This window comes from Cannabis sativa, chromosome 6, assembly GCF_029168945.1.
Source record: "Cannabis sativa cultivar Pink pepper isolate KNU-18-1 chromosome 6, ASM2916894v1, whole genome shotgun sequence".
Taxonomy (NCBI): Eukaryota; Viridiplantae; Streptophyta; class Magnoliopsida; order Rosales; family Cannabaceae; genus Cannabis; species Cannabis sativa.
Genome location: NC_083606.1, coordinates 3,496,998 through 3,569,086, shown reverse-complemented (window position 1 = coordinate 3,569,086; position 72,089 = coordinate 3,496,998). Strand labels below are relative to the sequence as shown.

General features: G+C 35.4%; 4 protein-coding genes across 4 annotated transcripts; 3 read left to right on the top strand and 1 right to left on the bottom strand.

Annotated features, from left to right (window-relative positions):
• The first annotated feature begins 33,793 nt into the window (after positions 1-33,793).
• LOC115724449 (probable xyloglucan endotransglucosylase/hydrolase protein 23) lies at positions 33,794-35,479 on the top strand. Its single transcript, XM_030653735.2, has 3 exons — positions 33,794-34,101; positions 34,199-34,392; positions 34,989-35,479. Exons 1-3 carry the CDS (start codon positions 33,826-33,828, stop codon positions 35,401-35,403), a joined length of 885 nt encoding a protein of 294 aa, XP_030509595.2. The 5' UTR covers positions 33,794-33,825; the 3' UTR covers positions 35,404-35,479.
• Positions 35,480-39,615: 4,136 nt separating this feature from the next.
• Positions 39,616-40,128, top strand: LOC115723974 (uncharacterized). The gene has a single exon (XM_030653432.2). It carries the CDS (start codon positions 39,616-39,618, stop codon positions 40,126-40,128), a length of 513 nt encoding a protein of 170 aa, XP_030509292.2.
• Positions 40,129-40,392: 264 nt separating this feature from the next.
• Positions 40,393-41,677, bottom strand: LOC133039084 (uncharacterized). Its single transcript, XM_061117883.1, has 2 exons — positions 40,635-41,677; positions 40,393-40,531 (listed from the first exon to the last, which is right to left on the bottom strand). The coding sequence occupies exons 1-2, from the start codon at positions 41,135-41,137 to the stop codon at positions 40,393-40,395; spliced, it is 642 nt and encodes a 213-aa protein (XP_060973866.1). The 5' UTR covers positions 41,138-41,677.
• An 8,683-nt stretch (positions 41,678-50,360) lies between these two features.
• LOC133039042 (uncharacterized) lies at positions 50,361-51,890 on the top strand. The gene is made up of 4 exons (XM_061117852.1): positions 50,361-50,684; positions 50,786-50,887; positions 50,967-51,141; positions 51,241-51,890. Exons 1-4 carry the CDS (start codon positions 50,641-50,643, stop codon positions 51,337-51,339), a joined length of 420 nt encoding a protein of 139 aa, XP_060973835.1. The 5' UTR covers positions 50,361-50,640; the 3' UTR covers positions 51,340-51,890.
• The last annotated feature ends 20,199 nt before the right edge of the window (positions 51,891-72,089 follow it).

The window sequence follows — 72,089 nt, the reverse complement described above, 5'->3', positions numbered from 1 at the left end:
TTGCTTCGGCCCAAAGACGCCTCGTAAGCTTCTTGCTATTCAACATTACTCTAGCCATTTGTGTTAGAGTACGATTCTTTCTTTCAACTACTCAATTTTGTTCAGGAGTTTTAGGAGCAAAAAATTCATGAGAAATACCGTTAGCTTTACAAAATTCATCATATATAGTATTTTCAAATTCTTTTCCATGATCACTCCTAATCCTAACAATTTCACCAATGTTACAATCTTTTTCAACTCTCAATTTTAAACACTGGGATTGTAAAGCCTCAAAAGTATCAGATTTTTCTCTCAAAAAATCCACCAATGAAAAACAAGAAAAATCATCAACACACACAAAAATATACCTCTTACCATTCAAGCTTTCAACCTAAATTGGACCCATTAAGTCCATATGTAGGAGTTCGAGAACTCTGGAAGTATTCACATCAGGGACACTCTTGTGAGAAATTTTTCAGTTGCTTACCAAGCTGACATTGTCCACATTTTCCTAAAGACTCCTTACCTAATTTAGGTAATCCTCGAACAATTCCTGCATTAGACAATCTCCTCAAATTTTTAAAATGAATATGACCAAGTTTTTCATGCCGTAGATCAGTAACATTATCAATGACAGAATGACAAGTAGCATACGTAGTGAGAGTATAACAATTGTCACTAGATCTGAGCCCTTGCAAGACAATTTCATCAAGAATATTATACACATAACAATGATTACTATCAAAGCTCACAGTATAACCCTGATCACAAATCTGACTAATGCTAAGAAGATTAGCTTTTAGTCCATCAACCAACATGAAATTCTTTAGTTTAGGAAGCCCTTCGAACTTGAGAGTTCCCATACAAGACCGTTACCAAATGTAACTTCTCCACATTGCATTGGTCTAATGTTCACAAGATATTCTTTTTCACCTATCATGTGTCTAGAACAACCACTATCAAAGTACCACATGTTAGTAGTAATAGTTTTAAAACAAGTAGAACCTACCAAGCATTTATATTTGACAACCTATTTTTGTTTTTGTAAAACATGTTTATTTCCAAGGTAATTAGATTTAAACATGTTTTGCATAGTGATGCACCTAGGTCGAATGTGACCTTTTATCCCACAAAAATGGCAAATAAGGATGAAACGTCTTCCATTCCCTTTGGAACTGTCAAACTTACCGTGTTGCTTCTTTTTTGTAACAGCAGAGTGCTTTATTGTAGAGAAAGAATCCTGCGAGGTAGAAACACTTCTTCCAGAAACAAAACTATTAGATTTAACAAAAGTGGTATTGAAATCAGATTGATTAGGAACATAACCCAGACCAACAGGATTAGTTTGGCCAGATTTTTGAATTTTTTAAAAAAATGGTGGAACCTGGATTTAGCATTTTAACATTCTTTTTAATGTTTTCAAGTTCCTTAGTTAAAGAAATAATTTTAGACTCTTTTAAAGACAGTTCAGTTTCACAACATTTAATTTTATCTTCCAACGACTCATTAATGTTGTTACACAAGACTTTATTATCTTTAACCAGAGAACGATTTTCAGCACATATTTCCAACCACTTACCAAACATTACCTTGTAAGATTCAGCCATAGATTTCTCATCAATTTCTGACTCATCTGACTCGGATCTAGCTTCTTCCTTGTTGTCATCGATCAAGATATTATTCATGCAAATGGTTTTTCCTTTTTCCTGCAAATTTCTTGACAAAACACTTGTTAGAGCAACCTTATCTTTTTCATCCTCACTACTTTCAGAATCATCACTCCAAGTAACATTCAATCCCTTTTTATTTTTCTTTAAGGTATTGGCACATTCTGATTGAGTGTGACCAAATCCTTCACATTCTCTGCATTGAATACCTTTTTTAATGTTAGATGAAAAAGGTTTAGTGGGATTGTTACCTGAAGTGTTACCTTCTGAGATTTTCGAAAAGTTCTTTTTATTTCCATGTATCTTTGGAAGTTTTTAGCTAACAAGACCATTTCATCATCAGAAACAATATTTTAAGAAGCATTGAATGCAATACCTTTGCTTTTCTCATTCAGGAAACTTTGCTTACTCTTTCTCTTGATCTGTTGATTTAACTCAAAAGTTCTTAAAGAACCCATGAGTTCTTCAACCTTCATTTTGCCAAAGTCTTTTGCCTGTTCCATTGCAAGCAATTTTGTGTCAAACCTGTTAGGAAGCACACGAAAATTTTTTCGAACCAAGACAGATTCATCTAATTTTTCTCCCAAGGCAAAAAACTCATTAGAAATATCAGATAATCTTTCATAAAAATCAGATAAAGTTTCAGTTTCTGACATTCTCAATTCATCAAATCTAGTTTGTAACATGGTAAAACGTGATCTTTTTACATCAGCGGTACCTTCAAATTCAGTTTGAAGGATTTCCCACGCTTTCTTTGCAGATTCACAAGATGATATTAATTTAATAAAGCCTTCGCCACCACCATTAAAAATAGCATGTAAGGCCTTATTATTATAACCAGACAATTTTTCATCTTCAGTAGTCCAACTAAGTTCAGGTTTTACCTTAGTATTACCTTTTTCATCATTTTTAGTAGGTTGTGATCACCAGCCTGTAAGTATAGCTCTCCATGCCTTCTCATCTTGCAATTTGATGAATGCTCTCATCGGGACCTTCCAATAAGGATAATTCGACTCATTCAACAGAGGTGGTCGAGAGATAGAGCTTCATTCTGCAAACAAAGACACATCTCACACAAAACAAATTAAACAGAATAACCTCAAGATCTCACTAAGAATTTAGTGACTTGCTCTGATACCAAATAAAATTCCGTATTTTAATACTCCCCGTTTAATTATTTAATTAAATGATTAATTAAATGCAGAATAATAAAACTGGTACTGAAAATAGTTTTTCCGTAGTTACAGAATACAACTCTGTAACTCTAGTAAAACCAAGAAAAACAAACAGTGCATAAAAGTAAAAACACACAAGATTTTTGTACGTGGTTTCAACAATCCTTTCAGATTGTTACTAGTCCACGGGGCCACGCCTAGAGATAAGATTCATTAGATCGGTATCAAAAATACAAAGTAATTGACTTATGCATAAATAGACTCCCTCTTATTGTATGCCGCAAGCTTGATGCATTCCACCTACTAATCGAATCTTGATAAAACTCCAAGAGCTCGAAATCCCTTCGATCACCTTGAAGAGTGCTTGAATCCTCCCGATTCAAGACTTAAAGGCTATCTCCTGAAAGCCTATACAACTATCTCTCGAAGGTTGTGTGCTTGTATCCTCCTGATGCAAGACTTCAAAAGAAATCTCCCGAAAGCTTGTAAACACCTTCTCCCGAAGGTTGTGTGCTTGTATCCTCCCAATGCAAGACTTTAAAAGCAATCTCCCGAAAGTAGGGGTGAGCAAAAAAATCCAAAAAACTGACCAAACCGAATACACCGACCGTCCAAACACTGAAAAAATTGACACCGCAAAAACCGAAAACTGAAAAAACCGCCTTTAGTTAAAACTGCCTTAACATGGTCGGTTATAGTATCAATGGCAAACTGACAGATTAAACCGAGAACCGACCGAACATATATATTTTATATAATATATATTATTTTTGTACATATTTAATATACAATTTTATTAAACTAGTTTTACTTATATCTTTTTTATTTAAAGTCTCAATTATTCATTGCTTTATTTTATTATAGTTTGATGCACTTACATATTATATATACACATCCATAAAATAATACAAGTTTTTAAATATAACTCATTACCATATTAGTAGCAAAAATAATTTAAACAAATTTTAAAAAGTTTATTTTACATTATTTATTTAACTAAGAAAGTTTTATTCTTAAATTATATGTTATTTGATACAATACTCTAATTTTTTTAGTTTTCAAATAATTATAAAAAATTTAAAAACTTATTTTTTTTAAAAAAATGAAGTTCGGTTAAACCGACCAAACCGTGGATTAAAACGGTTAGTTTGTTTTTTACATTTGTATAATGGTCGGTCGGTTTTTAGATTATAACCATGAAACCGAAAACCGAATTTCAGATTTTTTTGGTTTAAAAAACTAAACCGACCGTTGCTCACCCCTACCCGAAAGCTTGTAAACACCTTCTCCCGAAGGTTGCACTAATGTTCTTCTTCGTTGTAGACTTGAATACAAACTCAAGACAATACAAACTACAAATAAACAGAGTAAGAGTCGACCAGCTCTTCTCTACATAACAAAGACACTCTTTTCTTAAGATATGAAAGTGAATGAAAGAGATACAAAATCTAGCTGATATAAGGTGTATTTATAATCAATATACACCTTATTGACAACTTACACACGGTCTGAACAAGACCCCAACCCATTAGGAATTTCCCTAAAATAATTCCTCAATCAGTCCAGGAATTTCCACTTCTGTACCTACAGAATCGTGGGCAGTAACTACAACATTCCTTTTATAGAAAAGGAAAGTTTAGCTCCGGTTTTCTCTTCAAGAAATCTGATCTAAGAAAATAGAGAACTCACACAAGATTAGAATATACCAGGTGGTTAGATAAAAAAGAAATGAGTAACCAAACTTACCATTTTTACATTTTTTCCAAAAATAGGAAAGCTAGACAACTTTTCTTCTAAGTTTGAATCCACAAAATAAGGAAACCATATTAAAGCATACGAACCGAAATATACAATAAATAATAAAATATTTTTGTCAATTAAATATGCCAAAAATAGAATTAACAGGTTTCTAGCTAGCTCGACGTATACATTTACTAACTTTTATTATTAATTAATCATGAATGCTTAGTAGAGTTTTGAATGTCTTAAATATTTATTATAGTGAAGTAGGTTCTGCGATATATTATACAGCGGTTAGATGAGTGAAATAATATGCATGTTAGATGAGTTTGAATATCTTACATATTCATCCGTAGTAAAATAGGTTCTGCAAATATACTCCGGTCGGATGGGTGGTAAATTTTTGTATTGCTAAATGTTGTTGTGATTATTTTATATTATTTTAGATTGTGTTTTATTGTTATTACAGTACAAGAAATATCACTTTTGCCAGCACATTTTTGTGCTAGCAAAAGTTGGTATTACGCTGGTAAAATAGAATTTACTTGTGATGTGTTGGCAAAAAGGGGTTGGCAAATCAATGTTGGTATTAGAACTTTTTCCAGCATAAAATGAAAAGCACTGGCAAAGATAACTTTTCCCAGCGCGTAAATGCGCTGGTAAAAGTTAGATTTTAGCCATTACAAATGTACGCTGGTAAAACTTTGACCTCTTTGCCAGTGCAGTTTGCAAATGCGCTGGTAAAAGTAACTTTTACCAGTGCAGTAGCGAACTGTGCTGGTAAAAGTGAAATTTCTTGTAGTGTTAATAGCTTTACATTTTTTGGAAACATTCAATTATAGTCGTTATGCTGCTAAAATTTTGGTAGAATTAGGACTAGTTACTAGTTAGTAATTTAGTATACTATACTTAGTTACTAGTTATTAATTAATTTCATAATTCTCAAAGCGTTTGACGCGTAAGCCTCACAAATTATATTGAAATAATATTTTAGAATACCTAAGGTTGAATAAAATGTCATTTAAACTTTAAACATACAAAAGATGTATCATAAAACTCAAATTAAAGTAAAAATAATTATTTTCTAGAACAAGAACCCTAAATTCTATAATCCTAGATTCTAATACTTAAGATAAGAATTCTATATATTTATTTTAAGGAAAATAACAAATTAAAATATTGCACATTATTTATTATTCAAAATACTAATTATTATATATAACATAACTTAAAAATTATAAAAAATGATACTAATATACTAGAAATATGCAAACCTATATTATAAAATTTAAATGAATAAAAATATTAAATAGCATAAAAATTAAGATGTTACATATTATTTATTATTTAATATACTAATTATTATACAAAACATAACTTAAAAAATTATATAAATGATACTAAATAAAAATACAAATACATATTATAAAATATAAAATATTAATAAAAACGATAACTTATTTACAAACACTTAGTAATGTAAATGTGTAATTATTTAAATTTTTAATATAATTTTTATTTATACTTATTATATATAATTTATACTTAATTTAATTATATTAATAATGAAATAATATATATATGAAAAAAAATAAAATTAGATTTTTAATAAAAATAATATTATACCCCGAAATTTTAAAGTTGAAAAAAAATCTACGAAGGCCCTACGAAGGTAGTTATTTCATAATAACCAACGTCGTAGGGATCCTACGGAGCCGGTTATTATGAAGGACCCTACAGAGACGGTTATTCCATAATAACCGACTCCGTAGGGTCTCTACAGTGTCGATTGCTTTTACCCCTATAGCGCCGCCTGGAATAGCGTCAGTAGCGAATTTTACCAAAATCGACGTTGAAAGGCCTTAAAAACTGCCTCTAAAGCCCAATTTTATAGTACTGTTATAGATTTTGTAGATTGTGACTATGCAAGGGACATTCACACTACAAGATCTCAATCTGGATACGTTTTTCAACTGAATGGATGCACAATCAATTGGAAATCAAATCTACAATCTATAATGGCATTGTTTACAACAGAGACAGAGTACATAGCATGCACTGAAGCTGTTAATGAAGCACTCTTGCTAAAGGGAATTACAGCATAACGTGGTATCAATTGAAGAACAATACATGTTCTATGTGATAGTCAAAGTGTCCTCCATCTCAGTAGGAACTAAGTCTTTCGTGAGAGAACAAAACATATTGATGTAAGGATGCATTTGATTCGAGATATAACCTTGGGAAGAAAGATTAAGCTACTCAAAGTTCCTACGGAAAGCAATGCAGCAGACATGCTCACAAAGTCCCTGCCTAAAAATGTCTCCAAATTCTCAATTTTTTAAATCGCTATGAGAGTTAAGATCCAGACCTCTCCCTTCTAAGTATATTACATGTCAAGGTGGAGAATTGCTGTATTAGATTTGCCCTTGTAATATACACACACTTGTACTCCATACACTAGTTATGTTAGTCCATACACTAGTTATGTTAGTCTGGACTTAACTATTTTCAGTTAAGTCAGCTAGTTACTTAGGCCTTTTAGGAAGTCTATAAATACATTCTTATTATTATAATTCCTTAGTCTTGTAACTAGTAATTGTGCAGAGATTCATACTAAATAAAACAAGTCATCATTTCCACTCTCTCTTTGTCTCCCTAAGATTATTTGTGATTGAGTTGAGTGCATTTTGTTTTGGGTTGTGATTTAGAATTCTGGTATTTATGTGGATGAAAGTAGTAGTTTCCAGTAATAATGTTCTAAAAAAATGTGCTAAATTTGACACACTTAAAAATTATGTCAAATTTGGCAGAAGATTTAGCATTATGCAAAATTTAGTCTACAATAAATGTAATTTTTTTTATTTACTATAATATCACTAATTATTATGATTCATTCACTTTTATTAAACTTTACATTCTTTATTTATCAATTATTATTATTTAAATAATAAAAGAGAAAAAAAGAATAATTTTTACATATTAATCTCAATAAAATATTAAATGAACATAAATATAATTAATTTTTTTTCTTTTTTTCTTATTTTACATCTTGTGCATTAGAGCACAATTATAAATAGTGGGCCAATATTGCACAAACTCATTTTTTGTACCAAATTTAATATAAATTTTAGATCTTCCATTGGTGATGGTCTTATATACAATTGTACTCAAACGCACAAAATGTAAAATAAGTAAGAAAATAATTAATTATATTGAAAGTCAATTAATATTTTATTGAGAATATACAATATTTTTTAATAGTTTAAATAATGGTAATATGGTAAATAAAGAATGTAAAGCTTAGTAAAAGTCAATAAATTATAATAATTAGTGTAACATTATTGTGGAATAAATTTGACATAACTTTTAGCATGTGTCAAATTTAGTAAAGGGTATGAAAGCCTACGATGAAGGTGAATCTAGAGGACCCCCCCTCCCCTTTTATCCAAGATGTGATTACTGGAGAGAACAATGGCTTGGATAGTCTAGAACTTATAGTACAGCGATTAGGAGAAGTTGTTAAGGTCAACCAAGAACCTTCGAATGGGAGTTACGAGAAGAAAATTTTAAGAGAGAGAGAGAGAATGAAATTCCAAGAGCTCGAAATAGACTCCCTCTTATTGTATGCCGCAAGCTTGATGCATTCCACCTACTAATCGAATCTTGATAAAACTCCAAGAGCTCGAAATCCCTTCGATCACCTTGAAGAGTGCTTGAATCCTCCCGATTCAAGACTTAAAGGCTATCTCCTGAAAGCCTATACAACTATCTCTCGAAGGTTGTGTGCTTGTATCCTCCTGATGCAAGACTTCAAAAGAAATCTCCCGAAAGCTTGTAAACACCTTCTCCTGAAGGTTGTGTGCTTGTATCCTCCCAATGCAAGACTTTAAAAGCAATCTCTCGAAAGTAGGGGTGAGCAAAAAAATCCAAAAAGCCGACCAAACCGAATACACCGACCGTCGAAACACTGAAAAAATCGACACCGCAAAAACCGAAAACTGAAAAAACCGCCTTTAGTTAAAACTGCCTTAACATGGTCGGTTATAGTATCAATGACAAACTGACAGATTAAACCGAGAACCGACCGAACATATATATTTTATATAATATATATTATTTTTGTACATATTTAATATACAATTTTATTAAACTAGTTTTACTTATATCTTTTTTATTTAAAGTCTCAATTATTCATTGCTTTATTTTATTATAGTTTGATGCATTTACATATTATATATACACATCCATAAAATAATACAAGTTTTTAAATATAACTCATTACCATATTAGTAGCACAAATAATTTAAACAAATTTTAAAAAGTTTATTTTACATTATTTATTTAACTAAGAAAGTTTTATTCTTAAATTATATGATATTTGATACAATACTCTAATTTTTTAGTTTTCAAATAATTATAAAAAATTTAAAAACTTATTTTTTTTAAAAAAATGAAGTTCGGTTAAACCGACCAAACCGTGGATTAAAACGGTTAGTTTGTTTTTTACATTTGTATAATGGTCGGTCGGTTTTCAGATTATAACCATGAAACCGAAAACCGAATTTCAGATTTTTTTGGTTTAAAAAACTGACCAAACCGACCGTTGCTCACCCCTACCCGAAAGCTTGTAAACACCTTCTCCCGAAGGTTGCACTAATGTTCTTCTTCGTTGTAGATTTGAATACAAACTCAAGACAATACAAACTACAAATAAACAGAGTAAGAGTCGACCAGCTCTTCTCTACATAACAAAGACACTCTTTTCTTAAGATATGAAAGTGAATGAAAGAGATACAAAACCTAGCTGCTATAAGGTGTATTTATAATCAATATACACCTTATTGACCGCTTACACACGGTCTGAACAAGACCCCAACCCACTAGGAATTTCCCTAAAATAATTCTTCAATCAGTCCAGTAATTTCCACTTCTGTACCTACAGAATCGTGGGCAGTAACTACAACTTTCCCTTTATAGAAAAGGAATGTTTAGCTCTGGTTTTCTCTTCAAGAAATCTGATCTAAGAAAATGGAAAACTCACACAAGATAAGAATATGCCAGGTGGTTAGATAAAAAAGAAATGAGTAACCAAACTTACCATTTTTACCTTTTTTCCAAAAATAGGAAAGCTAGACAACTTTCCTTCCAAGTTTGAATACACAAAATAAGGAAACCATATTAAAGCATACCAGCCGAAATATACAATAAATAATAAAATATTTTTGTCAATTAAATATGCCAAAAATAGAATTAATAGGTTTCTAGCTAGCTCGACGTATACATTTACTAACTTTTATTATTAATTAATCATGAATGCTTAGTAAAGTTTTGAATGTCTTAAATATTTATTATAGTGAAGTAGGTTCTGCGATATATTATACTGCGGTTAGATGAGTGAAATAATATGCATGTTAGATGAGTTTGAATATCTTACATTGTTGTCGAGTGAATTTCGCAACACCAAATTATATTATTTGATTAATACAAAAGAGAATTTTCAGAGAAACGACAAGTGCGAGTATTCAACCTGGAACGGCGAGTACTCGACTGGGAATGTGAGAACACTCAACAAAACCGGAAAATATCAGTAAGACAAAGAATTATAGTGGTTCAGTCAGATTGTGATCTGCTTAGTCCATTGTAGCGAAGGATTCCTAGGTGCCATTTCATGGTGGATCACCCCTTTATATACAAAGCAGGTGTCCAATCGGTTACACAAGGATCACATTCATTGTTAATCCATTATTTACATATTGAATTGCAATAATTAAACCCAAGCATCGTTAACATTAATAAATGAATGACAGTTACTAAGTCCATCAACGTATGCGTCTTCCGCATCTGCGAGTTGACTGTTCATGTTCCGTTGTTGAGCTCGCAGGGTTATCATCGACATGCGAGTTGCTGATAGAACCTAGACATGCGAGTCTATATCGGTTTATCAAGGCTATTGGGTCGTTGGGACCAAATCGCATCATAGAGAATTGATCTCTATACTTTCGCAGAAGTATAGAGAGAATACTCGCATATGTCCCGACACATGCGAGTTGGATCCATCCTCTCATCCTGCATAATGCGGGTTACAGTTACGCGATCCGACTTTGGTCGTACTCGCAGTATCTCGCTGGCTTTATCCTGGCGAGGTTCAAACTTCGAGGAGTCTCTCATGGACATTTCAGCTTCCATTGGAAATCTGAATATACGTGTCCTCTAAATAAGAGTCTTGTCTCGAGTTTCTAGGTGAGAGAAATCTCACTATAACACATGCCCCTAGTTTCGCGATGTGACAAGTGCGGTCACAGAGGGAAACTATTACTCAAGAGACAGGTGAAAGGTTGTCACGAGGAGGTGACCTTTTGGTTGTCCCGTCGAGGGTTTCGAAAAATGACGGCTGTAATTATTACTTTTTATTGCATTTATGGTGCCACGTCACAAAACTCCTCGGTTTTCGTGTAGGCGTGGCCATCGTTGGCCGTTAGATTGGGCGACCTTAGGCATTCTGGTTGCCACGTGTCGTAATCCTAATTAATAAGGGATATGGGTATTTAAACCCTTTGATACGAATCAAATCTTCCATTTTTCCCTCTTGTTCTTAACTTCCTCCTTCCCTCCTTTACAGAGATTTCAAACCCACTTTCGTACCTTGCCCAGATTTCTACCGCTCTAAAATATCCTCAATCTCAGAAGTGATCGAGAGCAATCGCAGGAACCAAAACTAAAGGTTAGTTTCGAGTCATTGTATTTTCGTTTTCTGTTTGGAGAGAAAATGCTTTCTTTTTTTTGGGTTTTGGTATTTTGAGGCTTTTTAGGAATGTATGCTTGTAAGGGGTATGTATGAGTGTTGTGTGAGGATGAATGTTTATGAGGCTATGTGTTTTAGGTAAAAAACTTGGGTAAATTCATAGAATATGACCTGTAAAGTGACATAACCGCACACGATATACTTGAATAGGCACTGTTTCACGTCTTGAATACTTGCGGGTATTCAGATGAACAACTCGAATACTCGCGGGTATTCAGATGAACAATTCGAATATTCGTGTATTGCCAAGATTTACTTTCTTTTGATTAATAGCTAGATCTTTTAGGATTTTTATATGTCGTGGGTTGAGTTGCGAGGGTATCAATCGCTGTTCCAAATGGTGGGTGTGTCTCAGTATTCTAATGGTCATATATGCGATTATATGCCCCTTGAGATACTGAGATACACCCAGCCATTTGCAATATGCGACGATACTCAAATGATCGTAGTCTTTGGCTGATAGGTAGTCTCGGAACAGTGGGAGTATCCCAGTAACTTCAGGGTTATGCTTGAAAACGCATGCCCCTTGAGTCACTGGGATTCTCCCAGCCGTTTCTGGAGGTATATCGCTTGGCCCAGGATGCGTGAATTACTCGCCAAAGAAGGTATTATCTCTACTCGCATATTGATGGGGCGGTCAGTATTCGCAAGGATGCTGACCATTCTATCGAATGCGACTTTATAGTTTAATGCAGGTGAGATCACTTATTTTGCTTTTCACACATCCATCACGCTGAAAAGATCTTCTATCTTTTAGATGAGCGACTTGTCGGATAGCCAGCAGCTCGGCTCTGGAGGCCGTGCATTCGACGGTGAAGCTGACTAGGAGGAGGACAGCTTTCTCCCAACCTCGCTTTCCGAAGAGGAGGCCGCTCCAATAAAGCTAGGCCCGATGTCTTCTGCGGACATCGAAAGGATGGTGCAGGAACTCGCCGAACCTGGGACCATCGATATTCGAGACAGCGAGTCCACAGTGTCAGCCCGCGACTACCTTATCCACTCGAGGCATGCTCCTGACGTCGAGGTCGAGGAGATGGATGATGAATGGACGACCCCAGTTCGCGAGTCGGGTGAGGACGAAGAGGAGGCGGAAGGGAGTGGGACAGATTCGGTTGACGATACCCAGCTGAATGAGCCCTTTGCGTGTGAGGATCTGATTTCGAGGGTTTCCAAATCAGATTTCACTACCTTTGTGAGGTTAAATTTGCTGCGACTCACGTTTCAGCGACCTAAACCGTCCCAGAGTGCGCATATTCCGTTTACTAACCCTGCGATTATTCCCACTGAGGATGTGGTAGTCTCAATACCCATTCTCCGGTGTGGGGTATCGGTCCCCTTCCATCCCTTCATCGCAGCTATTCTCAGGCGATATGATGTATCACCTTTTCAGCTAACTCTGCATGCCTATCGCACTGCCCTAGCCTTCTATGCGATGTACATGGAATATGTTCATAGGGCCCCCTCAGTAGAAGAGTTCAGCTATTTCTACGACATAAAAAGCGTAGGTCTTCATAATGGCTTCTACTGTTTTAGCAAATGGGCGACTTCTGAGATCAATGGAGTAGAAGGAATGGTATCGAACATGGGGGACTGGAAATCGAAGTGGTTTTATGTCTTTAAAGTCCCTGGGATTAGAACTGACTTTAATCGCAGACCTAGTATGTCGCGTATTTTTTAACTTAGACATTTTCTGAATTACTTTTGAGATCTTTTGCTTACTCGCTCTTTCTTGCTCTCGCAGATAGACCAGTTCGACCGGCACTTGACGCGACTCGAAGAGAGACAATTGAAATCCTCGGGAGCCTTCCGGTACAAGATCGCGACTGGCGATTACTGTGTACAACTGCGAAGTTGCGAGAACACCAGCTGATTCCTAAGAACGCAAGTCTTCAAAGGGAGCCAGTATACAAAGAACCATCCGAGAGGCAACAAGAGCGAATAGACAAACGCCTCTCCAAGCAAACTTCTCGACCAATCTCAGGTAATTTATCTCTTGTTATAAACTAATAGATAGAATTTGACTTATACTTATCTTTCATTTATCTTTGCAGATATGACTTTTTTGAAGTCCGCACTTGTCCTGAAGATCAAGCCGAAGGGTGGAGCAACGACGACCTCGCCCGTTGTCGCCCAAAAGAGGAAGAGCGATGCGATGGCTACCCTTGCCACAGACTCTTCCAAGAAGCTGGCCAAGACCGCACAGGACAAGGGGAAGAAAGTCGTAATCGATCCACCTGTTCGAGCTCCCGACTTCTTAGCCATGCAAGAGAAGTTCCTGGTCGAGATCCCTTATGAGGAGCTTGTTACGCGCTCTACTGAGTTGGCCGCGCAGTCGATGACCCTATTCATAAAAGCTGCTCCTACTCCTTTGAAGGAAGCCGACTCGCTGAAGAGGCAAAATGCCCAATTTCAGGAGAACATAAAAAGGCTGAAGCAAGAAGTGGCTAGGAAGGAGAAGGAGCTCGAAGAGCTTAGCAAGGCTAAGGAGCAGGCGGAGCTTGAGGTAAAGAACTCGCGGGCGACGATCGAGGAGATGACCCACGATTTGGAGACTGAGAGAGAGAATGGGAAGAAGCAGTATGATCAGGCAGTGTCTGATTATATTTATACCACTCTTTCCAAAGTTCCAGACTTTGACTTCTCTCTCCTCGGTGCAGAAGCCGCTGAGATGGCCGAGGCTTTTCGTGCCATGTCGCCTACTCAGACCCAAGGTGGTGGAGGGAACCTTCCTGATGAGGTCGAGGGTACGGATGCTGAAGAAGTCGAAAATGAGGTCATCAGCAAAGTCGCGGATGAGACTGCTCCTGCTGCTCCAGATGTTTAATTTTCCTTTATGTTATGCTTTTTAATTTTACTTCTCTTTTTTTCTTTATATGCGGTACAGGGGTACTCGCGCTTTTGTACTTAGACAAATTTCCTTTTATTTTGGACAAATTTATATCCTCGCGGGGATAACTATCCTTTAACATTTTTCGCAGTACATGGGTACTCGCATTTTCTATATATATTTGCGACTTTAATTACAGCTTGGTGTAATAAGTAGAAATATTTACAAGGCTGATAAAATTTTGAAAATTTTGAAAATTTAACAATCAATTTCATTCATATAATCAATAGTACATTCGGGCATATATACCCCCCTATACTTAGGATTTTTCCCTTGCATGAAAAATATCTAAGTATAAGTACAAGAGTGAACATAGTCGAATAATGCGAGTACTGTTGATAATAAAATTTCAAACTCTCGCCATTCCATGCTCGTGGAATCGCAGTTCCATCGAGTGTTGCGAGTCGGTACGTGGCATCACCAATTTTTTCTGCGATGAGGTATGGTCCTTCCCAATTATCCCTAAAGGCTCCATGTGACGGGTTTCTAGTATTTGGCATTACTCTTCTAAGGACCAAGTCTCCTGCTCGCAGGGCTTTTACCTTCACTTTGGAGTTAAAGTATCTTGCAGTTCGCTGTTGGTAAGCCGCATTTTTTAAGTGCGCTTGGTCATGCTTTTCCTCCAAAAGATCAAGGCAGAACAGCTGTTTCTCGTCGTTCTGCGAGATGTTGAAAATATCTCTGCGCAGGGAACCTGCCCAATCTCAACTGGCAACATGGCCTCGCACCCATAAGAAAGTGAGAAGGGTGTTTTGCCAGTTGTAGATCGAGGAGTTGTATTATAAGACCATAGGACTTGCGGTAACTCGTCTGGCCAAGCTCCTTTGCGATCTTCTAGTTTCCCTTTTATGGTGTGTTTGATTATTTTATTAATGGCTTCAGTTTGTCCATTACTCTGCGGGTAAGCAACTGCGGAAAAAGCCATTTTAATTCCCAAATCGTCGCATAGTTGTCGCATCTCTTTGCAGTCAAACTGTTTTCCATTGTCTGAAATGAGTTCATGCGGAATGCTAAAGCGACAAATGATGGAGGTATAGACAAACTCGCGCAATTTTGTTGTTGTGATGGTTGCGAGTGCTTTGGCTTCGGCCCACTTCGTGAAGTAATCAACTGCGACTACCGCATATTTGACTCCGCCTTTTCCTTTGGGTAACTCACCGATTAGATCAATTCCCCATATTGCAAAGGACCATGGACTTGTGATAGAATGGAGGTTACTCGGAGGCTGGTGGGTATAAGTGGCTATTCGCTGACACCTGTCACACTTCTTTGCAAACGCGAGAGCATCTTGTCGCAATGTTGGCCAGTAATACCCTTGCCGCATGATTTTTAACGCAAGGGAGTTACCTCCGGTATGATTGCCACAAATCCCCTCGTGTACTTCACGAAGTATGTAACCACAATCCTCTCTGCTGATACATTTGAGAAGCGGTTGACTAAAACTTCTGCGATATAACCTTTGGTCATATATTACATAACGGGCGGCTCGCTGTCGCAACTTTCTTGCTTCTATTTTATCACAGAGTAAGAGCCCCTTTTCCAGATATGCGAGGATAGGAGTCATCCAGGTAATCTCCTGAACGGCATCTATCTCCATAATTACTTCTTGATTTATGGTTGGGTGAGCCAATACATCTACCGAAATTACATCGAGCAATTCGGCTTCTCTAGTTGAGGCCAAACGGGCCAATGCGTCTGCGTGTGCATTTTGAGCACGCGGTACTCGAGACACGACTACATTTTTGAACTTCTGCATTATTTCGCGAACAATGGCTAAGTATTTAACCAATCTCCCGCCTCTTGCTAGGTATTCTCCATTCACCTGGCATACCACGATTTGGGAGTCACTAAAAGCCTGAAGATACTCGACTTTGATCTCGAGGGCAAGTTTCAATCTTGCGATTAAAGCCTCATACTCGACTTCATTATTAGATGCAGAAAACTCAAAACGTAAAGCAGCGTGTACCTTGAAATTATTGGGACTGATTAACAAGATCCCACTATCAGAACCTTCGCTATTTGATGCTCCATCGACGTACAATGTCCAAGTCTCTCTGCTTGCTATAGCAAGGTCACTTCTGTCCTCTACGACTGCCACCTCGGTGCTGGGAAATTCAAGTATAAAATCTGCCAAGGCTTGCCCCTTGATCGCAGTTCTCGGTTTATACTTGATGTCGAACTGACTCAACTCCATCGCCCATTTTAACAATCTCCCCGATGCTTCTGGTTTCGCTAGAACTTTTCTTAAGGGGAAGTTCGTCAAAACTTCAATGCTGTGAGCCTAGAAATAGGGTCGCAATTTTCTTGAGGATATAATCAAGGCGAAAGCCAATTTCTCCATTTGGGGATAACGTGTCTCGGCATCCAATATTCGCTTACTGACGTAATACACTGGGTATTGGCGTCCTTGGTCCTCGCGTATTAGTACCGAACTAATTGCATATTCTGAGACGGCCAAATAGATGGACAAGACTTCTCCAGACAATGGCTTTGACAAGATCGGAGGCTGCCCCAAGTGCGTTTTTAAAGCTTGAAAGGCCTGCTCGCATTTTTGATTCCAATGGAACCTGTCGTTGCCTTTCAAAATCTGAAAGAACTCCTTGCACTTATCAGAAGATCTGGATATAAAGCAGTTTAAAGCTGCGACTTTACCTGTGAGGCTCTGAACCTCCTTTGGCTTTGTCGGTGATGGCATTTCCACCAATGCCCTAATCTTCGCAGGATTGGCTTCTATTCCTCGCTGATTAACCATGAAACTAAGGAATTCCCAGAGCCAACTCCAAAGACGCATTTCAGTGGATTTAAATGCATCTTATATCGTCGCAATATATCGAACATGGCCTGTAAGTGGGCAATATGATCCTTCGCATGTTGTGATTTTACGAGCATATCGTAAACATATACCTCCATGGTCTTTCCAATGAGATCTGCGAACATCATATTCACTAGCCTTTGATAGGTCGCACCTGCGTTTATTAAACCAAAAGGCATTACTTTGTAACAGTATAATCCTCGATCAGTAATGAACGAGGTATGCTCCTAGTCTGGTTCATACATCGGGATTTGATTATATCCCGAGTATGCATCCATGAAACTCAAGAGTTCGTGACCTGCAGTGGCATCGACAAGCTGGTCAATGCTAGGAAGAGGAAAGCTGTCTTTGGGACAGACTTTGTTTAGATCTGTAAAGTCAACACATGTGCGCCATGAGCCATTAGGCTTTGGCACAAGTACGGGGTTTGCTAACCAGTTGGGGTGAAACGACTCCCGTATAAAGCTGCAGGCAAGGAGGCGGTCGACTTCTTCTTTTAGCGCTTGGTACCTCGCGGGGTCCATTTTGCGGCGCTTTTGTCAGACACCTCACACTTCGGGGTCAATGTTCAAGCGATGACACATGACTTGCGGAGATATCCCGACCATATCTGAATGTTTCCAGGCAAAGACATCAAGATTTTGCTTTAAAAAGGTCGTTAATTGTTTTCGCAGCTGTAAATTTAATTTAGAACCAATTTTTAAAACTTTGTTATTATCTACAGGATCTATAGGTACCTCGATTGTGTCTTCCGCGGCTTGGGCTGCGGGGGTGTGATCGAGGATTCTTGGATCCAAGTCTGGTTCGTCTATGTGCGGCACTTCCTCAATTCTGAGGATCTCCTGGCGAGGAGGTGGTGCTTCCAAAAGGTAGATAACATTTACCGTCCTTTTTTCTGCGAGTTTAACGGCTGCGTTATAACATTCTCGTGATTCGGATTGGACTCCCCGCACCGAACCTACTCCAGCGGGAGTAGGGAACTTCATTGTCAGATGATAGATCGAAGTTATGATCTTCATCTCCTTCAGGATTGGTCGACCAATTACGGCATTATACGCTGAGTACTGGTCGATTACTGCGAAATCTGCCATTGACTTGGCAGTCACTGGGGCAGTTCCCAAAGTGATTGGGAGTTTGATCATTCCTTTAATTGCTATGACATCTCCCGAAAAGCCATAAATGCTCGACGTCATATGTCGCAAATCCTTCTCCCGCAACCCCATTTGTTTGAAGGCTTGGAAATTCAGCAGATTCACTGAACTCCCATTGTCAACCAGTATGCGATGGACATTGTCCCCACCAATATTGGCGACTATCACTAGTGCATCAGAATGCGGGTGATGGACCCATCTCGCATCACTCTCCATAAAGGTGATGTCGTTGCATTCTTTCTTAAAGAGCTTCTCGGGCCGCTCACCAAAATTATTCACATTGGTAAGCGGCTTCTCCTTGGCTTCTCTGGCATATCGTTCTTGTGATTTGCGAGAGTCGCCTACGATGTGAGGTCCGCCAATTATAGTCAGGATATTGCGAGGTGTTCTGGAGCCACTCGCATTCTGGTTTTCTCCTTTGTCATCCGCTTGGGGACGACTTTCCTCGCTCTTTTTGTACTTGTCGAATTTCCCTCTTCGGATCAGCTCCTCTATTTCATCCTGCAAGACCCAACATTCTAAGGTAGTGTGACCAATATCCTTGTGGTACTTACAGAATTTTTTAGGGTCCCTCCTGTCGCGATTTCCCCTGATGGGGGGCGGCTTCTTGAAGACTCCGTTTCTTTCTTCAATTGCGTAGATATGGTCTCGAGGGACTGCGAGTTCAGTATAATTGACGAAGCGAGGTCCACCCTTCCTTTTCGGCGAGGACTCCTTCTTTGGAGGAGATTTGGCCAGCTTCGGACTTCGCTGTCTTCGCGGGCTGCGTCTTCTTGGGCTTCGGCCCCTGGAGTTATTCCCTCACGGACTGCGAGATCATGACCGCGGTATGGGTGACCAGCATTTGTCCTTCCCCTTCTCTAACTCCGCTAGAGAATTCTCGATTCTTTTGTGAGGTTCGGCCATGGCGAAGAACTCTACTAAGGACTCGGGCCTTCGAGCTTGTAGTTCCTTCCAAAAGTCGGTCCTCGGCAAGATACCTGTTATCAACATGCAAACAAGCAAAGACTCGGGGGCCTTCTCGACCTTTGTTACTTCTGCATTAAAGCGTTTGAAATAGTCTTGTAAAGACTCACCAAGTTCTTGTTTGATGTTGGCCAGAGTCGTATAAGGTGGCCTATACGTCATTGTGGCCTGGAAATGTGTGAGGAATAGGTCGACGAAGGTTTCCCACGCCGATATCGATGCCTCAGGTAATTGGGTGAACCAATCATGGGCATTTTCCTCGAGTGTTGCCGTAAGAATGCGGCACTTTGCAAGTTGTGGTACCTGGTCTACTTCCATTATAGTATTAAATTTTTCTAGATAGTCTATCGGGTTAGAAGTACCTTTATATTTGAGGGACTCGGATAGACGAAACCCTTTTGGAAGTTGGACCTGTCGCACTTCTGCAGTAAAAGGCAAGGTGCCATGCAACTTATATATAGGCTTTCGTTGCTGCTCGAGCATTTTCAAAGCCTGCAGAAGCATGCTTTGGTCAATTCTTCCTGTCGCAGGAGCCGGGGTTGCTGCAACTGCGGGGCTCGCAACTACTGCGGCAAGATTTGCTGGGACATTAATCCCAGTGGTCGCGATTGGCGCGGTAGGCGGGTTATTATCAGTGTTGGCACCCTGATAGCCCGCATGGGGATCACGGAGTGTCTCAGTATTATGTGGGCCACGAGAGCGTGCCCTGAAAACTGCGTTGAGATGATCACACAGATCACCTCGGTGTACCTGATAACGTCCTCCCTGTTGTGTCTGTACAGAGCCGGACCTTGTGTACCTGCTTGGAGTGCGACCATGCGACGACGAAGAGGCTGATTCTGCGTCGTTGTCTCTTGATGGTCGGCTGCGAGGATTACGGCGCTCAGGATCTTCATCGATTTGTGCGCTCTGGTTTGGAAACCTTGTGGATTGATCCCTTGACATTGGATGGTTCAGGTCCAGACCTTCAGGGTTAGTTCTTTGTTCCCTGCGTACACGGTTAGTATGACGTCTAGAAGTTGTTACCTGAGGGTTATCGGTGCGAGTAGAGGGAACTCGAGGAGCGCGTCGAACTCGGCTTTGTCCGTCTACTTCAGCCTGTAGTGCCCGCAGTTGATCCTGGATCGCAGCATATTGATCAGTGGTGAGCTGGATCATCCCCTCGGACACCACCGCCGGAGTAACGGGGGGAAAATGCATGGTTGCTGGTGGCGTGGATGTGTCCCCGACTTGAGGGCCAGTCGTTTCTGGGAATAGGTTGAGAGGTCTGATATTGCTTCTCCCTACTCCGCCGTTAATGACGTCCATAGGTGGCACTCCAGCTCCAGATAGCGGTACATTCATCATTCCAATGTTGATGGACCCATTGTTAGCTCCGTTAGCGTGATTTCCAGCCATGATGATTAGTGTTCTTTGAAATGAATGAAGTCTTTAGTCGGTTCCCACAGACTTCGCCAAATGTTGTCGAGTGAATTTCGCAACACCAAATTATATTATTTGATTAATACAAAAGAGAATTTTCAGAGAAACGACAAGTGCGAGTATTCAACCTGGAACGGCGAGTACTCGACTGGGAATGTGAGAACACTCAACAAAACTGGAAAATATGAGTAAGACAAAGAATTATAGTGGTTCAGTCAGATTGTGATCTGCTTAGTCCACTGTAGCGAAGGATTCCTAGGTGCCATTTCATGGTGGATCACCCCTTTATATACAAAGCAGGTGTCCAATCGGTTACACAAGGATCACATTCATTGTTAATCCATTATTTACATATTGAATTGCAATAATTAAACCCAAGCAACGTTAACATTAATAAATGAATGACAGTTACTAAGTCCATCAACGTATGCGTCTTCCGCATCTGCGAGTTGACTGTTCATGTTCCGTTGTTGAGCTCGCAGGGTTATCATTACGTTTGGAATGTCTGCATCCTTAGGTAATCGCCTCTTGTAGACATCGCATGTCGAGCTGATGGAACCTAGACATGCGAGTCTATATCGGTTTATCAAGGCTATTGGGTCGTTGGGGCCAAATCGCATCATAGAGAATTGATCTCTATGCTTTCGCAGAAAAATGGAGAGGATACTCGCATATGTCCCGACACATGCGAGTTGGATCCATCCTCTCATCCTGCATAATGCGGGTTACAGTTACGCGATCCGACTTTGGTCGTACTCGCAGTATCTCGCTGGCTTTATCCTGGCGAGGTTCAAACTTCGAGGAGTCTCTCATGGACATTTCAGCTTTCATTGGAAATCTGAATATACGTGTCCTCTAAATAGGAGTCTTGTCTCGAGTTTCTAGGTGAGAGAAATCTCACTATAACATACATATTCATCCGTATTAAAATAGGTTCTGCAAATATACTCCGGTTGGATGGGTGGTAAATTTTTGTGTTGCTAAATGTTGTTGTGATTATTTTGTATTATTTTAGATTGTGTTTTATTGTTATTACAGTACAAGAAATATCACTTTTGCCAGCACATTTTTGTGCTAGCAAAAGTTGGTATTGCGCTAGTAAAATAGAATTTACTTGTGATGTGTTGGCAAAAAGGGGTTGGCAAATCAATGTTGGTATTAGAACTTTTTCCAGCATAAAATGAAAAGCACTGGCAAAGATTACTTTTCCCAGCGCGTAAATGCGCTGGTAAAAGTTAGATTTTAGCCATTACAAATGTACGCTGGTAAAACTTTGACCTCTTTGCCAGTACAGTTTGCAAATGCGCTGGTAAAAGTAACTTTTACCAGCGCAGTAGCGAACTGTGCTGGTAAAAGTGACATTTCTTGTAGTGTTAATAGCTTCACATTTTTGGGAAACATTCAATTATAGTCGTTATGCTGCTAAACTTTTGGTAGAATTAGGACTAGTTACTAGTTAGTAATTTAGTATACTATACTTAGTTACTAGTTATTAATTAATTTCATAATTCTCAAAGCGTTTGACGCGTAAGCCTCACAAATTATATTGAATAATATTTTAGAATACCTAAGGTTGAATAAAATGTCATTTAAACTTTAAACATACAAAAGATGTGTCATAAAACTCAAATTAAAGTAAAAATAATTATTTTCCTAGAACTAGAACTCTAAATTCTATTCTCCTAGATTCTAATACTTAAGATAAGAATTCTATATATTTATTTTAAGTAAAATAACAAATTAAAATATTACACATTATTTATTATTCAAAATACTAATTATTATATATAACATAACTTAAAAATTATAAAAATGATACTAATATACTAGAAATATACAAACCTATATTATAAAATTTAAATGTATAAAAATATTAAATAGCATAAAAATTAAGATGTTACATAATATTTATTATTTAATATAGTAATTATTATACAAAACATAACTTAAAAAATTATATAAATGATACTAAATAAAAATACAAACACATATTATAAAATATAAAATATTAATAAAAACGATAACTTAGTTACAAACACTTAGTAATGTAAATGTATAATTATTTAAATTTTTAATATAATTTTTATTTATACTTATTATATATAATTTATACTTAATTTAATTATATTAATAATGAAATAATATATATATGAAAAAAAAATAGATTTTTAATAAAAATAATATTAAACCCCCAAATTTTAAAGTTGAAAAAAAATCTACAAAGGCCCTATGAAGGCGGTTATTTCATAATAACCAACGTCGTAGGGATCCTACGGAGCCGGTTATTATGAAGGACCCTACAGAGACGGTTATTCCATAATAACCGACTCCGTAGGGTCTCTACAGTGTCGATTGCTTTTACCCCTATAGCGCCGCCTGGAACAGCGTCAGTAGCGAATTTCACCAAAATCGACGTTGAAAGGCCTTAAAAACTGCCTCTAAAGTCCAATTTTATAGTACTGTTATAGATTTTGTAGATTGTGACTATGCAAGGGACATTCACACTACAAGATCTCAATCTGGATATGTTTTTCAACTGAATGGATGCACAATCAGTTGGAAATCAAACCTACAATCTATAATGGCATTGTTTACAACAGAGACAGAGTACATAGCATGCACTGAAGCTGTTAATGAAGCACTCTGGCTAAAGGGAATTACAGCATAACGTGGTATCAATTGAAGAACAATACATGTTCTATGTAATAGTCAAAGTGCCCTCCATCTCAGTAGGAACTAAGTCTTTCGTGAGAGAACAAAACATATTTATGTAAGGATGCATTTGATTCGAGATATAACCTTGGGAAGATATCAGCTAATTGTTTTTCAGTATCAACATATTCTAATTGCAATGATTTATTTCAACAAGTTCCCTGATAAAGTGGTGTCTTATGTCAATGTGCTTTGTTCTAGAATGTTGAATAGGATTTTTGGAAATATTTATGGCACTAGTATTGTCACAAAAAATAGTCAAAACACCCAATTCAAACCCATAATCAATCAACATTTGTTTCAACCACAATAGTTGAGTACAACAATCGCCGACGGCGATGTACTCAGCTTCGGCAGTAGATAAGGAGATGGAATTCTGTTTCTTGCTATGCCAAGATACTAGATTATTCCCAAGAAAGAAACACCCTCCACTTGTGCTCTTTCGATCATCAGCATTTCCTGCCCAATCTGCATCACTAAAACAAGCAAGATTTGAATTGGTCTCTTTCGAGTACCAAATTCCATTATCAGGAGTGCTATTAACATATCTAATAATCCTTTTTACAGCTGATACATGAGATTCCATAGGATTACTTTGATATCTAGCACACACTCCCACACTGTAACAGATATCAGGACGACTAGCAGTTAAATACAAAAGACTTCCAATCATGCTACGATAGAGTGTAGTGTCTACCTTTACTCCATTCTCATCTTTTGTTAATTTCAGTGTGGTGCTCATAGGAGTACTTACCTGCTTAGCCGATTCAAGGCCAAATTTCTTGACAAGGTTCTTAGCATACTTGCTTTGAGATACAAATGTACCTCCTTCCATTTGTCTCACTTGAAGACCCAGAAAGAAATTAAGCTCACCAACCATGCTCATTTCAAATTCACTTTTCATTTGATCAACAAATACCTGCACTTCATGGTTAGATGTAGAACCAAAAACTATATCATCAACATAAATTTGAGCAATGATAAAATCAGATTTTATGTGTTTGATGAAAAGAGTTTTATCCACACTACCTCTGTGATAGCCATGAGAAAGTAAAAATTGAGTCAACCTTTCATACCAAGCTCGAGGAGCTTGTTTCAGACCATACAAAGCTTTTTCAAGTTTGTATACATGGTCTGGAAATTGAGGATCTTCGAATCCTTTTGGTTGCTCAACATAAACTTCCTCATTCAAAATACCATTTAGGAAAGCAGATTTCACATCCATTTGAAACAATTAAATATTCAGAATACAAGCAATACACAAAAGTAAACGAATTGATTCTGATCTTGCAACAGGAGCAAAAGTTTCATCAAAATCAATACCTTCTACCTGTGTGTACCCTTGTGCCACCAAACGAGCCTTGTTTCTCACAATTGTACCGAACTCATCACTTTTATTTTTAAACAACCACTTTGTTCCAATAACATTTATACCTTTTGGTCTTCGGACCAAAATCCATACCTTGTTGCGAACAAATTGGTTGAGTTCCTCTTGCATTGCATTGAGCCATTCCTCAAAGGTCATGGATTCCTTCACATTTTTCGGTTCATATTGAGAAACAAAGCAAAGAAAGCTGATTAAATTAATATACCTTCTGCGAGTTACCATGCTTTCTTCAGGATTTCCAAGGATGAGATCTTTTGGATGATTCAGTTTGACTCTGGTGCTTGGTTCTTTCTGAATAGAGTCAGTGATGATGTTTGGATGAGTCAAGATAGACGGTTCTGGTTCTCCAGTCTCAGTTGCAGCAGCAGAGTCGTCATTTGCAGCATCAGCAATAGGTTCTGCTGCATCAGGATCTGCCGTTGCAACTTTTGGAGGAGTATCCATGAGACTATCTATCTTGGCTTCTGTGGAAAACTCTGAAAAATCTCTAAAATCATCAACAACCACATTAGTTGATTCCAAAACAGTTTGAGTTCTCATGTTATAAACACGATAAGCTCTACTGTTTAAGGAATATCCAATAAACACACCAACATCACTTTTAGCATCAAATTTACCAATATGCTCACGATCTCTATAGACATAACACACACATCCAAAAACATGAAAATGACTTACATTGGGGCGCTTACCTTTCTAGATTTCATAAGATGTTTTTGAGGTACCTGGACGAATAAACACTCTGTTTATTATGTAGCAAGCTGTGTTAATAGCTTCAGCCCATAAGCGCTTTGTCAACTTCTTGCTATTTAACATCACTCTTGCCATTTCCTGCAATGTTCGATTCTTCCTCTCAACAACTCCATTTTGTTGAGGAGTTTTGGGAGCTGAAAATTCATGAGTTATACCTGTAGACTTGCAAAAATCATCATACACAGAGTTTTCAAACTCCTTACCATGATCACTTCGAATTCGAACAATTTTTCCAATATTACAACCTTTCTCAACTCTTAATCTCAGACAAAGAGTTTTAAAGGCATCAAAAGTGTAAGATTTTTCTCTTAAGAAATCTACCCAAGTAAAACGAGAGAAATCATCAACACACACAAAGATATATCGTTTACCATTCAAACTTTCAACTTGGATTGGACCCATAAGATCCATGTGAAGCAATTCCAATACCTTTGAGGTATTGATATCAGACACAGGCTTGTGAGTGATTTTTAATTGCTTCCCAAGTTGACACGGTTCACACTTACCTTCACTTTTCTTACCAAGCTTGGGAAGACCTCGAACAATACCTGCATTTGACAATTTTTTCAGGTTTTTAAAATTAATACGCCCAAGCTTGGCATGCCACAGATCTGTGGTGTTGTTGATAGCTGAATGACAAGTAAACACAGGGGTTAGTGTGTAACAGTTATCATTGGATCAAAATCCTTGCAAGATACATTCATTGTCATCATTCAGAACATAACAATGATCACTATCAAAAGAAACAGTAAACCCTTGATCACAGATTTGACTGATGCTAAGTAAATTAGCCCTCAGTCCTTCAACTAACATCACATTTTTCAGTCTAGGTAACCCTTCAAAATTTAGAGTTCCCATACCAACAACTTTTCCAGATAGGCCATTACCGAAAGTGACTTCTCCACATTGCATAGGCCGAATGTTAGTCAAAAAATCCTTGTCACCTGTCATATGTCTAGAGCAACCACTGTCAAAATACCACATTTGAGATGCAACAGTTTTATCAGAAAAACCAGCTAGACACTTCTTTTTCACCCATATTTGTTTCAAACCTTTATGTTTCTTTTGAGATTTTTTCAAATTATCAAAATAATTTGTTTTAAACAGATAGTTCAACGTGAAACATTTAGGTCTGATATGTCCTTTTCTACCACAAAAATGACAAATGGGAACAAATCTTTTTACCTGAGATCTTACCCTTTTCGAAAATCCTGGAGATTTTGCAGCATCAGAAGCTGTTCTTGCAGCAACAGGCTGTGAAACTGTTACGGCAGAGTTTGTAGCCTCAAAGTGATTCGTTGGAATACTAGATTTTACAAACTTCGTGACTCCAGAACTTTCCATTCCATTAGAACCAAGGCCTGCGAAACCTCTCTGACCTGCATTCTGAGCTTTTTCAAAAATAGAAGATCCAGGATTAAGCATTTGAACATTTTTCTTAAAGTTTTCAAGTTCCTTCTTTAATAGAGAGATTTTTTCATCTTTATCACAAAAACTTGTCTCATATTCTTTTATTTTCAAATTACACATTTCAATCTGATGAGACAATTTTTTATTCAATTTATTCAACTCTCTATTTTCAGAAGCAACCTGAATCCATTTTTCATACATGACTTTGTATGATTCAGCAAGAGATTCTTCACAGATTTCAGACTCATCTGAATCTGATTCCTCTTGTTTGGTGGTATTATTCAGACATGCCAATCTAGCTTTTACCTGTGAATCACACAACACATTAGTCATAACAGAGGTTAGGGTAACATTTTCAGCAATATCTTCATCACTTTCGGTTTCATCATCACTCCAAGTGACATTGAAACTTTTCTTATTCTTTTTCAAAGTGTTTGCACACTCAGCTTGAATATGCCCAAAACCTTCACATTCCCTGCACTGAATTTCCTTTTTGTTAGAGACAGATGGTTTAATGAAAGTATTACCTTTTGAACCTTTCGAAATATTCTTTTTATTTCCCATCTTTTTCATATATTTCTGAAAATTCTTAGTTAATAAAGCAATCTCATCATCACATTCACTATCAGAATTTTCATTATCAGCAACTTTCAAAGCAATACTTTTACCTTTATTAGCAATGGATTTTGGTTTGTCCTTTTGTTTAATCTGTTGATTTAATTCAAAAGTACGTAAGGAACCCATCAATTCTTCCACTTTCATAGTGCTAAAATCTTTAGCTTCCTCCATTGCCAAAAGTTTAGTATCAAACCTTTCTGGAAGAACTCTAACAATTTTTCTCACAAGAACAGAATCATCAAGCTTTTCTCCAAGAGCAAAATATTCATTAGCAATGTCAGATAATTTTTCATAGAATTCAGTTAAAGTTTCATTATCAGACATTCTAAGCTCATCAAATTTAGTTTGAAGCATGATAAATCTAGATCTTTTCACATCAGAAGTTCCTTCAAACTGAGTTTGAAGAATCTCCCAAGCTTCCTTAGCAGAAACACAAGATGATATAAGTTTAATGTAACCCTCACCTACACCATTAAAGATAGCATGCAAGGCTTTGCTATTGTAGGCAGATAGTTTATCATCTTCAATAGACCATTCCAGTTCAGATTTTATAGTAGTATTACCTGAAGAATCTGTCTCAACTAGAGGAGACCAACCTGATAGAACCATTCTCCACGCCTTCTCATCTTGAGATTTGATGAAGGCCCTCATTCTAACTTTCCAATAAGGATAGTTAGAGTCATTAAGCAATGGTGGTCTAGAAATAGAACTTCCTTCTGCAAAAAATGACATTCTAACAAAAACGTTATAGGACCACACTAAGAGTTTAGTGTCCTGCTCTGATACCAATTAAAAAACTGTGTTTTTGCAAATGTCAGTTGTATATAAGAAAATATAAAAACTGTAAGAGATTGCAGCAGCAGAAAGTAATTCTGCTACAGCAAAGCGAACGAGCGTAATATAAAATATTTGCAGAAAAATAAATAACTTGACACAAGAGATTTGTACGTGGTATCAGTGTTCTCCCGAACACTCCTAGTCCATGGGGCCACGCCCAGAGAATGAAATCAATTAATAAAGTATCAAAATTATAAAGACAATTGACTTAAACAAGTTTAGACTCCCTCTAAAGTATTGCCGCAATCCTTTGTAATCCACTTTATGAATCTGACTTCTTGAAACACCTTCAAGCCCGAACTCCCTTTGTCTTTGAAGTGTGAGTGCTTACTTCCTCCCGAAGTAAGGCTTTAACAAGTCTTCTCCCGAAGGCCAAGTGCTTACTTCCTCCCGAAGTAAGGCTTTATCAAGTCTTCTCCCGAAGACCAATCTCTTGTTCAGTCAAGTAGTTCTTCACAACCTCTAGGATAGAGTAAGAACAGAAATAGAACAACTAGAACCTAGGTGAACAACTAGGCTCTCACAAAACAAAGAAACACTCTCTTCTCTTAAAAGATAAATGTAAAAAATGAATAATGGAAGAGGTAATTCGAATGGTTGCTCTCTAGGCTGTATTTATAGAACATAGAAACCAAAGAGGCAACCACAAGTTCGAATTAGCAGCTGTACAAAAACTTTCCAAAAGAAACACGATCTGCTACATCAGATTCGGATGCTGACGCAGCAGATCAGCCCAGAAACGGGAAACTTACTAAAATCGGGTCCGATCTTCTTTCAATGCTTGATTCCTGCCAAAAACAGATTAGATATTCTGATTGTATCAAGATACAATCGAAATCAATAAGGAAAAGGAAATAAACAAAGCTTCCCTAAAAAAGACAACTTTCCAAAAGAGAATTCCTTCTCTTTTGAGAAGTTTTCAACAAAGGAAAGTTCAGCTGAAAGTGTAACTTTCCAAACAAGGAAAATGACAACTAAAACCGAATAAAAGAGGTAAGGATTCGAAAATGAATGCATAGCAATCTTACCATAAAAAAGAAAAATTATTTTGTCACCTAACTTGCCAAAAAAGGACTTTACAATAAAAAAACTAAAATAGAGTGTATTAGATGTTTATTGGACCACATTCGTTAATGTTTTTAAATTTATTTAAATCTAATTTAATTATACATTAAATATTAAATTTAATTATTCAATTTGATCCAATTAATTTTAATTATCTAATCCATCTAATATCCAATAAATATTAAATATAGTTCTATCTATTAAATTATATATTAGTTTAATTTGAGTTTATCTAATATTTTAAACCTAGTTTTTTTGAATTGGAGTAGATGCATTTAATATTTTAGGTCCAGTATATATTGAATTAGATTGGTCAATGTTAATTTTCATATATACATATATATATAATTTACGTATAAAAATATAAAATCTAATTATTTATCTAAACTAAATAAAAATACTAATAAGTTCAATTAGATATAGATGTATATCATGTATTGGATTTTTGAACACCTCATCCAATCTGATCCAATTAAATATTTAAAAATAACTTCTAATTTGATCTGATCATAATTTGATATTCAATAATTGACGGTCAGTTGTCATTATAACTTAGATCGATTTATGAAAATTCCATCCATGTCCATGTCATTTTAATTGGAATATCATTGTGCCTCTTTATAATAATTGTAATTTTTAAAAATATATATATATATTATGAGGAACTTAGTTTTATATATACATATACATTATAAAAAATCTAATTTTTATTCACAACAAAATTTGGGACTAAAAGTAAAAAAATTGTCACTAATTATAAATGATTATTCTTATATTGTGACTAAAAGGTCTGTGGCTAAAGATATTAGTCATAAAAATTACAATTTGTTGTGACTAAATGTATTTTTAATCATAATACTTGTCGTGACTAAAATTAAATTAGTGACAACTTGTAACTAAATACTATGTTTTAGTCACAAGTAATATTTTATTGTGACTAAAAGTCACATTTAGTCACAAAAAAATTATATTGTAACTAAAAATTTATCACTAAAAATAAAAGTTTTTTATCATTATGTTTGTTTTCTTGCCTGCACTACGCTCGGTTTTTCCATTTAGAATTACAAAATTTCAACACAAGTAATATTGAAAGAGAGGGAAGTAAGATTCAAAGATAGTAATAAAATGCATGCATTTCTTTTACAAAAATATTGGAATTTGAGATAATTTTTACAAAAATACTGTCACACGGAAAAAATTTCAAAAATACTGTATTTTTATAAAACACGAGTAGAACACAAAACAAAACAACTCAAAACAACAGTAGAACAACTAAAAAACACCAGTATAACACCAGTGAAAACTTAATACAGTATACTGCAGTATAAAACTTATAAAAAAAACACTGTAAAAAAAATAAAAAATACCACCTGATAGTATTTTTGTAAAAAAATAATAAAAGTTAATATACTATGTAAATTTCTCCTTTTTTATTATGAAATATACTCTCAATTACTTGGCACAACTCATCAACATCAAGGATGAAGTATTAGTCTAACTAATTACAAATTCTTACAAGAAACGAAAGAAGAATCATGCACAAAAACTTTACATATAATAATATTTTGTGAATTTTAGTGGGCCTTACGAAAAAAAAAATTAGGTCCTTATTAAAAAAATGTGGTTTTTTCTAAAATTAATATAAAGAAAAGGTGTAATTTTAAAAAGAGTAGCATTTTTTGGACCCCTAAGTTAGATGAGCACTAGGCGCGCGGGCCTACCCACCTTTGCCTATAGGACCGGCTTACTTAAAGAAGAGGAAATTACACTCTATACCCTTTTTATATTGCCCTTTTTTATTTTTACCCTCTTTTTTAAAATCTATTATTTTTACCTCTTTTTTTAAACATTGTACTAATTTTGCCCCTGTCACTTCAAGATACTCTCCATGTGAGTCTCTTATGTCAGGGTATTTTGGGTACAATATATATAAAAAGAGGTATGTTTCAATTAAATATAAAACTAGAGGTAAATTTGATTAATTGATTAATAAAAGTGGTATTTTTCAACTTACCCCCCTTACTTAAATGAGAATATATATTGGGGTTCTTACACCACATACTGAAATTTTTAACTTTTTTATTTTTTTTAGGGAGGCAAATTTTTTTTCAAAAATAGCGTGTAAGTTTTATATTGTGTACAATATTAAGTTTTTAGGGTTGTTCCATGGTTGTTTTTTTAGTTGTTCCACTATTTTTTTAATTATTCTGTTTTGTTGTTTAATAAAAGGACACTATTTTTATAAAAAAAATAATTCGTGTAACAGTAAAATTGTTAATATGTTTGCCCAAAATTTAACATTTTTGTAAAGACTCCTATATATTAGCTATTAATCTTGTGTTTTTTTTTCTTTTTCAAAAACTAATAATACTTTAAAAAAAACATAGAATCATATATATATGCATGTAATAGTATGTATAAGAAGTAATTTTGTAATATGTTATTAAACTTCAATTGTACAGGGGGATTATTCCATAATAAAAAAAACTTGATACATAATAATAGTGTTATTATAATTAAGCATTGTCTATATAGTGGATTATTATGCTTTAAAGTTTAAATATTCCCCGGCATTTATATATCCAAAGAAATGAAAATAAAAAATTAATAATAACATTATAGAATTTTTGTATGAAATTTGATTAATTAATACTACAAAAAACATGCATGTATAATATTACATCTCTACAAGTAATTGGCTGAACCTATAATAATGTTACTTGGGTTGAAATTTCAATACCCTATTCGTTGCAGCTAACAACCAAATTAAAATTTGTTCAACTTATTAATTAACTTATGAAAAGCAATCAAAATTAGACCAGCAAAATTAATTAATAGTAAATTTATATATTATGTATATATATTATTATGCCAAGTTGCGTGTGTTGTATATATAATAGAACAACTTAGAGATTTATAATTTGGCAAATGAAGCTTTGACTCATGTTTGGGTTAATGTAGAAAAAGCTAGATTCCTAACTTAACATAACCAATTAATTCAATTAAGTAAAAAAAAAAACAAAATATTATTATTTGGTATTAGTGATATTTAATATGTGACTTATTATAAAAAAAATTATCTTAGTCACAATAAAGTTTGTGATTAAAAAATGAAAAATTATGATTTAATATAAATAATTATTTTTCTATATCTAAAACTAAATTATAAAAATTATAATTTATTATCACTAAATGTATTTTTAGCCACAACATTTATTGTAATTAAAACAAAATTAATAATAACTTTTATCTAAATAGTGTATATTACTTTTTAATGGCAAGTAATTTTTTGTGACTAAAATAATAATATTTTTTTGTAGTAAACTATGATGAGATGCCATTGTTTGAATATTTTATTTTTCTTTTATAATAATTATTAAACTAAAATATAATACTTTATTATAATATGTTGTGATGGTGTTAGATATGTCTGGTAATTTGTTCTGTATTCAATTACAGCACATAAGAATTAGGGCCAATAGGAAAAGGAAAAAAAGTTGACCCCACATTTCTAAAGAAAAACATTAAAAAGCAGTTTAATTAATTCTTCTAAGAGGCTCTTAGAGAATCACTAGCTACTAATAACAAACTTTGCCATGAAAATGACATATATACAATACATATAATATTATGATATTATTAGGATGAGAAAAACAAAAGAGTACTATTATAAGACATTAGTGGTGAATAACACCACTTAGAATCGTCTTATAAATAATTAAATATTTTATAATAATTATTAAATTATAGATGTGATCTTTAATATTTACTCATTACAAAAAATTTTGATTTTTAATCACAAAAAAATTTGTAGCTAAAAGTATAAAAATTATCTAATTACAAATCATCATTCTTATATTGTAACTAAAAGGTCTATAACTAAAAATATTAGTTACAAAAATTACAATTTGTTGTGATTAAATGTGTTTTAATCACGATACTTATTGTGACTAAAATTAAATTAATGACAATTTGTATCTAAATACTATATTTTAGTTACAAGTAACTTTTTGTTGTGACTAAAAGTCACATTTAATCACAAAAATTTATGTTGTAACTAAAAAATTATCACTAAAAATAATTATTTTTTACAAACTCTAATAACGATATAAAATTTTAAGTAATGTTAAAAATTACTAGTGCCTTTTATTATTTCTCAAAACAAAATACACTAAATCAACATTAGTATTTTCAAAGCAATATAATTATAAGTTTAAGAGAGTTATATAATATGTTTTTAAGGGATCCAGCTGGTTACATCTAATCTCTTTTATCTTTGTTACTTTTCCCCACACGCTAAATTCACCAACTACTCCATAATTTTAAGATAACCTTCCAACACCTCTCTTTTCTCTCTTCCCTATATAAATCTAATCTCATAATTCAAACTCAACATTAACTATAATTAAGTGTTAATTAATTCACAGTACTGTTTTTCATTCATGGCTTTTTCTCAAAATTACCTAGGTTTCATTATAGCTTTTATTACAAATTATTTTGTGTTGGTTACATTTGCTGGTAACTTCAACCAAGATTTTGATATAACTTGGGGAGATGGTCGTGGTAAAATAATCAACAATGGTGAGATTCTTACTCTTTCATTGGACAAAGCCTCAGGCTCTGGATTTCAATCTAAGAGCCAATATTTGTTTGGGAAAATCGATATGCAAATCAAGCTTGTTCCTGGTAACTCTGCTGGCACTGTTACCGCTTATTATGTAAGTTAATAATTCATATATTATTGTTACATGCAAATACATACATATGTATAGATATATATGTATATAACATTTAATATTATTTTTGTATGTGTAGTTGAGATCAGAAGGTTCGAGTTGGGATGAAATAGATTTTGAGTTCTTGGGGAATGTGAGTGGTGAGCCTTATATTGTACACACAAATATTTTTAGCCAAGGCAAAGGCAATAGAGAGCAACAGTTTTATGTTTGGTTTGATCCAACTGCTCATTTCCTCACATACTCTATTCTTTGGAACCCTCAACATATTGTGTAAGTATATTTATATATATACATAATATTTATATTTATGTACATAATATATATGTAATACTATTTTCTTTTACATAATATTTATATATATACTATTTTCTTTTTATTTTTAAATGCTAATATTTATTACTCCAATAATATTGTGAATTTTGCATTATAATCAGGATCCTTTTTAGGATAGGGCGGCTGGCCTTTGCTCAAAGCCCCTTTTGTTGATCTCTTTTCTTAAGATTTTTTTTTTAACATTAGTCTAAAAATATTTTTATTAAAAATACGGTTTAAAAATTTAATTGAATTTCATTTTATATCTCAAATAAAATATATATTATTAAAATTTAACTATAGACCCTATAAAAGTTAAAGATGGCACTAAAAGCACCTTATAATAAAAATAATATTGTTATTAGGTACTGTGTAACACAACAAAAGTGATATATATTATATTTTGTAAAGAAGTTTGCCAATTAATAATGATGAAAACTGTTCACATTTTTGTTTCTGTACAAGCTTATTTATTATATAAGACATCATCATAATATTGGAGTCAAATATATACATATAAATAATTTGTATCCACTCATAATGCATGCATGCAGGTTGTACGTAGATGGAACTCCCATCAGAGAGTTCAAAAACAAGGAGTCCATTGGGGTTCCTTACCCGAAAAACCAACCAATGAAGATCTACTCGAGCCTATGGAACGCGGAGGAGTGGGCCACGAGAGGTGGTCTGGTGAAGACCGATTGGACCCAAGCTCCTTTCACGGCTTCCTACAAAAAGTTCAACGATGATCAAGCTTGCGCTTGGTCGTCTTCTTCCTCATTATCATCACCGTCGACTTCTTGCTCCAACACTACTAATTCTGTCTTGGTTTCACAAGAATTGGACACAACAAGCCAGGAGAGACTCAAATGGGTTCAGAAGAATTACATGATTTATAATTATTGTACTGATACTAAGAGATTCCCACAAGGCCTTCCTAAAGAATGTATTGCAGCCAATAAACCCTAGGCTTTATTATAATTAATAATTCACATATATATGTAATTTGTAGTATTCCTTTAACATATATTTATTTAATTATACACACCCATGACAATTAATTTGTTTGATAGAGCTATAAACGTAAAAATATTTTCAAAAGATATTTTTTATAAAATTATTTTTACTTTTTAATTAAGAATCAAATTTTTTAAAAAATAAAATAAAATAAAATACATTGTAATTATTTTTAAATATTTTTTAATTAATATTTTAGATTCCAATCCCAACTTGGACATTGAGACTTGCATCCAAACCCGGTCCCTGGCCCCGTACCCGAACCTCGACCTCGACCTTGACCTCTAACTCGAACCCAGATCCTGGCTCTACCCTCGGCCCTGGCCTCAAAACCGATCCCAGACCCTGCCCCCAACCTTGAGCCCAAAACTGACCCCGAAATCAAATTAAATAAAATTAAAAAAAATAAAATGAAAATGAAATTTACAGAACACACTTTTGTTATCTGTTTTCAAAAAGAAAAATTTTTGTGATTAAAAATTTAAAAACAAAAATATTACCAAATGCTACCTATATTTTAGTTTTTGACCAAAAGAATAAATAACTAATTTAAATTATCCAATATACTTTTTGTTAGGGAAATTTGAATTTGTATGCTTGCATTTAATTAAAATTTATCTTCAAAACTCATAATACCCTATATTTAAAATATATGACAATTTTTCTATTATGCCCAAAATACCCTCTGTTTTTTCCTTCACCCCCCTATCACTTCTTCTCTCTTTCCCTCTCTCTTCTTTTCTCTAACCTGCCCGAAGCTACACAGAGGGAAGGTCAAATTTTGCTCCTCTATTCTCATCCTCACTACACTAGCACCACACTGCACAAGGCTCACCACAAGGCTCACCACATAATTTCTCTCATTTTTGGACGAGCATCATACACTAACTTATGGGTAATTTTTTTTTTGTTTGAACAATCTTGTTTGTTGTTGTTATATTTAGTTTAGAATGTTATTTTGATGCTTGATCTGTAGATTGTTGCTGTTATTTGGCTGTTTTTTCTGATAAAGTTTGCTGCCTGTGAAATCTGGATTTGTTCTGGTTTTCTGCATTTTTTCGTCGGGCCCGATGCTGGCCCGATGGGGGTCCGATGAGCTGAAAAATTTGATGGCAGGGAAGACGGCCCGATGGGTCCGATGGTCGGACCATGTGGGTCCGATGGTCTGACCCGTTCTGTATTTTTTTAATTTTTTTTTTATTTTTTGGACCTGGGTCCGATGCTCTTTATGTGGGCCCGATGGGTCCGATGGTCGGACCATGTGGGTCCGATGGTCCGACCCTTTTGGTTTTTTTTTATTTTTTATTATTTTTTGGACCTGAGTCCGATGCTTGCTATGTGGGTCCGATGGTCGGACCATGTGGGTCCGATGGTCCGACCCTTTTGGTATTTTTTTTATTTTTTTTTATTTTTTGGACCTGAGTCCGATGCTTGCTATGTGGGTCCGATGGGTCTGATGGTCGGACCATGTGGGTCCGATGGTCCGACCCTGTGTATTTTTTTAATTTGTAATATTTTATGGGAAATTTGATTTTTTATTTTTTTATTTAATTAATTATGATTATTTATTGTTTATTATTGTATGCTTAATTTATTTTGTAGTGATTTATTAATATTTGTGTTATTAATTTTTCTTTTATTAATAATTATTATTTTATTATCAATTAATAATTATTTTTTATTATTAATTATTATTTTAAATAATAATTGTTTTATATTATGAATTATTATTAATTATTGTTATATTTTTTATGGTTTTAGTAATAATTATTAATTATATTTTATTATTAATTTTTTTTAATTTTTTATTATTAATTATTGTTTTATTATGAATTATTAATTATAGTTTTATTTTTCATTTTTTTATTAATAATTATTTTATTATTATTTATTAATTATTAATTATTATTTTATTATCAATTAATTATTATTGTTTTGTTATTAATGATTAATTAAGATTTTTTTCGGTGAGATTTTTGTTGTAAATTATAACTGTGTTTTTTTAAATGTTTGTGATGATTCAGCTTGTTAATGCGTGTGTTATGTATAATGGTGTTTGGGAGCTTGATGGTAGAGATTGGATTTATAAAGGGAGTGCCGCTTTGACAATTGACATTGATCCGAACCTAAGCTACTCAGGTTTGGTTGATGTTTTGTACGAAGAACTGGATGTTGACAAAGCGGAGTATGACTTGAAATTGGAAGTAAATTACAAGTACAGGAAAGGCTATGAGTATCCTGCTGAAGTTATTCGAAATGATAAGCGTGCAAGGTACTTTTTATCTACACTTGCGAAGAAGCCAGATGAATTTATTCCTTTGTTTGTGACTTTGTTAAAGAAGAATGTTTGGGTTGATCCTAGTCCCACACCAAGTTCTGTTAAGGATAATCGTAGCGAGGTTGGGAGTTTTGTTCCAGAAACAAATCCAGAGGTGTTGGTTGCGGATGTATTACCTGAATTAAACACTATGATGCCGAGTGCTGATATTGTAGCACAAATGCCCTTCATTGATGGTTTTTGTGATGGTCCAGACCCTGAATATTATGTTGAGAGCAATGATGGCGTAAGAGACGACGAAGGTACAGAGGCCCCTGTTGCTGTACCTTTGAACTTGACTCCACTATCGTACCAAATACCACCGAGGCCACCGAGGCCACCGACACATAAAAGAATGCCCCGTAGAGAAAATTGCCAAACACCTGGTACTAGTAGTAGTCGTCCAGGCGAAACCAGTCATGCTAGAGGAACTACTGACAGTACAGGTCCTAATAATGGTAGAGAGACCAATGATGTTAGTGGTCCTACTGATGCTCGAGGTACCAATGTGATCGGATGGAGCGATCCATTTTCTTCTTCGACAAGTTACGGTAAATTCAAGGAGAAAATGTATACAAGAGAAGACATCGAGGATCATAGTCATTATATATCTACGGGTGGCACACCAGGCGGGGAGTTACATGTGGGAAAGTTTTTTAGAGACAAAGAGCATTTAAAGATGGTTGTTGGCCTGTATGCAATGAAGAAAGGGTTTGACTACTACGTTAGGTAGTCCGGTACTGATATTTGGTACGTCACATGTAAGGATACAGATTGTGGGTGGAGATTAAGAGCGAAGAAGAACGTACTTTCTAACATGTTTGAGGTGAGTACATTTCATAATGTACATACATGTTCCCTTGATCTTCGAGGAAAAGATAACCGTCAAGCATCACCTGTAATAGTTGCCCATCTAATTAAGGATAAGTTCACAACTGACGGCTCGGATCAGTTGCCCTCTGATATAAGAAAAAGTATGCACAAGGATTACGGGATCCAAATGAGTTACGAAAAGGCATGGAGGTGCGAGAGAAGGCAATACACACGACTCGGGGTACACACGAAGATTCGTACTCTTTATTACCTAGTTACTTGCACATGCTACAGTTGCGGAATCCAGGTACCATCACGGATTTTGTGGTAGAAGATGGTCGCTTCAAGTATTGTTTCTTCTCTCTGGGTCCTTCTATTCGGGGGTTTAAGTTTTGTCGACCTGTTATATGCGTTGATGGGTCTTTCTTGAAGACTAGGTATGGTGGGCAAATGTTGTGTGCAGTGGCTTTGGATGCAGGGAGTCATATCTTTCCGATAGCTTTTACTATAGTTGACAGTGAAAACCACAATTCCTGGACCTATTTTATGAGAAAATTGAAAGAAACGATTGGTGATGTTGAGAACTTAGCTTTTGTTTCGGATAGGCATCAAAGTATTGTTCGTGCTTTGGATATCGTGTTCCCTGATGCACACCACGGTGCATGCTACCACCACATTATTATGAACGTCAACCACAAGTTCAAGACTGATGTCTTCACGAATCACATTTACACGTGTGCGTACACGTATTCAAGATCAGAGTTTCACAGAGAATTTGAGAACATTCGGGCCATGAATCCAGCGGTTGCAAAATATCTTGAGGAAATCGGATTTGAAAAATGGGTTCGGTCGTACTTTCCAGGGGTACGTTACAATGTAATGACGAGCAACGGGGAGAGCTTCAACAACACAACTAAGGATGCAAGAGGCTTCCCGATCACCGCCGCGTAGCATTCCTGAGGTCCAAAGTCCAGAAGTGGTTTGCTTCACGAAAAGAAAAAGCTGACAAGTGGACAAAACCCCTAGCACCAGAAATGGAGGAGGACTTGGCATTGCATTTTGAAAAAGGTCAGTTTTTGAACGTTGACTCATGCGGGCCTTACACGTTGCAGGTTCACCCTGGAAGAACAGTTCTCACCGGTGGCGTAGTGGACTTGCAGGAAAAGAGTTGCACTTGCGGCTTGTTCCAGTGCATGAAGTTTCCTTGTCCTCATGCATGTGCTGCATCTCAGGAGCGAAGTATTAGCGTGTACACACTATGCTCGCCATATTACACAACCGAATATTGGAGGAGAACATACGAAGGAACAATTATGCCAGTTGGTGACGAGGATGATTGGGAATTACCTGATGACATAAAGAACATGACAGTTGGAGTGCCTGTTGAGAAGCAACCAGTAGGGCGACCCAAGAAGCAAAAGGTTGGAAGAATTAAGAACAACCGAACTGCTTGTAATGGTGAAAGGATTATCAAATCACGAAAATGTAGCAAGTGCGGTGCCACGGGACACAACAGAAGCACTTGCACCTACCGAGGTTTAACATAAATTTTTAGTTTATTAGTATTGTGATGCGCTGGACTATTATGTTATTTATATTTATGGTGTAAAATATTTTTAATTTGTGGCATGAACATGTGTTGTACTGTTACGTATTTCGCATTGCATTATTTCTAAACTTTGTTAAAAATCTGAGCCAAAAACAAGTTCTACTGATAAAATAAAATAATTTTAGTGAAAGTAGTTTGTTCAAATTGAAAAGTGTAAAAGTAAACATTGTTCAACAAATATAAAAAATTAAACATCTAAAGTTCATGCCAAGTTACGGTAGAATAAATCTATCGCCCATCTACGGCGAAAGAGCGACATATGCTGATCATGTACTCCATCGAATGGTAGATCCAATAACTTATGCTCAATATGCTCTATGACGTACATTCCACAATCGCCGCTGCAATAGTAGGTAAACGCCAAATTTAATAAACCATAGAGAATATTATAAATTTTTTTTGTTAATTAATAAACATACTATCAAAAAAATGCATTTAAATTACCTCGATTTTGTCTGAGGTACAACTTTATTGTCCATCATTTCCCAGTCGAAGGGTCTGACCTGACTTTCGGAGGCTGTCATTTGAGGGACCATCACCATGTAATGAGTGTCACATACACCACACTGGTCCACCAATTTGGCTAGTAAAGGGCACCACACATCCATAAGCGAATTCAGTTCGTCTTTCGTTAGAGATCCAAGACTCGAATCGAAGAGGAATATCTTCCACAACTCAAGATTGACCTCCATAGCGATCCAATGTTTCAGTCCGTTCAAGAACATGGCCATGTATATGCACTCCATACCCTTCCAAGAAGGCAAAAATTGGTTTGGATCCCCACGAAGGAGTTCCAAGATGGACTCATCCCAAACAAAACCATCATGGTCAGTATTGCTCTTCCAAGCATCCCACCGACCCCTCAACGATGAGGTAAACCAAGATGGCATCACAGTACACTTACGTGGGTACAACTCCGGGAAGAAGTGTTGCCTCCTCCTCATCATATGGAAAGTAGCATCCAAATGCTGCACAGCACATATAAATAAGTCAGCACAACCACATTACAACATTAAAAAAAAACAAATAACAACGGTAAAAAGCAGTAAATAACAACATATAATACTTAGTTAATAAACTTACGTCATCAGAAAGCCATAGTTTGTCTGTATTTAGGGTCGAGAACCAAGCCACGCCACACAGCCCGGTGAAGACGTCCCTCGGATACTTGTTTCCGATGGTTCCCACTAACTAATTTCGAAAACTATGTAGTAGCTTCTCATCAACGGGCCGAAGTGGGTCAACATTCACATTGGTTGTTGATGGCTTCATCTTCTTCTTCATTTCGGTGTACTCGTCAAACCACCTTGGCCTTTTCTTCGTTCTCTTCTCCACCGGTGTTGGAACGGTCTCTAAAACCTGAACCTCTGAATCTTGGGTATCTCTAATGGACGTGACCGACATGTTCTGAGGTGTCTGGAGTACATCTTCCACATCATTAGGTCTGTAATCATTCGGAAGAATGAACTCATCTCCTGGAGACACGGCGTCTGGGCCGTGGCTCGCCTCGCGCTGGGCCTTCTCTGATCTCCCATAAGAGCCAATAGGGTCTTCAAGTAACCCATTATCTCATTCTGCCCTTTCAAAATATCAGTCTGGCCTTGCTTCAAAGCAAGTTGTTCCTTTTCAACACGCTCCAATCTTGCCAATATGGCAGAAGATATTGGCACCTGAGGCTGTGAGGTGCTGGGAATAGATGCTGACTGCGGCATAGATGCAGAATCGGGCATTGAGGCAGACGGTGGAACAGAACGGGCCCCTGATGGTGGAGAATGTGGTGGTGTATCATCTCTGAAGATTCCAGCTTCCTCCGCTCGCTGTTCTAGCGTGAGTGCAAGCTTTGAAGCTTGGCTGTGCAAACTATCCTGAGTAGGCTGGCCATCATCGCCAATAACCAATTCTTCCATATCCACAAATAGAGGCGCCTCACCTCCAGTGACGTGGCTCAAAAACTCGGCCTCATTACTCCGCGGACATAAAACGGAGTACACTGTCAACTGCAAATTATAACAAATTGATTATTAGACTTAAATTAAAATAAAATAAATAAATAAACGTAAGCAAATGCAATGAATTAACAAACTCACTTTCTTTGCAAATAATTTGATGACTTCCTCTTTCCCGAGTGGGGCATCCTTACTCTCCCAGTTCACCATTCGAGGAAAGTGATGCGATCTTCTGATTGCAAATTTCTCAGCAAGCTCGAGGATGGACTCATAAGCCCAATACTGCAATGCTACAGCATATCCATAGGCCGAATACTTTGACTCCTTCTGAGTCGTTCCCTTCACAATCTTCTCATCCATATGCTTTTTCTTTTGTACGAAGTCCTTACTCCAAGTATCTTTCAACAAGTTGAAAGAAATTTTCCCCCACGGGTAATTGTAGAAAAAAGGGAGGTCCTCAACCATTCTAATGATAAATGGGGGAACCAGGGTCTTCTCTTCTTTCCCAGTCAGAACACCCATCACGAACAGCACCAAACCCAACTTGTAACAATCATCCTTCTCAGTGCAACTCTCAAAGACGATGCGCAGACGACCAATGCTGATAGATGGATCCCCATTAAAATATTCTACTATCAAACGGTCTGACGTCGCCCTCTCCGAAACCTCAGCCTCAGTCGGTCCACGTAACAAATTAAGCCCAGTCACCAAGGCAAACTCCGTTCGGCCGAATCGGCATCTCTTCTTTGCAATATAAAAATGCACCTCATCATCTTTATCTGATTTTATCTTATGCATCAAGAGTTGATGGATAAGAGCACCTGAAAACGCTAATGGCTCTCTCTCAAAAAAATTGTTGAAAGGGGATTCCTCCTTCACCCTTTCCAACAACTGCATTTGTACAAACTTGGCTTTTACTTTGGGGTAATAGTAACTACCGCCCCGCCAAGTAACACGACCAGTGTAATGTTCGGCTTGTGATAAAAGTCGTGGAACTTTGGAAGACTAAAAAAAAAATTATATTACACCCTAAACCTATAAATAAACAACAATTAATCATTAATAATAAAACAGTAATCAATAAATAATAAAAAATTAATACAAAAAATAATAATTAATAATAAACAATAATTAATAAATAATACAAATTAATAATTAATAATTAGTAAAAAAATAATAATTAATAATAAACCTTAATTAATAATTAACAAAAATTAATAATTAATAACTAATAATTAGTAAAAAATTAATAAATAATAAAACAATAAAAAATAATACAATAATTAATCATTAATAATAAAACAATAATCAATAAATAATAAAAAATTAATAAGACAATAAAAATTAATACAAAAATTAATAATTAATAATAAAAAAATAATTAATAAATAATACAAATTAATAATTAGTAAAAAAATAATAATTAATAAAACAATACAAATTAATAAAATAGTTAATAATTAATAATAAACATTAATTAATAATTAACAAAAAATAATTAATCATTAATAATAAAAAAAATTATTAATAGAAGGATTATTAATAGAAAAAAAACACTAATTCATAATTAATAACAAAAAAATAATTAATCATTAATAATAAAAAAATTATTAATAAAATAATTATCAATCATTAATATAAAACAATTATTAATAAACAATTTATTAATATAACAATTATTCATAATTAATGTAAAACAATTATTAATAATTAATAATAAAAAATAATTAATAATTAATATAAAACAACTATTAATATAAAACAATACCTAGTAAATAATATAAAATTATTATTAATAGAAAAACAATAATCAATAATTAATAATAAAACAATTATTAATACTAAAACAATAATTAATACTAAAATAATAATTAATAAAAAAAACAATATTCAATAAATAATAATTACTAATTAATAAAACCAAAAAAAAAAAAAAAATCAACCCACGGGTCCGATGGCTACAAATCGGACCCACTGTGAAGTCCGATTGGTAGCCATCGGACCCATACAAAATAATTACTAAGCATCGGCCCCATTAATATTTAAAAAAACGAAAAAAAAAAATTGGGTCCAATTGGACCGATGGGTCCGATTGGTACCCTATCGGACCATCGGACCCACTTTATTGGACCATCGGGCCCATACCAAATAGGACCATCGGACCTACTTTATTGGACCATCGGGCCCTACCAAATAGACCATCGGGCCCACTTTATTGGACCATCGGGCCCATACGAAATAAACCATCGGGCCACCTTCTTCCCCATCGGGCCACCTTCTTCCCCCCCAAATCCGAACGCATATTCACCATTTTTTACAGTCAAAATCCAATTTTTACGGATCCGAATCCCATTTTCACAATAAATTTCTTAAATCTTACCAATAATATTTCACAACTCAAACTAAATAAATCTATAAACCATTTCTAAGAAAAAAAAACAAAAGAAAAAAAACCACTTACCTTTGACATTTTTGGAGTGGGGGTCGGGTTGCGAGTTGCTCGGTTGGTCGGGTTCAGGTTCCACGCCGGAGTGATTGGGGTTGTGGTTCGACGGCTGTGGCTGAGTTGGGGTTTTTGGTTTTTTAGGGGATCCCGTTTGAGAGAAGAGTGAGGAAGAGAGAGAGGTTGATGGTTTCAAATGAGAGGGTTAGATTTGGAAATTTGGTAAATTGGTCATATATTACCAATTTTAATAAGTTTGGATTTAGGGGAAAAATAATATGCTATTTTAAGCATATAAATTCAAATTTCCCTTTTGTTATTGTATACTACAAAAATTGCTATTTTTAGTCACATCATAATTTTTTTGTGATTAAATGTAACTTTTAGTTCCAAGAGAAAATTTACTTGTGACTAAAACATAGTATTTAGATACAAGTTATTACTAGTTTATACAAATATATATATATATATATATATTGTGACTAATTAAAAACAAGTTTAGTCACAATAAATTGTAATTTTTGTAACTAATATCACAGACCTTTTTGTCACAATATAAGAATGGTAATTTATAGTTAGTCACAATTTTTTTACTTTTAATCACAAATTTTATTGTGACTAAAATTAAAATTTTTTGTAGTACTATATAACCATGTGTGAACATCAATAAATAGTGTGGAATTTTCATCCTAAGTGTCTTTTTTTTTGTTTTTCTTTTTCTTTTTTTGCCAAACTATTAAACAATATATATGATGAGATTTTAATTTTTATTGTATTTTGTATGATTTTTCAAACATATGTGATATTTTTCTCATGTAATTAATTAATGTGAGTTTAAGAGAAAAATTTATTTAGAAAAGATTTATCAATATATAAAAAATCCCACATGTTAAAACAAGTAAATAAATAAATAATAAAAAAAAACTATATAGTTATAGAGATTTTTACACTTGATGTCCTTTTATACTTTTTTTTTTACATTTTTATTTATTCTCGGTTATTTAAACTTTTTTACATTTTTTATTTTTCAATTTTACTTTTTCAAAAGTTCAATAATTACAAATATACCTTTACCATGCATATTTCATGTTTTATATTCTAACACCCCACCTCCTCAATAACTGCCCTATTCTTCTTCTTCTTTTTTTTTTCTCTGTTTCTCTTTCCTCCGTTCTTCAACCTCCATAGCCCACGATCACCCAGTCGAAGCCTTTACCCACGTTTTTTCTCAACCTCCCATCTATGCCACTATCTCCATTTTGTTCGATAATCTCTGTAAGTTTTTCCTCCCCCATTGTGTTCTCTTCTTCTATAAATGACCACCACTAGAAGTGGTTCGAACACTACTACAATGTTAGCCTTTAGAGGCAGTTTTTTCAACCCCATTTATAAAAAGGGAAGCTAAAGGGTGTAAAAATACCCGCTATGTTCGAAATTGACATTTAGAGGCGGTTTTTTGATAAAAACCGTAGGTATAAAATTGCATTATACCATTTAGAGGCGGTTGGAAATTAATTTTTATTTTTTTTTCTGAAATACCCTATGCCGTCGGTTCCTTCATAGGAACCGACGGCATAGGGTACACGAAAACCTGACACGTGTACCCTATGCCATCGGTTCCTATGAAGGAACCGACGGCATAGGGTCGATCTCTGAATAAACCCATGGCTCGTCTTCCTCCTTCATTTCACTCAGCCATTTCCCCACCCAGCAAAAACCAGAGAGAAAAAACCCAGCAAAAACCCTCGCCGAACAAGCTTCTTTCAACCATATCTCCCCCATTTCTCAACCATTTCAGCCCATTTTTTTTTTAAAATCCTCCATTTTCGATACTTAATAACATACACCTAAAAAGTTTTGATTTTTTAGCCTCTAAAAGTGTCATCCGAACCCAAATAGTAAATTTTGGGTGTGAAATCCGGCCACCCATTTTTGTTGAGAAATTGTTCAATCTCAACCTCGTTTAAGGTATAAATATTGCTTCTATTCTTATTGTATTATGTATATTGTTTTATTTTTTGTTTTTGTAAATTATTATTTGAGTTTTTTTATTTTATTAGTAATATTATTGTGTTTTATGTGTATAGTGTCGGGATTTTTTACGGTGGTCGTCGGATTGCGGTTATTAGGTAATAATTTATACCACAATGTATAGTATATATATGTATTTGTATATTTTATTGAATATTTGTATATAATGTGGGTATATATTGTGTGTGTGTATATAGTGTGTGTATATTTTTTATGAAAATAAATTTTGTAATTGTATTTTATATATTTTTTGCAATATATATTTATTCTGAATAAAATGACATTGGAGGGATTTCATTAGTTTAGAAATAAAAATTTTAAAATTGAATTAGTGTGTGATATAATTTTATTTTTTTGAGATAATAGTGTGAGATATAATTGATTATATATATGTATGTATAATTTAGTAACTAAGTAACTTGTTACAATTTTTTATAACTAGTTATAAGTTATGAAATAATTAATTTTATAATTTCGTTGTATTTCTTTATATTATAGGGGTTCGGCATAATTTTGTGTGTAGCGTATTTGGGCTTGCAATTATAGGTATATACTTTTACTAACTTTTTCTTAATATATAATTAATTATCAATGCATGTTAGTTGAGTTTGAATATCTTAAATATTCATCCGTAGTGAAGTAGGTTCTGCGAATACATGTACTGCGGTCGGATGGGTGGATTAATTTTGTATTGTTTATCTGTTTTGTTTGTTATTTTAGGCACTTGTAAAATTTTTGGGAACGTCCAATTACAGCCATTATGCTGCCGAAATTTCGGTAGAATTAGGATAAATCTTACTAAAACCATTCATAATATAGTTAATTATAACATAGTAATAAGAAGTTAGGTCACATAAAAAATAATAATATTCACATTTATGTAAACTTTTTAATTTTACCAACATTCTAATCAACTAAACAACCTAATAACATGAACTAATGTAAAACGAAAATTTGAGTAATTTTTAGATTAATATGAATAAATTGTGTGAGAAACTTAGTTAGTTACATTGTGTAATTAGTAACTAGATATAATTAGTTACTAAATAAATTAACAAAATAAACATATAAAATCCTTCTTTTTTATTTTTTTTTTCTTTCATTTGAGAGGTTCAATGTGGATTTTTATTTTTCAAAGAAAATAAAGAGCAAAAGTTAATTAAAAGGGGAAAATATTAGTTAATACCTTTATTGCTTTACCAAAAAATTTTCCCCTCAATTTTATTTATTAAAAATATTTAACATTTTAATAACATTCTAATCAACAAAACAACCTAATAATATGAACTAATCTAAAACGAGAATTTGAGTAATTTATAAATTAATATGAATAAATTGTGAGAAACTTAGTTAGTTATATTGTGGTTGTGAATGGTCCTGAATACTTAACAATTTGTTTATGCTTTTAATATTTCATATACATTACTTGTTATATATATAGCTAACTTTGAAGTTTGTTTGTTAATGGTGTAGACATGGCGAACTCAGAATCAGGATCTGATTCGGGAGCAGAAAATGAGTGTCCAACCACAATACCTACACGAGGGCCGACGCAATTGAATGAAATATCCAAACTAATGGATCAGGGCAAAAGAGTGGCCCTCGAAGTTAATGATAAAGGTCAATACTGTGGAAAAAGCTACGCGAAGCTCGTATCCACTCTAGGAGTCAGATGTCGGCAGACAATAAGGTTGGCTTATAAAAACTGGAAAGAAGTCAACCAGACTCTGAAAAATAAAGTTTGGAAAGACATTCAGGTAAGCTATTATTTGTTAGAATTTTGATTTGTTTTTCTATTACTCCAAATGTTGACTCTAATCGTGTTTGTTTTCCTTCAAAATAGACGGGGTTCATTGTGCCGGACACCTTCAAACATGATTGTCTAATCCTAGCTGGGAAGTTAATGAAAGACTTCAAGAATAGGATGACAAAAGACATCATAATGCCCGCGTTGAAAGAGAATGATCTGGGACGACTGGCACAAGTCCCTGAAAAGCACCTGGAGATCGACGCTGCTGATTGGTGCAAATTTGTTGAAAGTCGACTAACTCCTGAATTTCTGGTACGCTAATTATATTAACACTAAGATAAACTCTTAAATACAAGTACATGTATCTAATGTATTTTTTTGGCATTGTAGGAATTGAGTAAGGTGCAACGTGAACGTTCCTCAAAAATTCAATCCAGACATCGAAGTGGTCGGAGTGGAATGGTGAACGTACGGGAAAATTTGTGGTAAGTAATACTTAAAATTTAATGTGCTATAATGTGCTATACAATTTAATTGGTACTCATTTCATTGTTATAACGTTATGTAGAAAAAGGACCTCGAAGTTGCAGATCCTCCCCGCCACCGTGTTTGGATTAAATCTCGCACCAAGAGTAGAAAACTTGTCACTGATTACGACAAAGAAATTGCCGAGAAGATAGTAAGTATATATTAATCCTTAATTGAGTTCTACTCATGAGTTAGTGTATATAATTCATATACTAATTGCTTGAATATATGCGTGCATTAGGCTCAATTAGAGGAGAAGCTTAGTCAGGGACAAATTCAGGTCCAGGGCCAAAACGATATCCTCACGCAGGCGCTCGGGACACCGCAGCATCTGGACGTGTCGTGGCCGCTGGGTATGCTATTACTTCAAATGTTATTTATTTAGTTACACACATGAAATCGTTGCTAATTTGCATTTTATGATTTGTAGGTTCCTGACCAGGGCATCTCAACTGTTCGGCAGGAAGAAAAGGGAAGTGTCTGATGTTGTGGCTCGGCAAGCGAAGGAGATTGAACAATTAAAAGCTGAAGTCCAATCCCTTAAGCAGCAGAGGAACGCTGCCGAACAAGAGGAAGAAGGAGAGGTGGCTGGTGAGGCGTATGTTCCACAACCATACGCTCCTCAGGATGAGGTACAACCATAAATTTATGCTGAGGAGTTCATTTCCCTCAACGACCAAGGTATCCTATACAATTTTGATGACGCGGCCCTTAATCAGCAAGTACATCTCTGCTCTGACAACATCGACAATATTGTGGCCCGAGGGTATTTGTACGAGCATGTGGGTACGATCAAAGTTCACTGCCAGGATTACGATGATTCACATGCTCGGATCATGGTTTCGGAAATCCTGCAAGAGGACGCTGAAATCCCAGTCCCAATTGAAGAGTTCAGATATGTTAGGGACGTGTACCAGATGTTCCTTCCTTGGCCTAAACACTTAATTTTAACAACCGAGGTAACTTCTCAACTGAAATTAATTATTAATGATTAGTGGAGTTTGAATATCTTCAATATTCATCCGTAGTGAAGTAGGTTCTGCGAATATATGTGCTGCGGTGGGATGGATGGACAAACTACTGTTATATATGTGTTATTTGTCGTTATACAGCCATGTTCAAAATTTTTGGGGTCATTCAATTACAACCGTTATGCTGCCGAAATTTCGGTAGAATTTAGATAAAATTTGATATATATATTATGTTCTGTTTTGTTTAGGGTCCACTCTCTCAACCGCCCTCAAGACGTGATGCGTCAAAGGGGAAAGCTCCGATGGTTTCTCCACAAAGCCGTGGTGCACGGGAAGATGAGTTGTTCACGGAAGAGAAGATGGCGTTGATCCCTAATTCGCTAAAATGGATGATTCATGAATTCCTAAGGCTCAAAGATAAACGTGATATAATCACAATTTCTGTCCCCCGAGGATTCATTGCACCGCGTACCCAGATCATTTTATCTGGAGAGGATTTACAGCAAGTTGCTACGTGTAACTACATCGGCAACCAGGGAATGCTGTTTGGAATGATGTATACTCTTCTTTAATCTAATTAACCTTATATCAAATTATAGTTAAATTATTATAAGGCACTAACACTTTTTTTGGAAGGCACATATGGGAGAGCATCAACGGTCTGAGAAAAATTTTCAAGTTTTACGACCCAGAGCTTGTCACAGGGCATGGGATCAACGATGAAGAACAGAGTCAGTCTTTTGACGATGCGGCAAGACGATTGGCTAATTGGTTATCATTAATGAACAGCAACCACCAAATGTTCTTTATTCCTTGGAATATCGGGTAAACTTTATTAAATTCTTTAGTGCTAATTGTTCATTTCTATATTATGTCTTCAAATTATTTTTATACTATCTTACTTATATTCCAATATAATTTTCTAGGATGCATTGGACGCTAGTGGTGGTTGCGCCAAGGAAAATTATCCATTTAAACCCTGTAAAAGGCCGCCCAATTCCCGAAGAAATAGAACAAATGATCGGAAGGTAATAATTTAGTGACTTCTTATGTAACGAATTTAAATTAACTAACGAATTGAAATGCTAATATAATTTTCCCAAACAGGGCATTCATGTATATAGGGGACGCACATCAGTATCTTGGCCCGTGGCAAGGAATTTCACAAGCAAACTGTCCAAGACAACCTAAAAGCCAAGAATGCGGTTTTTATGTTTTGAAATATATCACTGACATCGTCGCACGTGCCAACCCCAACCGTTACATACAAGATCAAAAAGCTGTAAGTTTTAATTATTGATCATAGTATATAAATTTTATAATAACAAATATATAATATACATATACATAAACTAATATAAATTTTAAATTTTTTTAACAGTTTGGGGGTAAGAAGCAATACGATCCAAAAACAGAATTGTTACCACTACAACGAAAGTGGATCGAACAATTGATGGCGGTGATTCACGGTGACGATTGAGGTTCAAAGGTCGAAGAATTTTTCTTCATTATGTAATTTTTATAGATTAACTTGTAATTAGATTTATTAACTTATTAATATTTTTAACTAATTTTACATGTTTGTGTAATATTTAATTACTTTTATGAAATCAAATTATGTTTTTACCCAAATTTAATTACTATTTAATTTAAAATGTAATTAATATATAATTAAATTAAATAAATATGTAATTTAAAATTTAAATAAATATGTAATTTAAATTAAATAAAATAATATATAAATTAATAAATATAAAATTAAAATAATATAATTAAATTTAAAAAAAAATGAGGAAAACTGAAATTCGCCTACATATGGCGTCGGTTCCTACGCCATATATGGCGTCGGTTATTGGCTAGGAACCGACGCCATATGTACCCTTATGGCGTCGGTTCCCAGCTAATAACCGACGCCATAGGGGTATATATGGCGTCAGTTCATATAAACCCTTTAGCGTCGCCCTGATCAGCGTCGGTAGCGAATTTCGCGAAAACCGACGCCTAAAGGGCTTAAAAACCGCCTCTAAAGGGTGTTTTTGTAGTAGTGGAAGTCCCCATCTCCAGCTAAAAAAAAATTCTAAAAATTCAAAGAAACCTCCTACAAATTCATCTAAAGTTGATCCAAAGATGGGTTTGAAGCGCATTGCTAAGAAAGTAATGGGTGATGTTCTAGAGCCATCTGGTACTAAGAAAAGACCCATTCCAAATAAGGTCGAGTCTCATAAGGTAAAGAGAGCAAAACCTTCGAAGTCTACAAAAGATGTAAGTTTAGTTTTGTTGTTTTTCAGTTTTTGTTTAGTTTTTATCTAGTTGTCGTGTTTTTTCGTATTACATTTTGTGTTTTAAATTTTCTCCCCTTCTTTTTCTAGGTTATATCCGATTCTGATTTTGAGAACGAAGTGCATGATGGGGGAGAAAAGCTTAAAGTTAAATTCAAGGTATTATTACCTTGATTTTTATCATTTTATTGAGTTTGTTTTTACAGTAACTATTTTGTTTTTTTTTGTCAATGTTTTACTCGTTTAACATGACGGTTTTATGTATTTTGTCATTCTTTTATGTATTTTGTTGATGTTGTTTTTGTATTGTTATTGAGTTGTTTTTTGGTTGTTTTTATATTCATCTACTGCTGTAGTTTTTTCTCTGTTGTTTTCTGGTTGTTATAATTAAAACTGCCTTAACATGGTCGGTTATAGTATCAATGGCAAACTGACAGATTAAACCGAGAACCGAGCGAACATATATATTTTATATAATATATATTATTTTTGTACATATTTAATATACAATTTTATTAAACTAGTTTTACTTATATCTTTTTTATTTAAAGTCTCAATTATTCATTGCTTTATTTTATTATAGTTTGATGCATTTACATATTATATATACACATCCATAAAATAATACAAGTTTTTAAATATAACTCATTACCATATTAGTAGCACAAATAATTTAAACAAATTTTAAAAAGTTTATTTTACATTATTTATTTAACTAAGAAAGTTTTATTCTTAAATTATATGATATTTGATACAATACTCTAATTTTTTTAGTTTTCAAATAATTATAAAAAATTTTAAAACTTATTTTTTTTAAAAAAAATGAAGTTCGGTTAAACCGACCAAACCGTGGATTAAAACGGTTGGTTTTTTTTACATTTGTATAATGGTCGGTCGGTTTTCAGATTATAACCATGAAATCGAAAACCGAATTTCAAATTTTTTTGGTTTAAAAAACTGACCAAACCGACCGTTGCTCACCCCTACCCGAAAGCTTGTAAACACCTTCTCCCGAAGGTTGCACTAATGTTCTTCTTCGTTGTAGATTTGAATACAAACTCAAGACAATACAAACTACAAATAAACAGAGTAAGAGTCGACCAGCTCTTCTCTACATAACAAAGACACTCTTTTCTTAAGATATGAAAGTGAATGAAAGAGATACAAAATCTAGCTGCTATAAGGTGTATTTATAATCAATATACACCTTATTGACAGCTTACACACGGTCTGAACAAGACCCCAACCCACTAGGAATTTCCCTAAAATAATTCTTCAATCAGTCCAGGAATTTCCACTTCTGTACCTACAGAATCGTGGGCAGTAACTACAACTTTCCCTTTATAGAAAAGGAAAGTTTAGCTCTGGTTTTCTCTTCAAGAAATCTGATCTAAGAAAATGGAAAACTCACACAAGATAAGAATATGCCAGGTGGTTAGATAAAAAAGAAATGAGTAACCAAACTTACCATTTTTACCTTTTTTCCAAAAATAGGAAAGCTAGACAACTTTCCTTCCAAGTTTGAATACACAAAATAAGGAAACCATATTAAAGCATACCAGCCGAAATATACAATAAATAATAAAATATTTTTGTCAATTAAATATGCCAAAAATAGAATTAATAGGTTTCTAGCTAGCTCGACGTATACATTTACTAACTTTTATTATTAATTAATCATGAATGCTTAGTAGAGTTTTGAATGTCTTAAATATTTATTATAGTGAAGTAGGTTCTGCGATATATTATACTGCGGTTAGATGAGTGAAATAATATGCATGTTAGATGAGTTTGAATATCTTACATTGTTGTCGAGTGAATTTCGCAACACCAAATTATATTATTTGATTAATACAAAAGAGAATTTTTAGAGAAACGACAAGTGCGATTATTCAACCTGGAACGGCGAGTACTCGACTTGGAATGTGAGAACACTCAACAAAACCGGAAAATATCAGTAAGACAAAGAATTATAGTGGTTCAGTCAGATTGTGATCTGCTTGGTCCACTGTAGCGAAGGATTCCTAGGTGTCATTTCATGGTGGATCACCCCTTTATATACAAAGCAGGTGTCCAATCGGTTACACAAGGATCACATTCATTGTTAATCCATTATTTACATATTGAATTGCACTAATTAAACCCAAGCAACGTTAACATTAATAAATGAATGACAGTTACTAAGTCCATCAACATATGCGTCTTCCGCATCTGCGAGTTGACTGTTCATGTTCCGTTGTTGAGCTCGCAGGGTTATCATTACGTTTGGAATGTCTGCGTCCTTAGGTAATCGCCTCTTGTAGACATCGCATGTCGAGCTGATAGAACCTAGACATGCGAGTCTATATCGGTTTATCAAGGCTATTGGGTCGTTGGGACCAAATCGCATCATAGAGAATTGATCTCTATGCTTTCGCAGAAGTATAGAGAGGATACTCGCATATGTCCCGACACATGCGAGTTGGATCCATCCTCTCATCCTGCATAATGCGGGTTACAGTTACGCGATCCGACTTTGGTCGTACTCGCAGTATCTCGCTAGCTTTATCCTTGCGAGGTTCAAACTTCGAGGAGTCTCTCATGGACATTTCAGCTTCCATTGGAAATCTGAATATACGTGTCCTCTAAATAGGAGTCTTGTCTCGAGTTTCTAGGTGAGAGAAATCTCACTATAACACATGCCCCTAGTTTTGCGATGTGACAGGTGCGGTCACAGAGGGAAACTATTACTCGAGAGACAGGTGAAAGGTTGTCACGAGGAGGTGACCTTTTGGTTGTCCCGTCGAGGGTTTCGAAAAATGATGGCTGTAATTATTACTTTTTATTGCATTTATGGTGCCACGTCACAAAACTCCTCGGTTTTCGTGTAGGCGTGGCCATCGTTGGCCGTTAGATTGGGCGACCTTAGGCATTCTGGTTGCCACGTGTCGTAATCCTAATTAATAAGGGATATGGGTATTTAAACCCTTTGATACGAATCAAATCTTCCATTTTTCCCTCTTGTTCTTAACTTCCTCCTTCCCTCCTTTACAGAGATTTCAAACCCACTTTCGTACCTTGCCCAGATTTCTACCGCTCTAAAATATCCTCAATCTCAGAAGTGATCGAGAGCAATCGCAGGAACCAAAACTAAATGTTAGTTTTGAGTCATTGTATTTTCGTTTTCTGTTTGGAGAGAAAATGCTTTTTTTTTTTTTTTGGGTTTTGGTATTTTGAGGCTTTTTAGGAATGTATGCTTGTAAGGGGTATGTATGAGTGTTGTGTGAGGATGAATGTTTATGAGGCTATGTGTTTTAGGTAAAAAACCTGGGTAAATTCAAAGAATATGACCTGTAAACTGACATAACCGCACACGATATACTTGAATAGGCACTGTTTCACGTCTTGAATACTCGCGGGTATTCAGATGAACAACTTGAATACTCACGGGTATTCAGATGAACAATTCGAATACTCGCGTATTGCCAAGATTTACTTTCTTTTGATTGATAGCTAGATCTTTTAGGATTTTTATATGTCGTGGGTTGAGTTGCGAGGGTATCAATCGCTGTTCCAAATGGTGGGTGTGTCTCAGTATTCTAATGGTCATATATACGATTATATGCCCCTTGAGATACTGAGATACACCCAGCCATTTGCAATATGCGACGATACTCAAATGATCGTACTCTTTGGCTGATAGGTAGTCTCGGAACGGTGGGAGTATCCCAGTAACTTCAGGGTTATGCTTGAAAATGCATGCCCCTTGAGTCACTGGGATTCTCCCAGCCGTTTCTGGAGGTATATCGCTTGGCCCAGGATGCGTGAATTACTCGCCAAAGAAGGTATTATCTCTACTCGCATATTGATGGGGCAGTCAGTATTCGCAAGGATGCTGACCATTCTATCGAATGCGACTTTATAGTTTAATGCGGGTGAGATCACTTATTTTGCTTTTCACACATCCATCACGCTGAAAAGATCTTCTATCTTTTAGATGAGCGACTTGTCGGATAGCCAGCAGCTCGGCTCTGGAGGCCGTGCATTCGACGGTGAAGTTGACCAGGAGGAGGACAGCTTTCTCCCAACCTCGCTTTCCGAAGAGGAGGCCGCTCCAATAGAGCTAGGCCCGATGTCTTCTGCGGACATCGAAAGGATGGTGCAGGAACTCGCCGAACCTGGGACCATCGATATTCGAGACAGCGAGTCCACAGTGTCGGCCCGCGACTACCTTATCCACTCGAGGCATGCTCCTGACGTCGAGGTCGAGGAGATGGATGATGAATGGACGACCCCAGTTCGCGAGTCGGGTGAGGACGAAGAGGAGGCGGAAGGGAGTGGGACAGATTCGGTTGACGATACCCAGCTGAATGAGCCCTTCGCGTGTGAGGATCTGATTTCGAGGGTTTCCAAATCAGATTTCACTACCTTTGTGAGGTTAAATTTGCTGCGACTCACGTTTCAGCGACCTAAACCGTCCCAGAGTGCGCATCTTCCGTTTACTAACCCTGCGATTATTCCCACTGAGGATGTGGTAGTCTCAATACCCATTCTCCGGTGTGGGGTATCGGTCCCCTTTCATCCCTTCATCGCAGCTATTCTCAGGCGATATGATGTATCACCTTTTCAGCTAACTCCAAACAGCTATCGCACTGCCCTAGCCTTCTATGCGATGTACATGGAATATGTTCATAGGGCCCCCTCAGTAGAAGAGTTCAGCTATTTCTACGACATAAAAAGCGTAGGTCTTCATAATGGCTTCTACTGTTTAGCAAATGGGCGACTTCTGAGATCAATGGAGTAGAAGGAATGGTATCGAACATGGGGGACTAGAAATCGAAGTGGTTTATGTCTTTAAAGTCCCTGGGATTAGAACTGACTTTAATCGCAGACCTAGTATGTCGCGTATTTTTTAACTTAGACATTTTCTGAATTACTTTTGAGATCTTTTGCTTACTCGCTCTTTCTTGCTCTCGCAGATAGACCAGTTCGACCGGCACTTGACGCGACTCGCAGAGAGACAACTGAAATCCTCGGGAGCCTTCCGGTACAAGATCGCGTCTCGCAATTGTAACGTCCCCGCTTCAAGCCTCCATTGGGTCCTTACACCCACGGAATAAATGGCTCTTATACACGAGTACGTCACTTTGGCTGCTTCTTGGATTGATGACTGACCCTACAGACCAACACGAGTGTTTCCAACGTGCTTTGTCCTCACTCGCACGCTTACTGGGAAAACTTCCCAGGAGGTCACCCATCCTGAAATTGCTCCAGGCCAAGCACGCTTAACTGTGGAGTTCTTTCGAGATGGGCTACCGAAAAACAAGATGCTCCTTGTTGATATAGGTAGTACCAATCAATCCATTTAAGCTCTCTTCAACTGTGTAGTCCCCTACCTACACAGTCTCAGAATCATTGCACTTGACCTTCCCCAAGCGGTGGGGGATTGCACAGCTTACCCGGTGTTTCCCCTTACGGATCACGGGACTACTGACTGTCACAATCACCCCCCCTTACGGGGTCCGACGTCCTCGTCGACCACACTTCCGGCTGGGTCAAGGCTCTGATACCATTTGTAACGTCCCCGCTTCAAGCCTCCATTGGGTCCTTACACCCACGGAATAAATGGCTCTTATACACGCACCTTGTTGATATAGGTAGTACCAATCAATCCATTTAAGCTCTCTTCAACTGTGTAGTCCCCTACCTACACAGTCTCAGAATCATTGCACTTGACCTTCCCCAGGCGGTGGGGGATTGCACAGCTTACCCGGTGTTTCCCCTTACGGATCACGGGACTACTGACTGTCACAGCGATTACTGTGTACAACTGCGAAGTTGCGAGAACACCAGCTGATTCCTGAGAACGCAAGTCTTCAAAGGGAGCCAGTATACAAAGAACCATCCGAGAGGCAACAAGAGCGAATAGACAAATGCCTCTCCAAGCAAACTTCTCGACCAATCTCAGGTAATTTATCTCTTGTTATAAACTAATAGATAGAATTTGACTTATACTTATCTTTCATTTATCTTTGCAGATATGACTTTTTTGAAGTCCGCACTTGTCCTGAAGATCAAGCCAAAGGGTGGAGCAACGACGACCTCGCCCGTTGTTGCCCAAAAGAGGAAGAGCAATGCGATGGCTACCCTTGCCACAGACTCTTCCAAGAAGCTGGCCAAGACCGCACAGGACAAGGGGAAGAAAGTCGTAATCGATCCACCTGTTCGAGCTCCCGACTTCTTAGCCATGCAAGAGAAGTTCCTGGCCGAGATCCCTTATGAGGAGCTTGTTACGCGCTTTGCTGAGTTGGCCGCGCAGTCGATGACCCTATTCATAAAAGCTGCTCCTACTCCTTTGAAGGAAGCCGACTCGCTGAAGAGGCAAAATGCCCAATTTCAGGAGAACATAAAAAGGCTGAAGCAAGAAGTGGCTAGGAAGGAGAAGGAGCTCGAAGAGCTTAGCAAGGCTAAGGAGCAGGCGGAGCTTGAGGTAAAGAACTCGCGGGCGACGATCGAGGAGATGACCCGCGATTTGGAGACTGAGAGAGAGAATGGGAAGAAGCAGTATGATCAGGCAGTGTCTGATTATATTTATACCACTCTTTCCAAAGTTCCAGACTTCGACTTCTCTCTCCTCGGTGTAGAAGCCGCTGAGATGGCCGAGGCTTTTCGTGCCATGTCGCCTACTCAGACCCAAGGTGGTGGAGGGAACCTTCCTGATGAGGTCGAGGGTGCGGATGCTGAAGAAGTCGAAAACGAGGTCATCAGCAAAGTCGCGGATGAGACTGCTCCTGCTGCTCCAGATTTTTAATATTCCTCTATGTTATGCTTTTTAATTTTACTTCTCTTTTTTTCTTTATATGCGGTACAGGGGTACTCGCGCTTTTGTACTTAGACAAATTTCCTTTTATTTTGGACAAATTTATGTCCTCGCGGGGATAACTATCCTTTAACATTTTTCGCAGTACATGGGTACTCGCGTTTTCTATATATATTTGCGACTTTAATTACAGCTTGGTGTAATAAGTAGAAATATTTACAAGGCTGATAAAATTTTGAAAATTTTGAAAATTTAACAATCAATTTCATTCATATAATCAATAGTACATTCGGGCATATATACCCCCTTATACTTAGGATTTTTCCCTTGCATGAAAAATATCTAAGTATAAGTACAAGAGTGAACATAGTCGAATAATGCGAGTGCTATTGATAATAAAATTTCAAACTCTCGCCATTCCATGCTCGTGGAATCGCAGTTCCATCGAGTGTTGCGAGTCGGTACGTGTCATCACCAATTTTTTCTGCGATGAGGTATGGTCCTTCCCAATTATCCCCAAAGGCTCCATGTGACGGGTTTCTAGTATTTGGCATTACTCTTCTAAGGACCAAGTCTCCTGCTCACAGGGCTTTTACCTTCACTTTGGAGTTAAAGTATCTTGCAGTTCGCTGTTGGTAAGCCGCATTTTTTAAGTGGGCTTTGTCACGCTTTTCCTCTAAAAGATCAAGGCAGAACAGCTGTTTCTCGTCGTTCTGCGAGATGTTGAAAATATCTCTGCGCAGGGAACCTGGCCCAATCTCAACAGGCAACATGGCCTCGCACCCATAAGAAAGTGAGAAGGGTGTTTCTGTTGGAAATTATTTTACCAGGATCTAGATTTACTAACAAGTATGTTGGATTAACAACCTAATATGAATTCTAAAACAATGAAAATAAACACATATAAAGTTAGAAAACCTTACAGTGGGTGCAGCGGAATAATATGACTCCTTCCGTTCAGATCTCTAGCCCTTGATTCCTTTCTGTAGCAGAGCATCACCAAGATCTGAACCTGGATCTTCTTTTCTCCTTCTTTGATGCAGAAATTCCATAGTCTTCCATACTATGATTGAGATACCATTTGATGTGTGTGGGCACTACTCATCACTCAAGCATTTCGAAATTACAAAGAAGAAAAGAGAGAGAGAAGGTGGCGTGAGAGGCTTTTCTGAGAGAAACAAAATGATCAAAGATGTGTGTCTTAGTTTCCTCAAGCCAACACTTTCTATTTATAGAAAACCCTCTAGGTTTAGGTTAGAATTGCATGGCATTAAAATAATGGAAACTACAAATGGGATTTCCTATGCAAGGGCCGACCATACAAAGGGTATTGGGCCTCACTTTGCAACTTTCCCATTTTGTCAATTTTCCATTCCCATTTTCTCAAAAATGCCAATTTTCCAATTTAACCTTTTAAATGCCAATTCTAATTATTTAATAACTTGGAAATAATTATCAAATAATATTGCCATTTAATATATTTATTAATTTAGACATATAAAATATCTTAATTAATAAATAAACCTAAAATCTCTTTTCTTTACAATTTTGCCCTTGCTTAGTGAAAATTCATAAAGTAGACATAGTCTAACTTTTAGAATTTTAATTGATTAATTAAAATCAATTAACTGAGTCTTACAAGCAGTATGGCCTCAACTAGTATGGGGACCATGGGTCTATATAACCGAGCTTCCAACAAGTCGAACCGAATTTACCAAGTAAATTCCCTAACTTATTAATTCCTCATTGAATCCACACTTAGAACTTGGAATTGCACTCTCAGTCATCTAGAAACGCTCTATATGTTCCACGATATAGACACGTCATTAGTTATCCATTGTTATAACCCTAATGTGATCAATGATCCTCTATATAGATGATTTACACTGTACAGGATTAAATTACCGTAACACCCTACAATGTATTTTATCCTTAAAACACTTAACCCTGTATAAATGATATTTCACCTAAGTGAAATGAGATCTCCACCATTTATCTTCGTTTGGTTAAGCTCGAAGGAAATCATCCTCTACTTCTATTTGCCAAATAGAAGCTATAGATTCCATATTTATGTTAGCGCTCCCCCACTCAATTGTATTACCGTGTTCCCAAAATGTACGTATTGCCCAGACTAAAGATTAGGCTTAACTAACAAATCAAAGAACACGAATAATACTCTTGAAATTGAGCCTAACCATATCAGGATTTCGATCATGTGATCTAGGATCAACTTATGATATTGAATTGAATAGATATTTACGGTAAGTTTCAAAATCTAATTCAAAGTTCAATATCGGTCTATTCCAATGCATACTCCATGCATCCGATACTGGTAAACTTTGCCAATGTCCTGGAAAGGACATAACACTTTTCCAAGGTGTAAGAATACCTATCGCTGATTATACCATGTCAGTCTAAATCCAGTGTTCTGACAAATCAGGGAATAAACTTTTGAACATATAATAAAGATTATATTCCACTGTGCTGACAACACTATAATCTTTAACCAACTCATATGTTCTGGACTTAAAAAGAATTCATACATTATATACACATATAATCATGAAATAAATCATGTGAACCATGCAACATAAAATGTTATTTCTGATCTTTATTAATAAGTAAATCTGATTATATTGAAATGAGTTTTATTTAGGGCATTAAACCCAACAAACTCCCACTTGCACTAATATAAAACAAAAAGTGCATTTCAAATAATCATAAACACCTTGATATACCAATCAAGTGTAATAGTAGTAAACTCCTCGTAATGGGATCTGACAGGTTAAATTAAACACAACCTCTTCTCCACCATTACTCTTCCTTAATCACAAAATCCTTGATAATGTGAAATTCCTCTCTATATGTCTACTCTTTTGGGATACTGGATTCTATACTTTTGGGCAACTACTCTTTGGTTATACAGGAAGTAACCCTAGTAGTTAAGGCAAGTTGGAACACTGCCACAAATGTATAGAACTTTCCTTAGACTGAAAAAGTATCTTTACTGCAACTTTTAACATTCAGTCTCTTTCTGGTAGACTAAGAGATTTCAGATAGGTTTTTACACTTCTCCAAAATCACTACTCCACCCCCAAAGTAATCACCATCTCATCAGCAGACTTTCTAGCTCACAGGCAAGTCTCGAAATCTGATGTGGTGTAGTCTAAGAGTTTCAAAACCACCCTTATTGACTAACATATAGTTCCTCTTCTTAATCTTAAAATTTACTTGATTGTCTTCCAATGTTCTTCTCCTGGATTAATCTGATACTTACTCATTACTCCCACTCAACAGCAGGTGTCTGGTATAAGGCATACTAAAGCATATCTGAGACCTCTCACTGTTGATTCAAGAAATTCTTTCATGGCTTTATCTTCTCTGGAATAGTTGAGACTTTTTCTTAGATAAATAAAATCTATGTCTAAGAAGTTGTGAAGCTTCTATAGATTTCCATTGGAAAGAAAATGCATCAGCATCTCATGCTTGCATTAGAGTAAGTAATTACCAGGTATACCACAAGCCATAGGTTTAGATAAACTCAAACCTACAATACTAGGAACAAGAAGTTTTGTTAAGTCCATTGAATAGACTTATGAACGAAAATTTCCTATCATGTCCTTGTAATAGAAAACTTTAGGTTACTCCATGTGAATGGATCAAACCATAGTTCTATTGGCTTTCTTCTTAGTTTCTTATCTTGACAATCCATTACTTGTTTAAACTCACAATGGATTTTAATCACTAGTGTCTTCCAAGTTATAACAAGGTGAGTTCCTAGAAACTCTCCCACTACAACAAGGTACCGTGAACTATGTCAAAGAAAACTAAATGGTATAGACCTCTTCAGTTGTGTTAAGACAACAGAGGCAGTGAGATCATCTTGTAAAATAAGATGATAGAACACTTTTGGAATCAAGAAAAAAATATCTCCTTTACTTGCTACTTTACTTTCAGACTTAGTCATTTTCTTAGAAAAAGTGGTATTTGTTTAAACAAACACTTTCTTATCTAATGACTATGGGATGCTCCACCCCTAATCACTTAGAATAGCTAACAAACATGCAAACCAGGGTTAGCAGTTCTAGCTTTTCTTAAGATTTAGATTAGGTCATCCATGAATCTAGTAATGATTTACATTAAGTATACAACCATTGCATCATTCTGAAATGTTATTTCCATAGAAGGATTTAGGCAACGACTAGTAACTAATCATCAATATGCAACTCGAATTTCTGGGGAGGTAAGTTTGGATATAATTCAAAATCAAATTAATGATCTTTGAACTGCATATCTACTACCTTTTTCTCCACCCCTATCAGTTCGCAAGATCTTTAACCACTTACCTTCACCATTGCTAGAAATTCATGAAATTTTTCAAACATTTCAAATTTCTTTTGCGTAAGGTAAAATCTAGATTGATCGTTTTAAGAATACAACGAAAACTCATATCCACCCCTGAATGTACATCCATCTGCGAATGAGATGAAATTACTTTCAGTGGATATAGGCATATTAACTCTTTGCAGAGAATGATCTTGTCAAAACCACTATGAACAAGATACAAATGCCTTAGATTTATAAAATATGTGGTTGTATCTTTTGATGACTTACTTTAGTTACATCAAAGAGTTCTTAGAATAGTGCAAGTGGATTCTGGTCACAGAATACTAAACTCATATAGTTTGAATCCATTGAAAGAAAATGGTTATGAAACACTTATGAAAGTGTAACTGTATAATTAGTAACTCTTTCTTGGACCACCACTACTAATCTAACTCTATGATTTGCCTATACAAGTAGGAGATATATAAGATTGAGGATTTATATCATTTAGGGATAGAATTCCGGGAATATAATCATATGCGTCATCTAATTTCTTAAGAGAAAATAAGACTTTATAAGATTTATAGACCATTCATCCAATGATATGTCATTAAGCTAATTCGAAATAAATAAGCTAAGAGGAATTAGGATAATTTCGTTTTAAATAAGAATCCAACGATGCTCTGATTAGCGAGAGTCAAAGTAATCTTATTTATACAATCTTCTTGTTTCATATTGTAAAATACTAGTCTAGGGTGTCATCAATTGATGAACAGCTAGATGTTGCATACAATATTTATCTTTTGAGATCTAACACTATTATGTTAGTCTAATGGTGAAAATCCATTAGGGATTTATCTCATTAGAAAAACAAATCAAGTTAGACCAACAATGAAGATTCGAAATTAAACTACAATTTAATAACAGAAAATAACATGGTTCAATACAAATTCATACACAATTCAGAAATTATGAAGCACATAGCAAGTAGGAATGACAAGTAAAAATACTAAAACATACAATCCTAAATAATTTCCAAGGTTTTCAACAAACTGATATCAGTGTCCCGTTTAGGCGAGAGTCAAAGCTATCATCCATTGAATAGAGTTGTCACCTCATCTAAAATGATCAACATTCTAGCAACCTTTTATTCGATCAAGATTTGAATCCGCGTTGTCCCGTTTAGGCGAGAGTCAAGGCTATTCTATCTTATGAGCTTCCACCATTGTTTCATATTCTTGCAAGTCTTATACAGTCGCCACCATTAGGGTGATCATAAACTATATAAAAAACTTACAAGATTACTTATCTTTCGAGATTAAACGGTGCTAACTTGCTAATGAACGTTCCTCCATTAGGGAGGATTACTCACTAAAACAATAGCTATGTAAAACCAACAATGGAGATCGAATATCCTTATAATAATAAAGCTCATTATTTAATGAAGGGTTGTATTTTCTTATAATATTTATTTTAATTAATTTATTTTAAATATATATTTATTTAATTAAAATTTCCAATTTAGAATGAAAAATTCCAAATATAAATTTTAATTTAATATTTATAAATTATACTTAGATGGATAAATAACGTGAATTATTTCCATCTTGGTAATAATTTCCATAAATATTTAGAAAATTATTCAATTTAAGTTGTTTCAAAATTAATTTAAATTAATTTACAACTCAAATTTAATTTTCTATAAATATATATATATTACATTTCGAAAATGCTTTAAAATAAAATAAAATAAATCCTGGAAAATTACTCTAATTTTATGTTGGCCCAAAATTAATAAAAATTAATTTTCAACAAAAAATATAATTTCCCTATTTAATTAAATATCTAAGAAAAATTTCAAATATTTAAGTATCATGATTAAAAAATCAATTTAAATATTAATTTTCCATTTAATTAAATACACTAGAAAAATACTTCAAGCAAAACAGATAATATCTATCTAGACTTTCATAGACTAATTAATTCAATTTCTAATTATAATATATTTTAGTTCATTCATTTTAATTAATCATTAAATGAAAAAGTCACTGATTTAAGTTGGTCCAAAATTATATAAATAATTTTCAACTTTAATCTATTTTTCAAATAAAATTCGAAATTTCTACATTAAAGAAATGTAATTTCGAAATTTTGGGAAATGATTAATAAAATAAAATAAAATATATTCTGAAAATTATTCAAACTTAAGTTATTCTGAAATAAGATTCCAAACTTAAAATAATTTTCAACTTTAATTAAATAACATGAAAATAACAATATTAAAGTATCATGATGAAAATCAACTTAGATATTGAAATTTTCAATTTAATTAAATGTATTAAATTCAAGAAATAAATAATTAAGTAAAGAGGAAACTTAATTATTAATTCTAGTTTAATACTAGGAAAATATTCTAAACTTAGATTGTACCAAAATTAATTATGAGACAATTAATTTCACAATCAATGATATTTTCCTATTTAATATTAGAAATAATAACTAGTACTAGAAATAGCTATCTAGAATATATCATTGACTAAGTGTTTTTCTAAAATTAACTTTAAAATATTACAATGAAAAATAAATTTCATATATTTTAAAAGTTAATTATGTTGCTAATTCAATTTTAATTAGGTTAGACTAATATAATTAACCTAATACAATTATTTAAATAAGGCAAATGGGCCTTCACAATTGGGGTAGTTCATGTGAGGGGGAGCTGGGTTCAGTATGTCGTACCCACTTCTATGGCCCCCAACTCTCACACAAGGCCCAAAAGAGAGGAATTTAACCTTAAAATAAACAATTGTTATTCATTGAATAAGCCCAAATCTAATTGGGCCTAAATAAATTTCCTTATGTCAAAATTTATTTTAGCAACCTAGTCCATTTACTTAGTAAAAACTTAAATGGGCTCCCTATATGTATCTAAGCCCAAAAGCAAACATATAGGCTCACACAGGTCAAATGATTTGGATGGACCCTATCATGTTACTAGGTTTACATAGATGAAAGAAGTACAAAATTTACATGTTACAAATTATTTATAAGATCTATCGTCAATTGGACTATGATTAAAATCAGATCATTAGATCATGATCTGTCAACAAGTTAATCATAGCAATTTAGATCAGATAAATAATAGGTTTGTTAAAAAGTTTTGAATAAACAATATAAATTAACAAACATTGTCCATGTAGCAGATGTAAATCAAGATATTAATATAATTAAATTATTATTCTTAAACTAACCAAATAAAGGAAACTAATTTTAAAATATCTAGGTTTATTTGAATCAAATTAAATATCTAATAAGATCAATGATTTGAAAGGAAAGAATCTCCAATATCACTTTCAGATCTTATAATTTAATAAAATAAACCAATTTTAAAATAGATTTGGTTAAATAATAATTACCATAATTATATATCAAAATATCTCAAATTAAGCAATATTCAAATCTCTACAAAAATATCTATGTTATTTAAATATTTAAGATATGATTTATAAATTTCTAATAAGGAAAAAATGATATATATATATAGAAAAAATATCATTTTTATACTTATAATTTATAAATAATTAAATATTTAACAAAATAACAAATCTTTGAATTTAAAAAACATTATGGTAAGTATATCTATAAAAATATCTATGTTAATTTCAAATTTATTAATTATTTAATTTGCCATATAAGATAATTTTAATATAATATTTTAAATAAAAAGACAAAGTTATCTTTTAATTTAAAATATCTTAAATATCAAAATATCTAATCTTATAATTAAATAATAAATAAATATTAAAGAACTTAACAAATTTTTAAATCTGACCATAATAGGAAATATTTAAAAATTGGAAACAATCCAAAATAGAAATATTTAAAATTGGAAAGAATTCCAAATTGAAAATATTTAAAATTGGAAACATTTCAATTTAAAAATATTTAAGAAAGGAAAATTGAATTTTGGGAAACAATCCCATGAAAAAATTGGATTTTTGGGGAAAAACCCCAAAAATCGCAACTTTTGGGAAACTGCCCAGAATTGGGCGTGCAACAGGCTGCACGCAGCCTTCATGCGCGCGCGGATGGGGGGAACTGCCGAGAAATCTCGGCGCCTGCAGGGTGCCTGACTGAGAAACCTCGGTCAGCTGCAGGGTGATGGGCGCTCGCGTGCCTGGCTCGTCCGAGTGCCTGGTGCACTCGATGCACCCACTCGACAGCCATGGCATCCGAAATTCAAAAATTCATAACTTTCTCAATTTTTATCGGAATCGAGTTCCGTAAAAAACAAAATTGCTTAATTTTTCACAAGGCATCCAAATAAAATATTTTCAAAAATTGAAAAAATATTTTTCATGGAAAACGAAACTGTACAACATCAACATTCATCAAACAACACATAAACCAACATGAAACCATCCAAATCAACACAGAAACATGCAATCATCGTTTTAATTCATATTACATGAAAGTAAATCATTACCATGGCTCTGGTGCCAGTTGTTGGAAATTATTTTACCAGGATCTAGATTTACTAACAAGTATGTTGGATTAACAACCTAATATGAATTCTAAAACAATGAAAATAAACACATATAAAGTTAGAAAAACTTACAGTGGGTGCAGCGGAATAATATGACTCCTTCCGTTCAGATCTCTAGCCCTTGATTCCTTTCTGTAGCAGAGCATCACCAAGATCTGAACCTGGATCTTCTTTTCTCCTTCTTTGATGCAGAAATTCCATAGTCTTCCATACTATGATTGAGATACCACTTGATGTGTGTGGGAACTACTCATCACTCAAGCATTTCGAAATTACAAAGAAGAAAAGAGAGAGAGAAGGTGGCGTGAGAGGCTTTTCTGAGAGAAACAAAATGATCAAAGATGTGTGTCTTAGTTTCCTCAAGCCAACACTTTCTATTTATAGAAAACCCTCTAGGTTTAGGTTAGAATTGCATGGCATTAAAATAATGGAAACTACAAATGGGATTTCCTATGCAAGGGCCGGCCATACAAAGGGTATTGGGCCTCACTTTGCAACTTTCCCATTTTGTCAATTTTTCATTCCTATTTTCTCAAAAATGCCAATTTTCCAATTTAACCTTTTAAATGCCAATTCTAATTATTTAATAACTTGGAAATAATTATCAAATAATATTGCCATTTAATATATTTATTAATTTAGACATATAAAATATCTTAATTAATAAATAAACCTAAAATCTCTTTTCTTTACAATTTCGCCCTTGCTTAGTGAAAATTCATAAAGTAGACATAGTCTAACTTTTAGAATTTTAATTGATTAATTAAAATCAATTAACTGAGTCTTACAAGCAGTATGGCCTCAACTAGTATGGGGACCATGGGTCTATATAACCGAGCTTCCAATAAGTCGAACCGAATTTACCAAGTAAGTTCCCTAACTTATTAATTCCTCATTGAATCCACACTTAGAACTTGGAATTGCACTCTCAGTCATCTAGAAACGCTCTATATGTTCCACGATATAGACACGTCATTAGTTATCCATTTTAATAACCCTAATGTGATCAATGATCCTCTATATAGATGATTTACACTGTACAAGATTAAATTACCGTAACACCCTACAATGTATTTTATCCTTAAAACACTTAACCCTGTATAAATGATATTTCACCTAAGTGAAATGAGATCTCCACCATTTATCTTCGTTTGGTTAAGCTCGAAGGAAATCATCCTTTACTTCTATTTGCCAAATAGAAGCTATAGATTCCATATTTATGTTAGCGCTCCCCCACTCAATTGTATTACCGTGTTCCCAAAATGTACGTATTGCCCAGACTAAAGATTAGGCTTAACTAACAAATCAAAGAACACGAATAATACTCTTGAAATTGAGCCTAACCATATCAGGATTTCGATCATGTGATCTAGGATCAACTTATGATATTGAATTGAATAGATATTTACGGTAAGTTTCAAAATCTAATTCAAAGTTCAATATCGGTCCATTCCAATGCATACTCCATGCATCGAAATCTTTAGTAAACTTTGCCAATGTCCTGGAAAGGACATAACACTTTTCCAAGGTGTAAGAATACCTATCGCTGATTATACCATGTCGATCTAAATCCGGTGTTCGACAAATCGTGGAATAAACTTTTGAACATATAATAAAGATTATATTCCACTGTGCTGACAACACTATAATCTTTAACCAACTCATATGTTCTGGACTTAAAAAGAATTCATACATTATATACACATATAATCATGAAATAAATCATGTGAACCATGCAACATAAAATGTTATTTCTGATCTTTATTAATAAGTAAATCTGATTATATTGAAATGAGTTTTATTTAGGGCATAAAACCCAATAGTTTCGCCAGTTGTAGATCGAGGAGTTGTATTATAAGACCATAGGACTTGCGGTAACTCGTCTGGCCAAGCTCCTTTGCGATCTTCTAGTTTCCCTTTTATGGTGTGTTTGATTATTTTATTAATGGCTTCAGTTTGTCCATTACTCTGCGGGTAAGCAACTGCGGAAAAAGCCTTTTTAATTCCGAAATCGTCGCATAGTTGTCGCATCTCTTTGCAGTCAAACTGTTTTCCATTGTCTGAAATGAGTTTATGCGGAATGCTAAAGCGACAAATGATGGAGGTATAGACAAACTCTCGCAATTTTGTTGTTGTGATGGTTGCGAGTGCTTTGGCTTCGGCCCACTTCGTGAAGTAATCAACTGCGACTACCGCATATTTGACTCCGCCTTTTCCTTTGGGTAACTCACCGATTAGATCAATTCCCCATATTGCAAAGGGCCATGGACTTGTGATAGAATGGAGGTTACTCGGAGGCTGGTGGGTATAAGTGGCTATTCGCTGACACCTGTCACACTTCTTTGCAAACGCGAGAGCATCTTGTCGCAATGTTGGCCAGTAATACCCTTGCCGCATGATTTTTAATGCAAGGGAGTTACCTCCGGTATGATTGCCACAAATCCCCTTGTGTACTTCACGAAGTATGTAACCACAATCCTCTCCGCTGATACATTTGAGAAGCGGTTGACTAAAACTTCTGCGATATAACCTTTGGTCATATATTACATAACGGGCGGCTCGCTGTCGCAACTTTCTTGCTTCTATTTTATCACCGGGTAAGAGCCCCTTTTCAAAATATGCGAGGATAGGAGTCATCCAGGTAATCTCCTGAACGACATCTATCTCCATGATTACTTCTTGATTTATGGTTGGGTGAGCCAATACATCTACCGAAATTACATCGAGCAATTCGGCTTCTCTAGTTGAGGCCAAACGGGCCAATGCGTCTGCGTGTGCGTTTTGAGCACGCGGTACTCGAGACACGACTATATTTTTGAACTTCTGCATTATTTCGCGAACAATGGCTAAGTATTTAACCAATCTCCCGCCTCTTGCTAGGTATTCTCCATTCACCTGGCATACCACGATTTGGGAGTCACTAAAAGCCTGAAGATACTCGACTTTCATCTCGAGGGCAAGTTTCAATCTTGCGATTAAAGCCTCATACTCGACTTCATTATTAGATGCAGAAAACTCAAAACGTAAAGCATCGTGTACCTTGAAATTATTGGGACTGATTAACAAGATCCCACTACCAGAACCTTCGCTATTTGAGGCTCCATCGACGTACAATGTCCAAGTCTCTCTGCTTGCTATAGCAAGGTCACTTCTGTCCTCTACGACTGCCACCTCGGTGCTGGGAAATTCAAGTATAAAATCTGCCAAGGCTTGCCCCTTAATCGCAGTTCTCGGTTTATACTTGATGTCGAACTGACTCAACTCCATCGCCCATTTTAACAATCTCCCGGATGCTTCTAGTTTTGCTAGAACTTGTCTTAAGGGGAAGTTCGTCAAAACTTCAATGCTGTGAGCCTGGAAATAGGGTCGCAATTTTCTTGAGGATATAATCAAGGCGAAAGCCAATTTCTCCATTTGGGGATAACGTGTCTCGACATCCTGTAATCGCTTACTGACGTAATACACTGGGTATTGGCGTCCTTGGTCCTCGCGTATTAGTACCAAACTAATTGCATATTCTGAGACGGCCAAATAGATGGACAAGACTTCTCCGAACAATGGCTTTGACAAGATCGGAGGCTGCCCCAAGTGTGTTTTTAAAGCTTGAAAGGCCTGCTCGCATTTTTCATTCCAATGGAACCTGTCGTTGCCTTTCAAAATCTGAAAGAACTCCTTGCACTTATCAGAAGATCTGGATATAAAGCGGTTTAAAGCTGCGACTTTACCTGTGAGGCTCTGAACCTCCTTTGGCTTTGTCGGTGATGGCATTTCCATCAATGCCCTGATCTTCGCAGGATTGGCTTCTATTCCTCGCTGATTAACCATGAAACCAAGGAATTTCCCAGAGCCAACTCCAAAGACGCATTTTAGTGGATTTAAACGCATCGTATATCGTCGCAATATATCGAACATGGCCTGTAAGTGGGCAATATGATCCTTCGCATGTTGTGATTTTACGAGCATATCGTCAACATATACCTCCATGGTCTTTCCAATGAGATCTGCGAACATCATATTCACTAGCCTTTGATAGGTCGCACCTGCGTTTATTTAACCAAAAGGCATTACTTTGTAACAGTATAATCCTCGATCAATAATGAACGAGGTATGCTCCTAGTCTGGTTCATACATCGAGATTTGATTATATCCCGAGTATGCATCCATGAAACTCAAGAGTTCGTGACCTGCAGTGGCATCGACAAGCTGGTCAATGCTAGGAAGAGGAAAGCTGTCTTTGGGACAGGCTTTGTTTAGATCTGTAAAGTCAACACATGTGCGCC

Coding starts and splice junctions, on each gene's coding strand:
- LOC133039084 (XM_061117883.1), bottom strand. CDS start 41,137: ATGATGAGGAGGAGGCAACACTTCTTCCCGGAGTTGTACCCACGTAAG. Junction 40,532..40,634: donor GTACCTCAGACAAAATCGAG/GTAATTTAAATG, acceptor CTACTATTGCAG/CGGCGATTGTGGAATGTACG.
- LOC133039042 (XM_061117852.1), top strand. CDS start 50,641: ATGAACAGCAACCACCAAATGTTCTTTATTCCTTGGAATATCGG. Junction 50,685..50,785: donor TTTATTCCTTGGAATATCGG/GTAAACTTTATT, acceptor ATAATTTTCTAG/GATGCATTGGACGCTAGTGG. Junction 51,142..51,240: donor ACATACAAGATCAAAAAGCT/GTAAGTTTTAAT, acceptor TTTTTTTAACAG/TTTGGGGGTAAGAAGCAATA.
- LOC115723974 (XM_030653432.2), top strand. CDS start 39,616: ATGGAGGAGGACTTGGCATTGCATTTTGAAAAAGGTCAGTTTTTGAAC.
- LOC115724449 (XM_030653735.2), top strand. CDS start 33,826: ATGGCTTTTTCTCAAAATTACCTAGGTTTCATTATAGCTTTTATTACA. Junction 34,102..34,198: donor GCACTGTTACCGCTTATTAT/GTAAGTTAATAA, acceptor TTGTATGTGTAG/TTGAGATCAGAAGGTTCGAG. Junction 34,393..34,988: donor TGGAACCCTCAACATATTGT/GTAAGTATATTT, acceptor GCATGCATGCAG/GTTGTACGTAGATGGAACTC.